The 72089-nt window shown below is 35.2% G+C and overlaps 3 protein-coding genes across 3 annotated transcripts in view; all 3 read right to left on the bottom strand.

Annotated features, from left to right (window-relative positions):
• Positions 1–9100: 9100 nt before the first annotated feature.
• On the bottom strand, positions 9101–16415 carry LOC123556414 (uncharacterized). Its single transcript, XM_045347081.2, has 3 exons — positions 16020–16415; positions 11210–11353; positions 9101–10761 (listed from the first exon to the last, which is right to left on the bottom strand). The coding sequence occupies exons 1-3, from the start codon at positions 16294–16296 to the stop codon at positions 10451–10453; spliced, it is 732 nt and encodes a 243-aa protein (XP_045203016.2). The 5' UTR covers positions 16297–16415; the 3' UTR covers positions 9101–10450.
• Positions 16416–23448: 7033 nt separating this feature from the next.
• LOC123556413 (uncharacterized) lies at positions 23449–45045 on the bottom strand. The gene is made up of 3 exons (XM_053542621.1): positions 44884–45045; positions 43746–43863; positions 23449–23617 (listed from the first exon to the last, which is right to left on the bottom strand). Exons 1-3 carry the CDS (start codon positions 44978–44980, stop codon positions 23464–23466), a joined length of 369 nt encoding a protein of 122 aa, XP_053398596.1. The 5' UTR covers positions 44981–45045; the 3' UTR covers positions 23449–23463.
• A 13645-nt stretch (positions 45046–58690) lies between these two features.
• Positions 58691–72089, bottom strand: part of LOC123556412 (uncharacterized) — a 17385-nt gene continuing 3986 nt past the window's right edge. The window contains exon 3 of the mRNA XM_053542623.1: positions 58691–58888. Coding sequence (XP_053398598.1) covers positions 58741–58888 — 148 coding nt within the window. The 3' untranslated portion in view covers positions 58691–58740. The remainder of the gene's footprint in view (positions 58889–72089) is intronic.

Genomic DNA, 72089 nt, shown 5'->3' with positions numbered 1-72089 from the left:
ACTAGTCAAGTTAAATGGAACCAATGTTTTAATAATATTGAATGGAAGTATGCCTATAAATCTGTATTTCTCATGACAAGAGATTCTTACATTCAGTGGTTACAATTACGAATACTCCATAGAATTATTGGTACTAAGTCTTTATTATATCATATGAATATTGTAACTGATAATCTTTGTACTTTTTGTAAAGAAGAGGAAGAAACAATTATACATCTGTTCTGGTCTTGTACTTGTATTCAAAATTTATTGCAAGAAGTGAAAAATGTTTTATTGAATAATGGAATAACTGTTCAAATAAGAGCAGAAGACTTTATTATAGGAAATTGTGAAAAAAGAATTGAAAAATTTTACGTTTTGTTCTTACAAATTAAGAAATATATTTTCGCTTGTAAAAGAAAAGAGATTGTACCAAGTTTTTATGGTTTAAAAGGTTATTTGAATTGTGCCTGGCAAGTATACAGAAGCACCAATATAAAAGAAATAGAAAGAGATAACTGGGCAGTTGTACAGCTTTTTATTGTCAGTCCACATACTTAATCAACATATAATATTATAATCTGTTGCCATTAGATTAGTAAATTGTTTTTCAATTATTTAGAATAATCAATACAGCTTAATCATTTCTTCTTTCTATGTACTTCTTTTGTATGTTTCAATAACCTGATAGTACTTATTAAAGAGGTTTCTTTTCCTTTTAAAGTAAGGTTGAACTACGTTTTTCTAGAAAAAGACATGTACATGTTAATCTTTGAATGTTATATATGTTAAAAGTAGGAGAAATCTTTGAATGTTATATGTAATATGTGAATATTTTAATGTTGTATATGTTATATATTGAAATGTAAATGTAAATTTTGTGATGAATAAACGGGCCTTAAACGTGGTTCCAAAAAAAAAAAAAAAAGAAAAAAGAACTATAGGAGCTACAGCTTTAAAACTTAGGGAAAATAAAAAAAAAAAATTATTGCCGTGGCGACCTGGGTTATATTTCTCACTCGAGCGTGATTTTCCCTTGATTTCACTTTTTATACGCCCTTCTGTGTAAGAGCGGGGCATACTATGTGAAACGCCGTGGCGGGCGGGCCAGAGGCTTCCAAAAGCATGTCCGCTCTCTAAGTCAAACAGTTTTTATCCCATCTTCACCAAACATGGTGACAATGTTTGTGGGCATAATATCTCGGCCATGTTTGATAACCAGCAAAATCGCACTAGGTACTCTTGAGTTATGGCCTTTGAATTTCTCGAAATCTGCAAATTGAGCCTTTTCTGCCAGTCAAACAGTATCATTCAATCTTAACCAAACTTAGTTTGTTGGCATAATATGGCATAATATCTTGGCCAAGTTCGATAACCAGCGAAATCGCACCAGGCACTCTTGTGTTATGGCCCTTGAATTACTCGGAATCTGCAAATTTAGCCTTGTCCGCCCTCTAAGTCAAACAGTTCATCCGATCTTCACCAAACTTAGTGACAATGTTTTTGGGCATAATATCAGGGTCAAGTTCGATAACCTGCAAAATCGCCTCAGTCACTCTTGGATTATGGCCCTTGAATTACGAGAAAAAAAAAACTGCAATTTTAGCCTTGCAGAGTAGATGACCCCTATCAATTTTGGGGTCACTCTGTTAAAGGTCAAGGTCACAGGGGCCTGAACATGGAAAACCGTTTCTGATCAATAACTTGAGAACCTCTTGACCCAGAATGTTAAAACTTTATAGGATAATTGGACATACAGAGTAAATGACCCCAATAAATTTTGGGGTCACTCCGTTAAAGGTCAAGGTCACAGGGGCCTGAACATTGATAACCATTTCCGATCAATAACTTGACTACCTCTTGATCCAGAATGTTGAAACTGCATAGGATAATTGAACATGCAGAGTAGATGACCCCTATTGATTTTTGGGTCAGTCTATTAAAGGTCAAGGTCACAGGGGCCTGGTCATGTGAAATCATTTCCGGAAAATAACTTGAGAACCACTCGACCTAGAATGTTGAAACTTAATAGGATGATTGGACATACAGAGTATATGACCCCTATTTATTTTGGGGTCACTTGATCAAAGGTCAAGGTCACAGGAGCCTGAACAGTGACTTGAGAACCACTAGGCCAAGAGTGTTGAAACTTAGCAGGATGACTGGACATGCCAAGTAGATGATCCCTATTGCAGCCAACCATCAGTGTCTCTTTGACTTTCGCTCCCGACTCCTATTGACTTCTTGCCTATACCACTTTGCATTGGGGGAGACATGCGCTTTTTTTGCAAAAGCATCTTCTAGTTGGTTAATTTTAAAAATATCTTACAAAAAAACTTTTTTTAAGAGGTCAGCAGAGGTAAAAACAGAAAAACCTTTAAATGAATACTTATGAATCGCTTGGCAGTTCTTCTCCAAACATGGCCTGCAGCATCCGTGTACTAGTATGTTCTTTAGTTCAAATGATTCCTCCCGCTTAGATATGCCGCAAGAGTTGAATATCATAAAAATATCAAATGATCCTTTTATGATATGACAGCAATATAATTTTGTCTCTTTCAACGTTTATTGGAAATATTTGCTATTTTGTAAATTCTTGATGTTTTAATGTATTTTTTGTGACTTCAAAAATTGGCTGAAATCGTATATAGAGTAAATTTATATAATCACACATACAAAGCATTGCATGACCTATCACCGATCTATATTAAAGACTTGCTGGAACTCTATCAGCCAGCAAGAAATTTGAGATCCAAGAACAACACAAAACAACTAGTTGTTCCAAAAAGCAAAGCTGTGAGGCTACCATTAGAGACGCTAAAAGCTTGGATGCTTTCAAACGATCATTGAAAACACACTTTTTCTTCAAGGTCTATTTACGGAATCCTGTTAGTGCCATGTGAAATGTCGTCCGTCGCCCCTCAAAGGCGACGCACGACATTGCGATACGACATCGCGACAATGCGATACGACACGCGACAATGCGATACGACACACGACAATGCGATACGACATTCGTCAAAATGTCGCGATGTCGCTTCGCAATGTCGTGCGTCGAGTTGGCAATTTTGGCACGATATGTCGCGTCGCATTGTCGTCCGTCGTATCGCATTGTCGCACGTCGTATCGCATTGTCGCGATGTCGTATCGCATTGTCGCGTGTCGTGTCCTGCATTTAGCTACGCGCGACAATGCGATACGACACACGACATTCTCAAACGACATTGTCGCATTGTCGTGTGTCGCCTATGCGCCAATAGCACGACGCGCGACATCGCGATATGACACACGACAATGCGATACGACATCGCGGCAATGCGATACGACAAACGACATTCTCAAACAACACTGTCGCGATGTCGTATCGCATTGTCGTGCGTCGACCGGTGTCACTTGAATAAATACCGGTGTTCGTTTAAATAAATACCGGCTAATCTTGGTCGCATTTTTTCGAACAATTCATCAATTTCATTTTATTATTAATAGCGTTAAAAGTAAGGTATCAAACTGAAATTTCTTTTAATAAGTAGTATTGCATAATCGAATATTAAAAACAATGTTCTTCCCCGACGAGCACGCCGTCGGGAACATTTGCTGAACTTTGCCATTTTTGGTTTAAAATATTAGCAGTACAATAAGGAAAAAGTGCTTATAAAATATTTATTTTGGGTAAATAACTGCAAATAAAACTTGTTTTGAAAGAAAATGACAAAATCTGAATGTTTGTGACAAAAAGGACAACATCTGTTCGTCCGTCTGTACGTAATTTAGGATAAAAGCTGTATTTTCGTACGGAAAATGTCCGTGTTTTTCATTAACTTCAAATAATTGTAGAATGTTTCAAACACAAGATATTTTAATGAAATAACTTTTATCAGAAAATGACCAAACTTGTTATATGCGGTAGGGTGCTGGCCAAGACTAAGCTGGCCCGACCCGGGGAGCCGTGAGAATTGCTCCAATGGTGTCATTGGACTCAGTGAAGGTAGTGCTTGTGTTTTCAGGACTGCTCTGACAAGTTCATATTGTGAGAATATTACCTGAATTTGACCTATGACCTTGCCTTCTAGCCGACCGGGTTCGAACCTAACGTGGCCTTTTTTCTCTAGGTACTGGCTTGCCCTTTGCAACAAGGTATCATTTATTAAAATCAGACATCAGGTTATGAAGATATGGCTCCTCAGACAAGGACCACCCCTCTATTTCTCCGACGAAACTGTTGGCGGTAAAAGTAAACAAATTACATATCCGTTTAGACGATATTTAAATATAATTTATAAAAGTTATTTCATTAAAATATCTTGTGTTTGGAACATTCTACAATTATTTGAAGTTAATGAAAAACACGGACATTTTCCGTTAGGAAAAGTTCGGAAATACAGCTATTATCCTAAATTACGTACAGACGGACGAAAAGATGCTGTCTTTTTTGTCACAAACATTCAGATTTTGTCATTTTCTTTCAAAACAAGTTTTTATTCGCAGTTATTTACCCAAAATAAATATTTTATAAGCACTTTTTCCTTATTGTACTGCTAATATTTTAAGCCAAAAATGGCAAAGTTCAGCAAATGTTCCCGACGGCGTGCTCGTCGGGGAAGAACATTGTTTTTAATATTCGATTATGCAATACTACTTATTAAAAGAAATTTCAGTTTGATACCTTACTTTTAACGCTTTTAATAATAAAATGAAATTGATGAATTGTTCGAAAAAATGCGACCAAGATTAGCCGGTATTTATTTAAACGAACACCGGTATTTATTCAAGTGAACACCGGTCGACGCACGACAATGCGATACGACATCGCGACAATGTCGTTTGAGAATGTCGTTTGTCGTATCGCATTGTCGCGCATCGTATCGCATTGTCGCGATGTCGTATCGCATTGTCGTGTGTCGTATCGCGATGTCGCGCGTCGTGCTATTGGCGCATAGGCGACACACGACAATGCGACACGACATCGCGACAATGTCGTTTGAGAATGTCGTGTGTCGTATCGCATTGTCGCGCGTCGTATCGCATTGTCGCGTGTCGTATCGCATTGTCGCGCATAGCTAAATGCAGGACACGACACGCGACAATGCGATGCGACATTGCGATACGACGCGCGACAATGCGATACGATGGACGACAATGCGACGCGACATCGCGACATATCGTGCCAAAATTGCCAACTCGACGCACGACATTGCGAAGCGACATCGCGACATTTTGACGAATGTCATATCGCATTGTCGCGCGTCGTATCGCATTGTCATGTGTCGTATCTCATTGTCGCGCGTCATATCGCATTGTCGAGATGTCGTATCGCAATGTCGTGCGTCGCCTTTGAGGGGCGACGGACGACATTTCACATGGCACTAACAGGATTCCGTATCTATTGAAGCTCACATTGCACTGAAAAACAAGCTTTGCAATGGAAATTATTTACTGTTGTTTATTGTTCTTTAAAATATCTAGTACAGTTAAAATGTAGAGTAAAACCTGATTCAGGCTAAATACCTTTTATTGTTGATATATTTTTTTATGTTGTATTGTATGTCCATATCATTCTGTGATATGTAGTTTGTACAGCGCTTTTGAACGTTTTTGTTTTATAGATGAAAAGAGCGCTATAAAAATCTGGTAAATAATAATAATAATAATGTTATAGATCTATATTGTAATAATTATTTAATGTTGTCAATGACATATTGTAGCATACATGATTTTTGTCAACAGTGTACTTTCAGTAATGCTTAAGATATTAGCAAAATAACAAATGTAGGTTTAGCTGCTTTGTTCAATATACATTGGAAAGGACTTTTACAATATCTTTTAAAACAAGTTTTAAAGAAGTTTAAACTGACCAGTGTACAGGTGTATTGCCTCTCCTGTAACTGTCTCGGGTGTTACATGTTACAATTTATGACTAGGAAGAAATTTTCAAATTCACTGCTAGAACAACACTATATTAGTATTTGAATTTACTTCTTCCATTTCATTGTACTAGACACGCCTGTTGCGAAGAAACATTCCCTTATACGCTACTAAATGAAAAACAAGAGACTCATTCCAATATTTTGTAATGAGAGCTTAAAGGCCTAGATTCACTACTATATAAGTGTCCCCCCCCCCCCCCCACAATCCAATATACAACTCCCATCTTATCTGCTGCTTATCAGCGATTATGTAACAGTAACTGATTAGAGGGCAATTAGCACAGCAGGGACCCCAACTAGACCATGAAGTTGTGTGCGGTGGAGTTGAAAGAAATTAATTTTTCTTCAGTGAATGTGGAATGGTAATAATAATAATTATTATTATGATATTATATAGATAATAATAACTATTACTTTAATGTTATAATAATGATAATAATAATAATAATAAAAATAATCATAATCGTTATTATTATTATTGTTATTATATAACATATAGGATGATAAAATACACAGTAATGATATTGAAAATAATTATGATAATAAAGCAAAAGTATTGTGAAAACATTATGAGCTCTTTGTGCTGACAAACAATATTTTTCGAACTGGAAATTGATTTTCCTGTATTCATGTAATCAACATTATTTGAATATAAAATTATTGTGTTCCATCCATACTCCATTTTCATTTTCAGTATGTTGCCAAAAGTGACTTTTTTCATGCTTTGCTTTGTAACTTTGAAATGCACATTCTGTTTCAATTTTAGACAAATGTTATTTACAGTATTCTGCAAGCTTTAGATGAGTGAAAGTCACATTTTTCTGAAATATCACATTTCTCCAGACATAATTTGAAAAAATAAAAACTTGCATATTTCTTTAAGTAAGTTTCTCATTATTTCATTATTGTGAAAATAAGTTTCTGATTATCTTATTATTGTGTTTGATCAACAAATATTTTTCTTTACACAGGAATGCCAAAAAAACTAGTATAACTTTAAAAGTTATCAATTATTCATTAATTTAAGATAAATTACATTATTTCCCCTTCTCACTAATTGATACACTTGTAAGGTAGACTGACTCTTGTTTATTGGAACCATACTGTGATGGTCATTAGCCCCCAACTGTGCTGGTGAAGACAGAAATCCTTTGGCCCAAATCTAGGCCTTTAACAAAATTATTAACTTTTCCATTAGGCGTAAAAAAAAATTGTTTGTTTCCGGTATCCCGACCTACCCTAAATTTTTGCCCGACCCTAAATGTTTTATGGCCTTGGAGAATTTTTTTTAACTTTTTAATAAAAAGATGCAAAACTGCACTTTTTATGCTTTAAACATGGCCAGTGATGTTAGAAATCTACTTACTGATGCTCTAAAGGCATAACCCCCTTATTTGTATTCATTTTTTGACACAAAAATAATTTCCGAAAAGTCTCCCTTAATAAAAAAAATTCCAAAAAAAAAAAAAAAATTCCGACCTACCTACCCTAATTTTTTTCAGCATGTTACCGGAAACAAAGACATTTTTTTAGGCCTTACATATCTCTTCCATACCAATATGCCAAAGTGGACATACCCGGTGATTCTAAATAGAAGTAAACAATATAGAAATATATAAAGTTATTCACTAAGTAATTGAAGAGTTCATTAACAACTGACATATAAAAACACGTTTTGAAATGAGTACATCAAATCAGCGTTTTAAAATAAAGGATTATTCTGCGTTAATTAAACATGCTCTATAACTTCCACACAAAATAGACATTATAAAAGAATGTACAGTTTTCTATGCACACTTAACTTTGAACTGAACAATAAGTATGACAAATGTTTTGTGATACTTACAATTTTGATAGAACATTCACGTAACGGACATAACATTATTATAAAATAACAAGAAATATCTTTAAAAATGATGGTCGGCGAATTGTAATAAGGAAAGAAGTTTATGAATTTTTCATCTAACATTCATCTTTCATCTAACATTTTTCAAATTGCAAAACTAAACACCGCACTTTAACAATTTAAATGGTTCTCTTTTAATTTTTCGCAAAGGTTTCGTAGGGTTGCAATTTTGTTTCGTTTATCCTTAGACGAATAATTACAGCAGTAGTTTGACGAAGATAAACGTGTTTATATTTTTAGCTAAATTGGTCCCTATCCCCATTTGTAACAAAATAGCAGGAGATCTTACGATATAATGATGCTCCAGACCAAGTATGACAAAGATCCACCAAGCTGTTCATGAGACGCTTTCTAGTTTTAGCTCTAGCAGCCCCTAAAAGGGGTCAAATGTCCCAGCTGAACAAAGTTGGCTGCGGGCCTAATAAAGATGTACAAATTCAAGTTTGATATGAATACATGAGAAAAAATCAATTCAAGCATTTTTTTATTTATTATTTTTATTTATTTACTAGATCCCGCTTTAACAAATGCATATTCGCTATTCATGATTCTTTGGACAATGACGTCACACCTATAAAAAAGTGAAGTCAAGCAAAACATACAATTGTAATTATTTCAATATTTCTGTTTCATAAGCAAAGGTTGACCAGTAGTCATACCGTATCACATAGATATAAACTGTATGCAGAGTACCCTTCATTATCAGTGTAATGAGATTCATTCATTATGTAGCATAAACATAATAAAACAGATTTCAACGAGTTCAATATTTGCATTACCGAACTAAAGTAAAATATCATATATAATAAATCAGTTAAATAATTTATAAAAAAATATCAAAGCAAACAAGTACTCATTTTAATACGCAATCTGAATAAGTCCAAAAGCAAGAAACCTTTTCATATACAGACGACAATTGTAACAAGGAAAATCTTTTAAAAAAAGCACTCTCTATATAAAAGACTCTTATCACACCCTTATTCATGTGATACGCAGACCGTATTCAGCTTCTTTCTTTACTTTGATATAGTTGGTATTTGAAACGGTTTTTATCAATATTTATTAAACTTACTTATCATTTTGAGATATATCAATATTCTTGCTAAATATACTGAGCCAAAGTTAGCTTTAAAATGTGAACAGCGTCGTTTAGGATAAACGCTTATGTCTACATTCATCAGCGTAGCACAAATCAACAGAGTGAAAGAAATTGACACTCTGTCCAATCCAGGCAGAGTGTTGCATAAATCTTCATTTGATAAATTTTCTATAATGCGTTATCAAGAGTTTGATTTGCAAACTGAAGTCACGTGGCATAGGTAACGAATTCGTTCTTAGACGGCGTTCGCCGAATAAAGAATAACTAATCATTTGAGTCATGGTGGCCCAAGATCGCTCACCAAAGTTTCACAGCTGAGATAGGTATCATGGGGAACATAAACTTTCTGAAACCGAACTAGCAATTTCATTGTTGAGAAGATGAGAAAAGTCCATGGCAGTCGTTGCCCTTGTGAATAGCAACAGAGGAGAGGTTACTTCTAGGAATATTCTTGCAAAATGATATTGAAATCTGAAATCTGCATTAGTTTTCATTTTTATGAGAACATAAACATAATACTATTACGATCACGCTTTTTACAAATTGAGACAGATTTAAGATTTTGGTAGTCATCCGTTAAAGGTTTCAATCACTTTTGAGCAACATTTTATCATTTTCAGTATATTTTGTTAGAGATTTTTTATGGAACAAAAGGAACCAGTTGACAGAGATCCATATTAGAATTGTTTGTTTTATTGTTCCCCACCAACTACGAAAATCTCCTATAAAACACCGATTTAGACAGTATCATTTGGAAGGATGACAGGGGAAAGATTGATAGATATACTCCATAAAGATATTGGCTTTGTTTAGTAATAGTTTTACAGAAATGTGGTTATAAACTATATATTTTTCGAAATTGGCGTAAAGTTTAACATTTAACATCGCCGTTGATTCTCTTAAAATTGCATCTTCTCAGGATTTTAAATAGGCTTTGGAAACTTCATTTATTACTTGATAAGGCTAGTGAGGTGATTTTACTGGTTATTTGTTTTTATAGACCGAAATGAGGAGAATACTAACCCCTCTAAAGTAAAGGTATCAAATCAATGTATCGATCCTGCGCCGAACTTAGCATCCTGCGCCGAACATATCCGGTTACCTAGTGTGTTCTTTGTAGTGGAAAAATAACGTGTTTTTTTTTTGTTGTTGTTGTTTTTCGTAGAAATAACGTTAGTCAATAATTCACAAAACATGAACAAAAAATCTTTGAAAATCGGCAGTCAAAATTTCAAAAAGAACATTTTAAAATTGATAGCTAAAACTTCTATTTCTCAATGTAAAGATCTAAACTGAATCGACACGAGTATGTGGTTTTTCCTTAGAGGCAAGCATATCAAAGATTAAAAAGTGCAAGCATATCAAAGATTAAAATCAATTGGGTGGCATATTACACTCATCCAGTATAATATCAATTTTCTCGAAAATCTATCATATCAATTTTCTCGATGTAGCAGTCGAAAGCTTAACCGTTACGGCATCGGTGTTCCAGTACGACGTGTAAAATATATCACTGTGTTTTTGTTTTCCAGTTCAAAATCACTAAGGCAACATATCATCTTCTTGTATGATGTTCGTCGGTGGGAGTTGCGGTTGCTTTTGTCTAGTGATAAATTGCTCTTGACCCTTGTTTTCCACGTGAATTAGCTGCAGCTCGTGCCGTTCTGGGCGACCACGATTAAAGAGGTCTATAACAAGGAGGGGAACACAAAATATACAAAGTCCAGCAGCAATGGTACAGAGTATGAAAGAAGTGGTTAAACTAGAACGTTGTTCGGAAGATGAGGTTTGTAAAGTTACACGATCAAACGTCTCCCGCTCGAAGATAACCACACCCACCATGATACACACGCCTGGATTATTGAGGGAAAAGTAAAGCTTTTACAATAGATGATAAACTGAGCAGTTTAATTTGCATTAATAAAAGCGCCACTTATTTTTTTAAGACATGAGGCACGAATGTGCATGCTGATCTTGGTCTGCACTGGCCGCAAAGGTAGAATCACTTGCCGCCAGCAGGCTAAATGTTAATCATCATGGACATTATTTGCTACTTTTTTTACAATATTACAAAAGACTATTTAGCACATGCCATACTAACACAATAGTTTTCGATACTTACAATATGAATGTATATAAAAGATGTTTAAACAAGTAAGGACTTCAAACATGCCTGAAACAGTTTAACACTTTAAAGCTACATCAACAGAAAGTATACCGTAAATATATGAAACTTAAAGGACTTGAAACAAAGTTTAACATTGTAGTGATGATATCATTTGATAAAAATTTGAAACATACCTGAACATAAAGAAACCATGATGTTAATCACTTTAAGAATTTTGTCACGTTGTCGTAAACAAACAAGAATTATGGAAAGTATTCCGCTGGTGGCAAGTCCAACAATCCCGACAGTTTCAAGTATCTGCGTAGTCCTTAACGAACCTGTCAAATAAAAACCAAAATCAGTGGAGTGCTGTAAATTGAACCATGATACAATATTTAATCAAAGCACTGAAGTACTGAAGGGGCGATTTTCTTGTCGGTCTGAGGGAAATTTTAGGTTCGAGTCCCGCTACCAACAGGACTGTTAATGATTATGGTCTAGTCCTGTTCCTTCCCTAATACGATGGTCTGGAAAATTGACGGACCCGTAATAGTGTAGTATCTTAATATAACCTTAAATACAGTTGAAAACGGGTGTTTAATAAAAAAAAAAGCTTATATTTACTCCCCATTCCCCACCCCCTCTGAAAAGCACTTTTTACAGTATTACTTTCAGCATTCGTCAGAATGTTTCTAAAACGAACTTGTTTAGTATAAAACTGCCAAAAGAAACCAACAAACAAACAAACTACCGTTAAATCAAATAATGTTATAGTTTCTATTGCAAATGTAAACATTATTTCTGTACCAAAATATAGCATGTACGCTGTTTCGGTATACAAATCGTAGATTGTGGCTATTTGTTTCTTCTCACGTTACTGTGGCAATTCCACGCAGCGCTTACTTCCCCTAGAACCTATAGCAACTGATCTGGAAGAATTAATGCTCCCCTTTTACTTTATTCATATTTTGTGCTCATTATTTATTGTACTATATATGGAAAATCATACCTAGTAAAAGTAATATTTTTATTAAACATAAAACTAATAATGCGCAGTATAATTCATATCGACATTTGTTATGAATAAAACTGTGCTCGGAACCAGTGTTACTTTGATGAGCTATTTGTAGATAAAATCGATAAAATTTTAATTCGATGTGTTGTATATTTTTTTAAATACGTCTTTCATTTCGCATGAAATATTAGCTTTATCTTTGCATATTACACAGGGTGTGTATCATGTCATTGAGTTTTACCTTACCAAAGACAAAAGTTCCATTCATACGGATATTTCATTCATAGGCAGCGAATTAATTTACCTTCATTATGTAATATTTTCTAATTTTATCTGAAAGGATAACAGAGAGCTGCATGACATAATTATTTACAGAATCACGTCGAAATTATAGTATTCTATGTATTTTGGACAGCTATAAATATTTATATGCCATGCATGTTATCACTGTTCTGCGGAAATGTTAGGACTATTTCGGGGGCGATTGTTTACTGTTGCTTGTAGGCATAATGTATTAAGAGAATCTGAACCGTATTGTTCACTCTGGGGCTAATCACCCCAAAAAGCGTTTCTAACACATATTAATCAGTGATTTCACATGTAATATATCACCTGCATTTATATTTCACTGTTGAGAAGTCGTAATCTTAGAATCATAAGTTAATGTTTGCTTTTATTTTAGGAAGGAAGTGTGACATCACGCGTAATGTACGTTCTAACGATGAGCACACCCTTTATTTATGTTCTAACGATGAGCGCACTCATAATTTCTGTTCCGAAGATAAGTACACTAATTATTAATGTAACGATGATCACGCGTATAATTTATGTCTAACGATAGACAAAACGTATAATTTATGTTCCAACGGTGAGCATACTACTAATTTATGTTTTAACATGAGCACTCTTATAATTTATGAAATCCAACAATAAGTACACTTTTAACTTATGACTTAACGATCCATTGCACACATATAATTTATGTGCCAACAATCAGAGCACACATAAATTATGTTGCATTCCATGAACACTCTCATAACTTATGTTCTAAGGATGCACACTCATGAATTATGGGGGCGGGGGTGTTGTTGCTGTTGTTTTTTGATTGATTTAACGTCGCACTGACACAATTTTCGGTCATATAGCGACTTTCCAGCTTTGCTAGAGGAGGGAGACCCCAAGATCCCCTCCGTGCATTATTTCATCACGAGCGGGCACCTGGGTAGAACCACCGACCTTCCGTAAACCAGGTGGATGACTTCCTCACATGAAGAATTCAACGCCCCGGGTGAGGCGCGAATAAATTTATGTTCTAACGATGCACACTCATGATTAAACATTTTATGTTCTGACGATGCACATTAATTATCTATAATCAGAAGGTGAACACTCATTATTTATGTTCTAAAGATGCAAATGCATCATTTATGTTCTGACGAAGCTCACTCATGATTTATGTTCTAACGATGCACACTCATTATTTATGTTCTGATATTGCACACTCGATCATATCATTATTCATGTGATGACGATGTTCACACTCATAATCAATGTTCTAACGGTGTACACTCATAATTATCAAAATCTATTTACATATACGTGTATCACAATTAGCATTTATATATGGGTAATTTGTATTAAATTTTATCACCACAGGTCATTGTCAATAGTCAGTGCCATGATCAGAGATGGTTTAATATACTTCTTTGTCCTGGATGTTAATGGCGTAATATGATATGATATAAAATAGTTCATATCTGTCAAATTTCATTTGTAACATTGTGTTATATACCACCATATAATCATTGTCAGCAGTCATTGTCTGCAGCTATTGTCAGCCTTAGTCATTGTCAAAGTTCTATTTTACATATAAATTTATTACAATTAGCATTTATATACAATTACCGCAAGTCATTGTCAATAACCAGTCTGTGAGTGAGTGTCATTATCAGAGATTGTTTATATACTGCTTTGTCATGGATATTAATTAATGGCATAATATGATATATTTACGGGGTAGTTTATATTTGTCAAATTCCATTGTAAAATTGTGTTACATATACCGCCATATCATGTATCACATGTCCTCTTGGGTCTAACCCTTCTGGAATTTATATGAATTAACTTGTAAAACTTGTAAACTCATAATTCGATGTTTCTCATTAAAGATCTGGTGCAGTCGTTCTGAGAATACAACAAAAATTCAGTTCTCCGATGATTTGATGCTCTGCATCAAAATTTTACTTGTTGACGACTGTGACTAAAACAGATCTGGTGCGCCTATGACATGTTAAAGACTCCGGTATAAACCGGAATCAAGCGATTTGAATTTTTTTTATCTTAAATGTATATTTTTTGTAACCATGGTAATCCTAACTCTAACCTTTAGTCAGTATATTATACATATTATACACTAAAATGATATACATATACTCCATATCGACAAAATTTATCACGTGATCCGAAACAGGTTTTACACAAAGAGTTTCCCAGCAAGTTTCAATTGTTTAAATGACAGTACACATGTGTTTTATTCACCCAGCAATACAGCGGCATTGTCCGACAAGAACGTTTGATTCTTTTAGACAATGTATGGGGTAATTCATTTGTCCTCTTACTTCGACAACATTTTGCTTTAAGAAGGAAATCATTGTCTGTTTTACGCGTGTTTATAACTTTCAATAAAAAATTGTATCCTTTTTCAAAGACCCTGTTTTATTTCCTCTTTCTTTTAAGTAATCAGCAATATTTTAGAATTCCACTAAACTTTTATTCAAATTCAAAGAACTACTTTTAACGATGATTGTTACCATTATGTTGGTGTCAGAAACAAATTTATGAACCAACAGTAACTGATGATCAAGAAAATATTAAAGCGAACATGTCAGACTGGTAATCGAGCATAATACTTTGAATCAATTAATAGACTGAAACTGAACATATGGCTTATACGTTTTGAGATCACAATAAACAAAATCGCCGAGTGTTTGATCTTACAGAGAACAGACTTGAATTCATTGCAGCATCGAGTGTCACCCAGATGTTACCGTGCTTTTAACGTATAACTGCAGTAATTGATTACAAACGCAAGCAATTAAAAAAATCGTTATGAAATACAGTACATTCATTCGGACCTTTATATGATCTTATTGTAAAACAACTGAATGTGTATTTGTCAAAACTGTTTGTGTGTTTGTCCGCATGTATGCATTATTATTATAGCAGATTGTTTGTTTGTTTTGGGTTTAACGCCGTTTTTCAACAGTATTTCAGTCATGTAACGGCGGGCAGTTAACCTAACCAGTGTTCCTGGATTCTGTACCAGTACAAACCTGTTCTCCGCAAGTAACTGCCAACTTCCCAACATGAATCAGAGGTGGAGGACATGAATTCAGACACAGTGTCGTTTATTACTTCCCCACATGAATCAGAGGTGGAGGACATGAATTCAGACACAGTGTCGTTTATCAAATAGTCACGGAGAACATACGCCCCGCCCGAGGATCGAACTCACGACCCCGCGATCCGTAGACCAACGCTCTTACCTACTGAGCTAAGCGGGCGGACCGCTGTATAGCAGATTATAATTGTTATTATTTACATGTTATAAATTTCATGAGCTAGATTTATACAAGACGGCAGATTTGTTCAAGCTATGAAGACCAGATGGCTGCAAGCTGAGAACTTGATTGTGGATGCATCCGGGCACTTATCCGGGAGCTAAGTGAGGGACTGGTGATGATCTGTGTGCCCTAGACCAACATGCAAGCTTTAAACTTGCCATAGTATATGAATGATGAAAAGAGGACACAAACGGAGAAAACTATATCATCATTTTTAAAGACTGTGTTGTCATGCTAAAACCATTGTATATAAACTGGGTCTAAAGACAACCCATAAGAGCCGCCCTGACTCAGTGTAAACGTGTAGCTTTCGTATTCACAGATTGGTATATTTGTATGCAACAAAAATTAAAACATTTGTATTACCTGCAAACGCGTCTTTTGTAAAACAGTTACATTCACTCATGCCCGTGATATTACCGCATAAACAATCTTTCCATAATCCCAGGAATTCTGTACTCTCAATATCAATAGAAGAATTTACTATATTAGACCGAATGGAAACAACTTTTAACCAGTATGGTAAAGCAAATCCAACGGTATGTACAATTAGCACTATGAACAGTGTTACAGTTGCGATTTTAATCGCGGTTGTAGCCAGTGTCAATCTGCCTTTACAGCCGTGAATAAAGCCTTCCGCCATATTTATTCACATTTTTTTTTGCGCGGAGTATTACAGCAAAGAAGAAGCATGAACGCTTAGAAATCCTTAGTTTGTGTTATAACAGGTTGTTTAATATGTTATGTTAATAGATGTCCTGGTGTTAAATATGAACTGCAAAATGGTAATCAATAGACTGGTGAACATATGTTTTATTTGTTTACGTATGTAATACTTCGAAATACAAGAGAATGTTTCATGCGATACGTTATAACGTCATGCGAACAATTATATTAGTTACATGGTTTGTGGATGACTGGAAACGAAATATGCGTTGTCGAAACATTCCATATCCGGTGAAAGCGAACTTTGAGCCTGATATGGATTTTCGAGACAGGATATATCCCGTATCTGGTGCTGCGATTTTAATCTTGATGACTGCAGTTGTAATGACGATTTGACAGCTGGCTATTTTGTTGGATGATTAATATATACCCAGTATGGAATAAATCGGATCAGCACGTGACGTCTCTTGACAATCATAAAAGTTCTCCACGAATATTTTCTATAGATTAAAAAATATAATAAATTAATTACGAAAAAAACATTGTAAACACAAGTGACGTTATGAAGTTGACCGCAATGCACAGCTCTTATTAAAACAAGTGACCATGAATGGCACGATACAAATATAATGCATGGTATGATCATGGTAACAATTTAAGACTTGGTGCATAATCTCGCAGTGAATTACACCGAAGACGCTCTTATTTCAAAGCTTACCTGGTTCTTTATCATTGCAGGTGTAAAGCACCCAAACACGGGAGTCTTATTCAAATATTAGTAATTTGAGTTGGAGAGCAGGGATGCGAACTAACGACCCCTGGTTTTGTGGCCAGACTGTGTTACTACGGGACCTTTGCGTGCGCGCTTCTCGCTAACTTCTGACCTTTACCTACGTTATTTTGCCTCTTTCTAGTTTTTGGCATTCCTATTAGAAAATAGTTTAACATTTGAAGAAAAAGAACAAACTATCAATCACGGTTAGTTAATAATATGCCTTATCAAACGTTTAAAATTAATACTAATGGATGATTTAGAAGGTCGTCTGAAACTCTTAATATTTTTACTCAGATTTCTATATATTCGAGAACCGACCTTTTGGTTTCGGACAACGTATGACTGCCCTAGACAACGTTATTTATCTTATTGATATCCAATGGCTATCTTTTACCAAAACATTTTAAATTTAGATATTACAAATGTAGAAACTCCTCTTCAAATTTATTTAACTTACTCAGTTTATGAATTAATTGTGTATTTAGAGCTCTATTTATAATGAAACGTCATGAACAGTCGATTGTTTAAAAAACTTCCAGATTTTTAGTGGAAGTACATATTTATACTGTGTTCAGCTATATATACTTGCATACAACCTGTACGACTTTTAACCTAATGTATAGTACTGTTAATACACACATAAACTTGTTAATCTTATGTTCACATAAAATATTTGTAGTATTTGTTTGTGTTTTCAAACAAGAAATTTGGGTCTAGTATACCTTTAAAGTCGACTGACCAATCGACATAACGTTTTAAGGACACATCACTTTAATATGGTGGCTGATTTCTGCCATTTCGTGTTGGCGTGTTGGCGAGGCGAAAACACAACAGCACGAAAACACGAAAACACAATGTCTTACTAGGCTAAGCATAATAAGAACATTTTTTTCTAATGACCAAATCTAATAGTCTGTGGCGTTTTTTACCGTTTTTTCTTTACTTTTGATAATTCTACTCAGTATTATAGTGAATATATTGCGAGTAAGGAAGTGGCGGGTTAGCTGTCTATTAATATAATTATACACATATGGAGGATATTAACATTATTATAGAATTGCATTATAAATATTCGATATACCTGATATTAATCCCATGACAACAATGCAGAATTACAATCATTTCATTGTATTTGTATCCAGCAAAGAAGTATCCTATGATGTTCTCTGTCACGTTTAGTGTTTAATAATTATAATAACAATATCATAAATAATAAAATCTAAGTTCTTACTTAACGAGGGAACTCATTTGAAGAAGTTAATCTTCCTCCAGGCCATTGCGTATATGTAATTATTTTTCTAATTATATATATATTAAATATTCTTAAAACTATGAATGAACATCTGACATACTTATGTACTGTTTTATAATCTCAAATCTCTTGATGCAGCTTTAGTGAACATTGAAAGTACTGAATTGACGGTTCGTCCGAATAAAAAGAAGAAAAATGCCTCTCAAACCCTCTACCGCTGGTTTCAAAATAACTCCACGATTTATTAGAGATGACTGAAAAGTATTTGTCGTGTTTCCGTGTCGGCGGGGCGAAAACACGAAAACTCGACAAATAATGTATCTGTCTTTTTTTTCAAACGGTGCCGGCAGGGAGAAGTCGCGACAACACGACAGCACGACAAAACAAGGGCGCCAACACGACATATTCATACCCGCCAACACGAAAACTCGACAGATATGTCGTGTTTTCGTGTAAAATGTGTCGAGTTCTCGTGTTGGCGAGGCAGAAATAGCCACCATACGACTTTGCTATAATTATTAAATAACCTCTAGTTTCGGACTATATGATGTAATTCTATTTTAATATTTATAGTTACAATAACGCAAACGAACTTGTAGAGCCAGTCTAATGTATTTATTGATCAGCCTTTGGTCATGATTTTAAGTAATTAGATTATCATTAATAACATAGTTTATTAGTTTATTTAAGTCTCATTCATGTATAAAACAAACATTGACATTTACAATATAAAAAACATTAAGACAACATATACATGACTTACAGGAGACTAGAACATACACATTTTATGACTTTGCATGTGGTTTCGAAACAATATACCAATTAAAACAGGCAACCTAGAACTTTGCTGTCTCATTCTGGTATAAAACCAACATTGACCATTACAATAAACAGCTCGCTCGACTTCTCAGTGCTTGACTATGAATTAGAGCTAAAAACACACACACACACACACACACACACAAAGGGGCCTAACTCTGTCAAAATTCAAATTAGAGCTATGGGGATTATTTCTCCTTGTGTATACATGTACTTGGATAGTTATTAATTATTCTGAGTTTTAAGTCATAAGCTTTGATGGTAACTAAAATAATTTGATTATATCAAAAACATTAACATCAGCAACACCGAAGCTGGGACGAGTGCAATAGCTGTACCATTTCTTTGAAAAATCAAGCTAAAAAACATTAAGACAGTATATATATGACCAACCTATAAAGGTTTTATAGAAGACTAAAAACATGTACATTTAAGACCAGACATGTGATTTTGCAAAGATTCTACATGTATAAACTGCATAAAGGAAATCGATCCTTTAACATTTAATATTGTAGTATTAATATCACAGAATTTCAGAAATAGGGTATTTACCAAAACATTACAATTACACAGCCTGTTGAAAACGTTAAGAGTCAGCTAAAGGTTCTATTAACATGCTTCAGACGTATTCAAAGCAAATAGTCAGTAAATGGAGATGTCTTAGAACACAATGCCATATTATCTTTGCATATCCTAACACATGATATTGCCAGTCATGCGGTAAGTGGTATGACAGAGTCTATCACATAATAATACTATGTCGTCAAATAATGAACATTAATGTCATCTATATCGTTTAAAAAAAAAGTAAAATTTATATGGTACAATTTACAATAAAATTCTAATTACAGGGCCTTAAACATCTTACACTGTAGATAAACCTGGCAGTTGACCTTCCTACCTCAAACATCTGCTGACTGCAGCCAAAACTTACAAATAAGGAACTAGTGAGACAAAAGGAGAAACAGTTTTCTCAACTTTATCCCCCTAGAATCGATTTCAAGAAGCAACACACTTTCTCAGTCAGTGTCTATTTCAGATACCAAGGTCAAGAACCAAACTATTTACAAGCAAATAATTGTCGACGTTGTAATATAAGATGGCAGCTTTTGGCACAGCAACGAATAATATCTGAATTTGTGAACAAAAAGATGAATTTATCTGTATCGTTTTATAGAAGTCTGGGTCTATTGATACAGCTTTTTCAAATAAACTTGCTCTTATTTCAGTATACAAAGGGCAGTGCAAAAGAACATGAAACTCATCTTCAACACAATCCTTACACCATAAGCATGTTCTATTCTGAATAGGCAATCCCTCGTATCGACCCGTTTCTACACGGATAGGTGCAACTCTAGCTATGAACTTAGCAAAAGAAGACCGATGCATTCTGGGTATTACCAGTTTACAATAATTCTCACAAGAGATGTCCTGTTTTAACAGCTTATAATTTCGGAGTTTATTTCCACCAGTACCTCTAATACTATTAGTTTTATTAACAACAGAGAGCCATCATATCTGAAACATTGATCTCATCTTTTCTAATACAGATTTTTTATAGCAGTCTTGGGAATAGGATAGCTTATATCATAAAACTGAGAACAGTCAATTTTACTCAGGTGACTTTTGACTCTGTACATAAAGTTCCTACAATTACCCCTAGCATTGTTCATACCATATATAAACACTGTCTTGTTAAATCTATCATCATCCATCTTACTAAACCTTGACCACAGATTGCATATGGATTGCCATTGTCTGTCAAAAGGAGCTACCCAACCCAAATCTCCATTTACAGCTGCATTCGGTGTATACCTTCCCACTCCTAAGTAGAACCTCATTGTACTATCGCGGGAATAAATAGAAGCCATGAAACCGTTTCATCCGACTATGAAAATGGCGACGGACAGTTGAAATAATGTTAATGGTGGGGACTACCGTCCGTAACCGGGTCAGAAAGAACAATCCTAGCAAACCAGGAGGTCTAAGCATAAAGTCATTTTCTGGAATATGTGAATAATCATAAACTTAAATGATTTCTTAAACGAAACTTGGTTATAACATTCCGAAAAAGTAACTTTGATAGACATGGATTTATCTGTGACCATTCTAATAATAAGGGATCGTGTAATGACTATGGCAAGATATATATGTGCTAGATATTTGGAAAATTGAACTTTTGATAGTATAAAATAAAAATAAACTTGGAATTAACTTTAGCACTTCTTTATAAAAACAAAACTATTACTTAATGGATATAAATAAGCTTGCATTAATTTTTGAATAACATTAATATTCGCAAATCATTCAGTTTCTAAAAAAAAAAACGTTGTCTTTAAAGGTTCTTAATCGGATTATTGTAAATCATAATGTAAATTCGACAAAATTTAATTCAGACTTGTAAAAAAGGTATGTCAAAACTGCCGTATCTGTACTATTTTTAAATCTAATAAAGGCAAACTTTTACACTTTTTACAGTCTAAATCATGTGTCATAGATGTATCGACCAATCGCATTGCGAGAACATTTATAGCAACCAATGTAAGTTCATTAATTATTTTGACACGTGATATTCACGTGTTTGGACACAGAAACCTGATAAACTTTTTCTTGTTCTAAGAAAGACTTATGATTTGACAATTTGGTGGACGCATAGTCATAAATAAGCTGTATGCTTTACAAACGTTTACTTGGGTGTTTATTTTGAAAGAATTTTAAGTAAGTACTTGTGTGTTTTTGAAGAATTTGACTATGATGGTTTAATTGGTGTTGCATGACTTGACATGTGAAAACCTTTAAAAATAGTATATTTACCAAGTGAGATTTTTAGGTATGTTCCCTGATTAGTAGATTTCGTGAGCAATTTTTTTATATTGAAGACAGCCGTACAAATTGCATGATATTACATTAGATTGCTTATTTGACTTCATGATAATGCCTGCAACATTAGGGTCTTTTATAGTCGCATTCATCTAAATCATAACAAGAGTTAGTAATTTCTCCACTTCCCTTTTCACTATTAAACATTATTAGCAAATGTCAAATGCTTACAAAGTTTGACCTCAATGCAAAACGAAGCGGCTAATTTAGCTTTTCAAATTAATTAAAGGCAAAGTACTTCTCCACACTTGGCTTATACAAGCAATGCATATCTTTAAAAGATTAAGCAATTATGATTCATGTAGCACGCTGGAACAAAATTATATCCGTTTTCGTCTTTAGGTTCTAATTTTGAATAATTGCTTTCAAACAAATCATTCTTAACGTGTGAGCACTATTTGAAATGAGAATGATTTTGCCAGAAATATTAAATTGGCGCTAGGATTTCGTTTGGTGTATAGTTTCAGAGACTATTTGGTACCTGGTGGTCGGCGTCCTGACACTACTTGCGGGAATAGATCGGAACGTCACACATTCGAGCACTGTGATTTTCTGACATGCTGTATATATATTTGCTTTTTTAAAGTTATGTCTCTTCTTGATTTGGCAATATTTGGTTGCTATTGTATCTAACAGTGACAGTGACAGTAACTGTATTACGACGACTTATATTTTTAAGAAAACGATAGGCACAAACAAAATCTTAAAGAACTTTGGGTTTTCCTTGATTTTTGTCAGTTAGTCAGTTATGATCGGCACTATCCCGTAATCGTCCCGTATCATTACGGAATGAATGAAAATACATATAGGGGCATAATAGATATGCTTTATCATTTCTTCTGAATGTTATAAGTCATATCTTGTTGCACGAACCATAAGGGGTGGTGGTTGGGGATGAGCTGAATATACATATAAGGGACGAAAAGTCTAGCCGTTAATCGCCAATTTAGGTACGAATATTATATCAAGAAAACTTTCACAATAACCTTATATTTATAAGAATATGATGATGGCAGAAGTAGGCACTAACAGTCGGTTTTGTCCTGTCAACAAACTTATGTAGACAATCTGCCAGATAACAACTGGATATGTGACATTGGAGAAAAACTGCCTACATACTCGTAAATAAATGGATATATGGTGGCAGAACTAGGCCACCATATATATGTTTCTTTTTTTCATAGTTTTGCTATTAGCTCTACCCCCTTTATATTGGTTTAAACAGCTAAAAAAGCTAAGTGTTTCTTTTTATTTCAATATAATTTCTAATATTTAAACTACATGTAGATCGAGCTCCCGAGACCTCAAACAAATAGTTTAGCCCTTTAATATTAGATGTAATATTTAACAATGTTTTGGTACAAAGTTAATTTCAAATGTTGTATTCCATAATACATAAGGTTTCTTTTCAAACTGAATCATTCGTTTTTCAGACTTCGTTTCCTTTCCCATGTTGTACAGAGCTGAGTTTTGTCTGTACTGTCAACAAATTGCCGGCCGCACGTGCTGTCATCATCCACTTGTACACATCCGGGTATAATGAATACTGTGAAATCATCTTTCTTACCATATCTACAAACGGAAAGTATTTCAAACCTCTAAACCAACCAATGGTTGGAGATGCTATTGATATGATGTAATTTGATTCATTTTACTATTTTCATATGAAAATGGTTATAATATTAAATAATTAAAGATACTAAAAAACGACCTTTTATGTGGAACAGGATTATACAAGCGTTTACAACGGCTAAATATTCGATGCCAAATACTTGAAAAATACCTAATAAGAAGATTGCCAAAATTGTCAAAAGGTAACAAATTATAAATTTTGAAAGGTATTGCCAAATTCTGAATTTGTCCTCGGTGTTTTCTTCTAATACCGCTCTAAAACTGAAAAATAAGACGTCTCTAACCAAAGAATCTGTAACTTACCCGCAGCAACTTAAACCATTATCCGTGCATGTACACTCTTCACAGTAGGGAGTGGGGGTTTTAAATGAAGCTCCCAATTTGAATTTCCAGCCCTTGTATTCATAAGTTGAATTCTGGCCATTGTCTGAAATTAGAAGAGAAAGGTATATTCCGTTCATTGAAGATATGTTTCATATTGCACGACCAATATTTATAGGTTATTACCTTTGTATCGGGAAATATGCACGGGTTCTTCAGCGGAAATACTGCGCGACTTTAGGAGCGCAAAATTCTTCCGCTGAAGAACGAGTCCATATTTCCCGATGCAAAGATAATACCCTTTGTATTACATACACATCTACACGTATAAATATAATGTAAATATCATAAATATGTTCAATAGCTTGAATAGTATTGACAATACTGAACTAAGTAGAAAAAATAGTGCAACAACACACACTGAATTACGTCACGCACTTTATATGAAGTTCGGCTGTCAGTGTATGGAAAAATATTGACGTTTCCGGTACCAGTGTAACTTAACGGGAAATAGAAACGAGTATGTAATAAATTTTGATTTACTAATGGTACTATTGTATTACAAAGTTAGTCTGATACAATGGCAGATTGTTTATGTAACTTTTGTGTAATCCGTGTTACTCAACGTCTACTGCAACAATTAGTAAAAATTATTTGAAAAGGATTATCAATTTATTTTTGTTGAGCATGGAAATAAATGCGTCACATTGTTATGTCATTCACACGTATTGCTGTTAACTTTACCTCATGTATATTAATTGATGTTGATATTGGTATTGATAAAACTGCTGTTTCGTTCCTTAACATGAACTACAGTTTGAGTTTATAACGTGAGCCACTGTTTAATTATTCAACTATGTAATGCACTATGTAATGTGTAGGGTGTCTTACTGTTTATATAAAGTATGTTCTGTTTGATTGTTAAAAGTGAATTCCTGTTGGGTTATCAAACCGATTACCTTTCAGTGTAATGAACGATTCTATAACGTTTAAGCCAGCATACCTTTCTTAGTAATATTAGTTTGCCTTGGTTGTGTTATGATTTAATCATATTCAAATGCAAAAACAAATACGTTACTTATACATTAAAAGAGTACTTTAAACTGTGAAACGTGCTTAAAATGCTTGTCAATGACGTCATTACCTCATAATTTCTTTGAAACTTGCATGACAATAACTGATTTATACGTAGTTTAGCCCGTTAGTCCAAAGCTAATTACATCGCGCACGTGATTGGGCCTAAATCAAATTTGTCTCGATCCGTGTTGAAAAAAAGATGAACGTATTATGTTATTTATACATTGACAAATAATATCGACCTAATAGAATTGAACGGACGCAATATTTTGTGAAAATGAGCTTGTAGAATCTGTTTAAATATTGTCAGCTTGATAAGTTACGTAAACTTTTGACTAGCTCCTAAACTATGATATATCTTTTTTTAAATGATTTCTTTTTTATGATTCAGCGTATTGATATCCTATGTCCAATATCATATTTGATAATTTTAACATCGTTCCTCGTAGAAACTCTCTGGAATAGACTTTTGACACTACGAAATTGAATTAAACAAATAAAGCAAAAAAAAAAAACTTTAGACATAATATTTATTATCAGTCTAGTGACTAGTCTATGTAAACATGATTGGAGTTGCTATTCAAGAGAGAAAAAGATTTCCATCAAGATTACATGTAAATCAAAGCGGCAGTAAAATTCTATTTCTATTTCACTCTTATATTTCGACAATGTAAGTTTTCTTGTAACTATAAATATTTCATTAAAACATCAAATATCAATGATAACCGCAGTCACTTTTAAACGCGTTTCATCATTCTAACACAACCAGCAAATAACCTACATACATGTAGAGCAAAATCTATCTCGGGTTATTCTGCAATATACCACTCGCGTGCAATGACATCATCCGATCCAGGTGCGTAGCGCGGTCGTAGAAAGTAGTTACCATTTATTTCTAACACTATTGATACTAGTATATCGTGTTAGAATCGAAATGATAAGTTCCCAAGTGTGATTTATCATAGAATAACCAGAGTTTTTCGTTCTTAATGCGAAACAATATATCACTCAGGCTTACGGCCTTCGTGATATATTCTTACGCATAAGAACTCAAAACTCGGGTTATTCTACGATAAACCACATTTGGGAATTTATCATTTCTTAATTATATTCCCTTGTAAAATAAATAAGGTACACGCTATGAAGCATGGTTATCTCTGACATTTAATGGCAGTACTATCTTAATGCTCCTAAGTTATGATATAAAAGCATTATTTAGAATATATTTGTCTGATACAAATACATTGCAATAATAGCAACAGTAATATGACAGCGATAAGAATTGTTAGCTTCCATATTTTTGCGAACACGTGACATTAGAGAGTTTGAGATTTCAACCTTCGCCTTCCCCTTCAACGTCTCTTGCGAAGTTAACGTATGAAGTTGAAGTTCGATTAAAATTCCTTGAGATTTCAAACATTAGAATGAACCTTACTTCTTTTAATCCGCCCATTCAATTTATCCGTAATTATGATCGTTTTTTTCGTGCATTTTGATACCAATCGTTCGAAAGGGCAGAAATTTTACAAGAGGTTTTAAAAATGAAAAGAATGAAAATTAAATGAAAAAGAAAAAAAAAACATTTCAATTAATATAATCATCGCATGGATATTAGAGCGATTACCTAAAACAACAACAAAACACACAATAAAAAATAAACACGATAAAACAATGTGAACAATGTAAAAAAACTCGTTAGTGTTGCTCAAAACATTTAGGTTTTATACAAAATTATGTCAGTATAGTCAGTATACAATGCACGATTGTAAATCATACACGAGAGGAAATAAAAATGATTATTAAATATCTAAAATTATTTTCCATTGGGTTTCAATGGACCGCGATCGTGCAATATTTTTCCATAATTATCATGACGTTGAACGCTTTCATATCGGACTAGTCCCAATCCGTGACTCTAGTTACCTCCCCTGACGGTCCGTCCATTGCGAATCTCGTTTCTTTAGATTTTTGTTGCTATTGTGTTTTTGTTTAATTTGTAATTTATGCAACATTTTGTTTACTTTTACACTTTGAATAATCTGACCTATTAGATACTGGCACGTAGTAATTTATCAGACTGAAATAAAATGAAAGTTATAATTACGTCATGAGTTGGACTAATATAGGACGTGGAATGTTTTGTTAACGTTGTAATGGAAAGAATCGCGTGACGTCCATGGCTACCACGCGCACGTTGCGACAATAAGTTGACGTCATTTTCGCGGAAAATATTAATGCGCGTCAGTTTGATTTGTTTATTGCATTTTCGGAGATTTTTTTCCGTATTTTTTCCTGTCTTTCGTGACAGAACGATAATTTAGATAAAAATTAATCATTTGATAGTGATTATGTAATAAAAAGGTTATCAACTTTGTATGTGGATATATGCACTCGTTCTTTCGCGGACAATATTGCCGCTGCAGAACTCGTGCATATATCCACATACAAAGTTAATAGCCTGTTATGATCATATCAAAGTGATAATGACACTCTGTATGACTCTGTATAATGCCAAACTCTCAGACAGCACAATATGATTTTTATATACTATTTTATAAGTAAAGCATCTGCGGATCCAGGACTTTTTGTTAGATGGACACTAACATTAAAGAGGGGGTCACCCATTCGGTGGGGGAGGGGAGGGGGGGGGGAGAGAGAGAGGGGGGGGGGGAGGGGGAGGGTAGGGTCACACCGAGTTTCAAGACTGACTTTCTTTGTAAAATGTAAGAATCAAAGGGGGAATTAACCCACAATGTCTCTCTGCCAGGCTCTGGTTCCGTGCATTTAAAAAATGGAGTTATCCCATACGGCTAACAGGAAAAGTCTCTCATCATGATATCATAAATCTGAAATTGTCTGATACTTCAAAAGAGTTTTCCGTCTTACTAGTACCATTTTATGTTTATAATTAAAACGCAATTGTCGTATTAAGTGTCCGACAGAAACAGATTGATTTTATTTGGATGTGAAAATAAAATGTTCCACCAAATGATAATCGCGCGTAATTATTTATTTTTCAAGTAAAATGACTGTCATGCCATGTGCCTCCATTCAGATTTCAGTCTTTGATGCCGAGTATGTGGACAGAGTAGATGTAAAAAGAATGAAGTTTTGACTTTCGTGATATCACATCTTCGGACGTTCAAAACTTCACTTCATACGACAAAAAGGCCCATCTGGTATAATCGATACCGCCTGGGGACACAAATATGCCGTAGAAGTTAAAGTTTGAACAAATTCTCAAAGTTTCTCAAAATCAGTTGATAACTTTATACTTCCAGGTTCAATTCAATGTATTTAGTTAAAATCATTAGCCATACAAAACTTCATTATTCTTATACCTATTGATAGTGTTTCGCATCAAATTTAGTGTAATTATATATGGATAATCAAATAACTTAATAAGCAGAAATCCTGAAACTTAGCTTTTTATTTCGCATAGTAATAAAGCGAAGTCTTAGGCTTACGTGATATTACATGGAAAACTTTAGTAGCAACGTGTGATTTAAATAAAATACACGCATGTCGGTGACGTTTTACCCAAAATATATATGAGAGACGTTGAAGGGGAAGGCGAAGTTTGAAATCTCAAACTCTCTAATATTCTAAATTAGACGTAAATGACTTCGCAGGTATTATTTTCTGCCACACTGTCCAAGTCCTCAGTTAGCCAGGAGATAGAAATCAAAGGAATCAAAGTCTCGGCCGGCTTGCCTAGCCAGAAGATGGTAATCACGATCTCTGTCAACTTGCTTAGCAAGGAGATACAAATAGACGGACAAAGTACAAGGGGCCTCATACTTGCTTAGCTAGGAGATACAAACAGACGGACAAAGTACAAGGGGCCTCATACTTGCTTAGCTAGGAGAGAGAAGTCGCAAACTCTGCAGAACAGTTAGTGTTTCGACATCTGCCAAACCGTCAAGGTATTAATCGCATGGCCCGAAGTGGAAGTAAAGTCCTCTCTACTGATAGCTTCTGAATTAACTGGGATGCAAACAGAAGTGTCCATTTGAATTATAAAATATGTAATTAGTAATAATAAGAACTTATCGTCAGGTATCGGATATGTAACCCAACACAATGACTCTACATCACATTATAACAGCAATACTTGAATGAAGATGACAAACACTGCTTTGCTAGACATTGTTCAGTCTGACAGCGTGTACCAAGTTTGGCTCACTGTTTCTGTAAAATCTTATTTATGTACCATGCCAAAGTACCCGATTAAATTATTGCTTTCCGGTATGTAAATTGTATTCCTTTTTTTCACTTGTCTATAACATTTTTCACAAATATTAATTGGGCTTAAATAATATGTAAAATGCGATAAAATGTGATGATAGTATCTACTCTATGACACTTGGCATTATTCGGAACTAATATATATGCCTAACTCACATCCGGTTCCGGGTTTTCATGTATATCTCCTGACAACAGAAGTAATAACCTTGCAATTCAAAGAAAATCATAGTTTTGTACTAACCATTCCCGCACACCAGCGGCTTAGTCACGGGATTTTGACGAAACTTCTTTAACGGATGATAATGTTCTACCCGAAAACTCACAACTTTATTTTTGACCCCTACTTTTCTCTATATTTTATATCAGTTTTAGCATAACTATTTAAAATGAGGTAAGGATTTGTTCTCTGAAATGGGTCTAGCTACGTTTGATAGCTCTTTGAAAAATGTCAGTTTTATTTAGAATATTGTAGTGCCCCCGCCCCGGTCACTGTACTTTACTTGGGTTAGGGTAAAAAGAATGTTAAATGTAAACAGACCAAGGGCAAGGGGACTACAGTCAGTGGACTGAGTCCACCAATTACAATACTGTAAGGTTATTCATTGTTCAGGGATAAGCAATATGTAGACTAAACTAGGGTCTGGTCGCGACCCTATAGGCTGGTAGCGCCCAAGACAAGGCTGGTAGCGCCCAAGTTAAAAGGCTGGCAACGCCCGAGTTCAAAGGCTGGTAGCGCCCGAGTTCAAATTTATTTCAAAGTTTAAAATAAACTACTGACAACGTTCCTTTCGGCTTCAAACAACTTTTATTTATGGGAAGCCTTAACAATAACTATTAATTATAACTGAATAAAATAATCAGTAATGAAATATAAACCATGAAAATATTAGGCAAAGTCGTGTAGCAGGCGGACCGAGAACCAACTGTAAAATTACAGAGTTTTCTAAGAGAAAAACAAGCCAAATACTGCTAATAATATAACTGTATAATTTAATGATAATAAGTGCCGTGCAGTTTCAAAGTTTGAATAATTCGTATAGGTTTTAGAAGCGTAAATAAAAAAATGTCTAAGAACAAACTGACAAACAGCCTTTCAGTACGAGAGACGGAGGCAAAGTGATGATTCTAGCGTTCTAATAATTAACCTTTGTGGTATGCATGGTATGCAAATGAGGATGAATACCAGAATCTAAATTAGTCTGAATAAGGTCAAAGTCGGAAATACCCGGACAGGTCCGTAACCGAGTTGATGCTACGAACTTACTTCGGCCGACCATGACGTCATTCGGGATACGAACATTTCCTTATATGCAAATAAGGCGGAGCTTAACCTCTAAACTAGTGTAAACAAACAAAGTCGGACAAAAATAAATAATAGAAAATATAGAACGCTACGAATCAACACTACATGCCAAGTATTAAATATCAAATACTTGACAATAAAAGTTAACTATTTCTGCAGAATATGAAGCGATTTCGGTCCGCCTAAACAGAGATTTAGTCACCCGGTGCATACGTACAGAAATCCAAGATGGTTGACAACTGTCAAAATTTCAACTGACATAAACTTTTATGAAGTTTTACAAAGTCAACAATGGACATTACATGAAAACATCGATCTAATTTAATACAGCAGGTGATTGTTGGTTGAACTGTTGAATAACTCAGGCTGACATTGCGTACTTTTATAGAAAATCCCTGTGAAAAAGCTAGAATTACAGTTTCACTAACTGACACAAGCATGACATAAGTAGAGTTCTAACATTTTGAAATATAATTTAGTAAACAACAATTTAACAATGCGACTGGTTATCAGTCAATGTCTGGAAATGTTACAGAACAATGAACTGTGATTAAAAAGTAGCTGACAGATAGCCTGACAATTTTAACATCAAAAATAAAAACTACCCATAGGCCGTAAAAACAATGCAAAACAATTGCATCAAAAAAGGTCGTGAGGCCTCATGCCTCACATTACCCTCCCTACTGACAAAATTTCGACCTCGAAATTGAAAAAAAAATACAGCCTGTTACACAAAATACAACAATAATAATTACTTTACAACAACAATGATGAGATTCATAATAATTAACAACATGCATTAAATACAATTAACATGTGTATGCACCCGGTGGTCAACAGACATAGCGATATAATCATGTTCAGTTAAGAATATGGTTCGAATATTTGTACTGCCATTACAAAGTACTGTTTCAATAACTTTAATATATTTGCACTATAATTACTTTTAGACAGAAGGTAGAACACACATGCACAGATTACATTTACATATTTCCCAATAATTAATTCTCAAATATGTAATCAATTCAATAAAATTTCATAGATGCTACATTTATGTTATGCATTTAAAAAATTTCACATGTACCATGAACAACATTTATAAATACTGAAATAATTTATACAGACACCTGAGTTTGGACCTATAACCAACACTGCATCTGGATTTTAGGCAGTACTATACTTAATAATAAACAATATTTCGGACAAGTACATAAGAGTTTGCCTGAGCAACAATTAAGCAATTATATCCTTTAAGTAATACAATGTATAACAAGAATAACAGAGTTCTTAACAATAAATAACAATTGTAACAGTTGTTTATTCCAGGGCTCAGTAATATTCAATAGTTAAACTTGAAATATACCAATACTTTAAACAGAATGTTGAAAATCTATCAAATGATTACTTATAACCACTGACTGGCAACAGTGCTAAAAGGCGTGACAAAGTTGAAAATCTACTTTCACTTATAAAAGTTAAAATACCAAAGATATACTTATGACTTATTATATCAGAGGTAAACATTACAAAACACTCTACCTTTAATCAACTGTTACTGTACGGATACCAAAATATTACAAAAAAAAAAAATTGTGGTAATAATAGCATTTCACGAAAATGACAAGTTTACTATTTAAAGCTTAAAACCCTACTAAAATGTCACAAAAAGTAGCCCAGACCAAAATATTACACTTAAAATTTTTCTAACAGACAGTATTATTAAATAATTACAAAATGTGAAATTTCCTCACAAAAGGGGGCCTATGATGGGATCTTCCTGCGGGGTTGTCGACTAATCTACCTCTGGTGTATCTTCAAGCGGTCCATACAGTATTCCTCAGGGGGTCAGAGTTCTTATTGGAACCTTAGAAAAAGCATCTCGGTAACAATTATCAACAGATCACCTTCCAGAGCTCTTGGTTGGTCATCTGTAACTTCACTCTTATTCTTTCCTGTATAACCATTCCGTTCTCTCTCATGCAAACTCTGAATACATTTAAGGTAAGGTTGACTGACAATCCCATGCATTGATTTGATTCTTATTCTGTCTCTGTCACTATCATCTTTGACTTGGAATTAAAATGTTTAAGATTGTTGGATTTGCCTCCCTTAGTCCATTTATAAAATTTATAGGGTTTAAGGTCGATGGAATGATCTCCCTTGGTCTATCACTAGGTCCTTAGTTCTGTGGTCTAGGTTTAGGTGCTATGTATGCTGACAATTCCTTTCCAACATCTCTCTTCCTAGGTAAAAAAGCATTGAAGTCTGCATCAACACGAGTATCACGGGGACCAAGGAGCCGTTCTGTACTGGCCCCTACAGCAACTCGACTCCTCACACCCTGATATCCCGTCAAAGGTTCATCCAGCAGGCCAGACTCTGACTACCCGTCAGAGTAAAAAAAAAAAAATCCCTTTTTCCAATCCCCTACCAGTATATCCCCCAGGTACCTGACACCGGTCTATAATACCATCGGCCAAGGTCCTATCCGCGTATAAAGGAACTGATCCACAATAATAATCATAAGTACAAAAATCCCTGTTTTCCCCCCATCCCCCCAATACCATATCAGTTCCACCTTGCAAGGCTTTGTTCCTGACCCCCGGGGCCCTGGCTTCTCCACTGGATATGATGCAGTACTTGCCAGGATGGATAAAACCCTGGTCTTCTGAAACTCGGTCCTCCCCTGAGCGCCTGCGCCAGGTCACCTCACCGGAAGGCGTGCCAAATACCACCGGCTGACTGCCAGCTGGTACCAAGTTGTTTTCATACAAATCACCACCGTCCATTGACTGTAACTTCGACCTTGACGTTGCCTCCGTCTCACGGGCGATTGACAGTGTACTGGTGGTGGTAGAAATCTGGGTAGATAAGGTGTATCTGCTTAGGTTTTAAACGTAGGTACTTGGTTGGTAATCATGGTCTATGTCATGCTGTCCTTCAGTGGATGGTATATCACCTGGGTCAATGGTAACTTCCCTAATGGTCTCCATCATGCACTGTAACTAAATTTGTTTTATTTAAACAACACACACACAAAAGAAATATGTATATTTTCTTTAACTTTTACTAGTACAGTAAATATAAAATATTTACAGAATTTAAATATTCAAGGTTTTGGCACTTAATTATATCAATAATTAATAGGTACAAAATGTTTTGTATGAATTAATCAAGTTTAACACTGTTCTTTAAAGCTAACTTGGTAACAGTCAGCAATTTAACTGGCTCTAAGGAACTGTTTTTCCACAGCCTGGAAACAGCTGTTTCACATCTAGGTCAGGAATGGTACAGTTACTAGTATTCAATGAAATATATTTGTTACCTAAGCCTGGAAACGGCTTTACACTATACACTGACCTGGTATCGGTCACAATACAAGCCTGGAGATGGCTACAATATTCAATAGAATGGTTGTCTAGATATTTAATAAGCGGCAGGGCACGGCTCTATGAAATGTACCAAGAACAAAGTACACCAAGCTCAACGCGCCAACAAAACAACTTTTAGATACACAAAAAAAATTCTTACCAAAGTCTGGTAACGACTTTACCAAAGGCAAGGTCTGGTAATGACCCTTACAAAGTCTGGAGGCGACTTTCACAACAAAACAAGTCACTGGTCAGTGGTGGTTATACTAGATTTGTACTAAAAGTTTTTTTAACAAAGTCTAAACTACTCCTGATCTACTGACTTTCTTACTCACCCAGGCTTGGAAACAGCCTTAAGTTGCTATCTTTTACATTAAACCTGGACTGAAATCTAATTTTTTTTTATATTAGATTAAACATGTATAATATTTTATTTAAAAAGAAATAAGGCTGCAGTCTCCACAAATAAATCAGCACTGCTAAAGAACAGCTCTGACTTCGGTTAAATCAAGTCCTCGACTCCTCGGTATACTGGGGTGGTTTAACAATTTGATACACCATCAATGTAGTAAATATCTAGGTCAAGTTCACAAATGTTTACAAATGTCACACTCGCTTATCGATCGATACTGGCAGTAAATAAGGTCACTGGTTATGATGACGTGTGGTTCTTTATCCTGCTAAGCTGCATCTTTCTGACTGAGAAAATATTATGTGCTCGCTGTCAACAACTTCTAAATAATCATTTGTTCATGGTAGCGTTTTCAACAAATTTATGGAGTGTAGAGTTCGTATCACTGGATCCGAAACGAAGAACGGATCCCACCGCTGCCACCAAATTCTGTAGTGCCCCCGCCCCGGTCACTGTACTTTACTTGGGTTAGGGTAAAAAGAATGTTAAATGTAAACAGACCAAGGGCAAGGGGACTACAGTCAGTGGACTGAGTCCACCAATTACAATACTGTAAGGTTATTCATTGTTCAGGGATAAGCAATATGTAGACTAAACTAGGGTCTGGTCGCGACCCTATAGGCTGGTAGCGCCCAAGACAAGGCTGGTAGCGCCCAAGTTAAAAGGCTGGCAACGCCCGAGTTCAAAGGCTGGTAGCGCCCGAGTTCAAATTTATTTCAAAGTTTAAAATAAACTACTGACAACGTTCCTTTCGGCTTCAAACAACTTTTATTTATGGGAAGCCTTAACAATAACTATTAATTATAACTGAATAAAATAATCAGTAATGAAATATAAACCATGAAAATATTAGGCAAAAGTCGTGTAGCAGGCGGACCGAGAACCAACTGTAAAATTACAGAGTTTTCTAAGAGAAAAACAGCCAAATACTGCTAATAAATATAACTGTATAATTTAATGATAATAAGTGCCGTGCAGTTTCAAAGTTTGAATAATTCGTATAGGTTTTAGAAGCGTAAATAAAAAAATGTCTAAGAACAAACTGACAAACAGCCTTTCAGTACGAGAGACGGAGGCAAAGTGATGATTCTAGCGTTCTAATAATTAACCTTTGTGGTATGCATGGTATGCAAATGAGGATGAATACCAGAATCTAAATTAGTCTGAATAAGGTCAAAGTCGGAAATACCGGACAGGTCCGTAACCGAGTTGATGCTACGAACTTACTTCGGCCGACCATGACGTCATTCGGATACGAACATTTCCTTATATGCAAATAAGGCGGAGCTTAACCTCTAAACTAGTGTAAACAAACAAAGTCGGACAAAAATAAATAATAGAAAATATAGAACGCTACGAATCAACACTACATGCCAAGTATTGAATATCAAATACTTGACAATAAAAGTTAACTATTTCTGCAGAATAATGAAGCGATTTCGGTCCGCCTAAACAGAGATTTAGTCACCCGGTGCATACGTACAGAAATCCAAGATGGTTGACAACTGTCAAAATTTCAACTGACATAAACTTTTATGAAGTTTTACAAAGTCAACAATGGACATTACATGAAAACATCGATCTAATTTAATACAGCAGGTGATTGTTGATTGAACTGTTGAATAACTCAGGCTGACATTGCGTACTTTTATAGAAAATCCCTGTGAAAAAGCTAGAATTACAGTTTCACTAACTGACACAAGCATGACATAAGTAGAGTTCTAACATTTTGAAATATAATTTAGTAAACAACAATTTAACAATGCGACTGGTTATCAGTCAATGTCTGGAAATGTTACAGAACAATGAACTGTGATTAAAAAGTAGCTGACAGATAGCCTGACAATTTTAACATCAAAAATAAAAACTACCCATAGGCCGTAAAAACAATGCAAAACAATTGCATCAAAAAAGGTCGTGAGGCCTCATGCCTCACAATATATAGGGAATAATATTTACTTGTGTGTGACCATAACACTTGACCACCGGCATGATATACCAGATTATCTTAGGGTAATGCAATAGTCATAAATGTCGTTCATCTCTCTGAGAGCATTTTGGATTATTGCACAAGTGATTTTAACATCTTCCCTGTAAGGATATCTTTAAAAAAGACTGAATTTTGTTACTTTAAAATGGAAAAAAGATACAATTGGAGAAATATCTAAATTATCAGTCTAGTGGCAGTGAAAACATTTCAAAAGAATATGAGAATGGGAAAACCTGAAATGGTGAGTTCCATATAAGAACGAGACATATTTACACAATCAAATTGTGTAACCAAAGAAAATATCCATTATAAACTATTTCATTTCTTAAGGCACAAAACTACATAGTAAACGGTACGTTGTTGCAAATGCATCAAAACGAGCTCGGTCATTTAACTGCTTTTTAAAAATAGTGACTTTTTAAAGGCGTCGAACTGTCCAAAAGTGTGGCCCCTTTATGCAGTTCTTTTCCGGATTTCAATACTTTATGAGTAAAATGACAATGGTATTGTAGAATAATATAAATGTTTTACATGCTTTTAAATTTTCATACAAATTAACTTTTTCTTTCTATGATTTGATGATATCCAAAACATGGACCTAACTCATAAACATACCATAGGTGGCAGTACTTTGGTAGTTTAGTAGATGCAATGATTTTATTACGTCAGAAGTAATGTTATACATGTATTTAAATTATGTTTCAATACTGGAACCGATAGAAATTTAAAGCATGGTGTTCATTTTCGTTCACTGAAATCAATTTATGCATGTTTTAAAAGCAAGCACGTACAATTGAGTGTTTCTATAAAGCACAATTTTAAATCAAGGACACGACGTATACTATTTTATATCTTAAAAGAAAATCTTTACGAAAAAAAAAGTGAAAAAATATAGCAAGAGGTGACTTACACAGTTAATTCATTTAAATATCACACAATCAGTCGATTAGCATGCAGATCGAGACATAACACATATATAGAAATGTTTTGTGATGATTTTCTTTGTATATTTGTATGGCATCATACTAGCAATTCTAAATCAGTACAGAATAACCCGCCTTGGCTATAATAAATTTGTTCGAACTTGTTGCATTATCCATTACTGCTCAAGAAGAGACTCCATCAAATCGATTCTGCAATTTTCACTGTCAGCCTTGTTCTCGGTGCTTCCGAGGGATCTGCTTTTCAGATTTTATTTTTGTACTGTTTTGGAAAAGTGGACTTGAGCAGGACTTGAACTATTCATCTCTTTTTCCACGGCACCAGGTACAGACACAGGGTAAATAGACGGAAGGAGATAAATAGCTTAGTCACAGAATGCACGCATGCAATGTTTCCAAAGTAAAGCACAACAAACCCAGCCTCAGAGACAGTCATTGGCAAAGTAGGACCACAACATAATAAATCTGTAACGGAGAAAAATATTATGGACGCGTTGCTTCAAAAATCCAACTAGTACATTTTAATTTTATGCAAAATATAGAAAATGGGGATGGTCAAGTAGGGGATAGAAAGGGTGGGGTTTGAAGGGGAAAGTAGAACAAAGACGAATACTCAAAAGGGAATGTTACGTTCCGTTTATGAACAATATTTATACACGCGTGTTGTACTTCGAATGAAACAATTTCACACTTTGCATATTACCACCCGTCTTGTATGAATAGTGTTAAAAAGCCTTTTTACTGTAAAATAATCTTTTAAAACAAAATAATCAAAGATGTACATATTTAGATAATATTTACATACACACATGACTGCTGAAAAAAGGTTCAGCAGACATATATACAGCCACACTAGGTTACACTTAGGAGTAGAAGTTAAAATACTGCTTGTATTTCACAAGTAAATACCAACAAGCACTAAAACATCCGTATTGTACCTCCTGCATTGTAACTTGGCGGACTACTTTCATGACAGTTCTATTAAGATCGACAAACATTGAAGATTCGATCGATAACATGGGGTATATAATGAAAGGTCATTACAACAATAGCTAAATCTGGGATTTTGTATTCGAAAAGCCAACGCTTGCGCGTCTCTTTTGATCCAGCCTGAGCCGAATACAGCATCCTAGATCAGATTACTGTGACAATAACCATATTCTAATAACAGTATCAACAAAGCAGTAAGCGTGTTTTTACATGATTTTATGTTTTGAAATGCTTTGCCAGGGGCGAAAATTTATTCATACCAAAGTAACTCGAATGTAAAATAAATATTTTTTAAATTGAGTTCCTGAATACCGAATTTGTAAGTAATATGCAAAATTATGAGTAACGTCATGTTTGTAGTAATACCTTCAATACATGCATTTGGTGATGTTGTTGATTTGTTGGCCCCGGTTATGGATGTTTAAAACATGTTGACCTTTTAAATTATGATGTAAAATGTACTGGAATCGTTAAGTCATCACATTTGAGAACACTACAAATAGTCTTCGTGTCATGTATTCTTATATATAAAGGATGTAAGAAAAGTTCGTCCAAAGTGGAAAATTAAATTAGTATATCACAAACATACAATGAAGATTATTTCACATGCGAAGACCCTTTATATTAGAATCATTATAAAACGGCTTTCCCCCTTTTTAGCGGGAGGGAGGGTGGTAACGGAGTTGGGACGGGAGAAGAAGAAGAAGTGGATCATTCTGAAGTTCATAGGTTCTGTTGGCATTTTATATTGACGGTAATATATCTGCTTGCTTTCTTATAAGGCGTACAAAATCGTCTGTTTCCGGTAACCCGACCTACCCTAAATTTTTGGCCCGACCCTAAATGTTTTTATGGCCTTGGAGAATATTTGTTTCAACTTTTTAACAAAAAATTGCAAAACTGCACTTTTTATGCTTTAAACATGGCCAGTGATGTTAGAAATCAACTTACTGATGGTCTAAAGGCATAACCCCCTTATTTGTATTCATTGTTTGACACAAAAATAATTTCCAAAAAGTCTCCCTTCATAAAAAAAATCCATCCTACGTACTCTATATTCACACTGGCCATAGCTTTATCAGATCAAGTGGTTCCAACGTTGTTTGAGCGGTGAATTTTACGCCGATCAAATGGAGAAATATGGCCGATACTACAAATTTCCGGTATTTTAAGTATGATTTAAAGGAATTTCTATCCGTTAAATAACGAATCAAATGAAAACGATGGGTGCACCTGGAGCACAAATGTGTCTATGTTTTAGCACATATGTCCATTTAGCTGAGATTTGTACCGTTTATTCAAACACTTTTGTACAGTCCGGCGGGGGAAGGAGATTTTTGACAGTTTTTGACAATATCGCCTCAAATATAGTGTTTATCGGGAACAAGTAACTGTTCAAACACTTTTTATGTAAAGGGCTACCTCTTAAAACAAAGCGAGTGTATTTTCATAGAATTATTCGGCGTTGTTTCTGAAAAATCGGCCGAAAACCTAATGCAACGCCGTTTCGAGTGGGTCGCTATGCAACGCAATCAAGTGGATACCGTTCTGTGTCTTACTTGCGAAGTCTTATCCGTCTTAAAAACAGTCATTAAAGCCTAACAATGAATAAATTTAGAGAGTTTTATATCATTATAATGATCCCGCCATTTCTAATATATGGTACTTTTACATTTTTATGTTAGCTTAACATTTAACATATTTTTGTGGACATTGTCAAAAAACATCAACACAAAAACATTAAGCAAGGATGAACATCGAACAATATCATTAAGTAAATAATAGTAATAGTTCGTAAAAACAAGAACCAGTTCACGGATTTTTTTCTCCCCCACGAATGGTACTGAACAGCATACCGAAATCGGGTTGACTCTTTAAATCAATATAGTTACAGTTGGTGACTTTTTAGTCCCTTAAAACCAATACATTGCGATTTCATTCCTGATTTGTTGTGCATTTAAGCTGTTCATACAAAATAAATAAAATTTGGTCCATGATAAAAGTATTGATCAATTGTTTGTATAGTTTTTCATTCATATTGCCGGTGTAGCGTTCATTTATTTTCAGAGAGAAAAATCACAGGGAACGTTAAAATTGGCCAGGGAAAAGACAATATTTTATTTGTCCTCCATAAAACAGAAACGACGTAATAAACCTCTATGGTCGCCGTTCAAAAATGAAAATACAAATGAAATACAGACACCAATGAAAGAAAATAAACGGACCAGCAATACTAATAGAGATGTGTCATCAAGCAAACGATTAAGAGCGTTTTCCCCATGTCCTCAAAGAGAATAACCCCCACCCCGCCCCACAAAAAAAACGGAAAACACTGCTAACTCCAACTTCAAGCACCAAAATATCAAGAAAAAAACCTGTTCACAATAAGGTATTAAAAGAGAGAGTTTTATGTGATAAAATGTTTGAAGAATTAACAGAGGAAGAGACAGATTTTTAGACATTGCAAGCGACAAGGCTATCCTGAGACAACTTTCTGAAGCAAAAGATACATTATTTTACAATATTTTAACTCGAATCGAATAAGTACCCGTTGGCAAACATCGCCTATCTTCTTTGGTTATAGACAGTTAAATAGTACAACTGTGGCACATCTCTATTAGTATTGCTGGTCCGTTTATTTTCTTTTATTGGTGTCTGTATTTCATTTGTATTTTCATTTTTGAACGGCGACCATAGAGGTTTATTACGTCGTTTCTGTTTTATGGAGGACAAATAAAATATTTTCTTTTCCCTGGCCAATTTTAACGTTCCCTGTGATTTATCTCTCTGAAAATAAATGAACGCTACCACAGGAATATGAATGAAAATATGACAAACAACTGATCAATACTTTTATCATGGACCAAATTTTATTTATTTTGTATGAACAGCTCAAATGCACAACAAATCAGGAATGAAATCGCAATGTATTGGTTTTAAGGGACTAAAAAGTCACCAACTGTAACTATACTGATTTAAAGAGTCAACCCGATTTTTGGTATGCTGTTCAGTAACATTCGTGGAGGAGATAAATATCCGTGAACTGGTTCTTGATTTACGAACTATTACTATTATTTACTTAATGATATTGTTCGATGTTCATCCTTGCTTAATGTTTTTGTGTTGATGTTTTTTGACAATGTCCACAAAAATATGTTAAATGTTAAGCTAACATAAAAATGTAAAAGTACCATATATTAGAAATGGCGGGATCATTATAATGATATAAAACTCTCTAAATGTATTCATTGTTAGGCTTTAATGACTGTTTTTAGGACGGATAAGACTTCGCAAGCAAGACACAGAACGGTATCCACTTGATTGCGTTGCATAGCGACCCACTCGAAACGGCGTTGCATTAGGTTTTCGACCGATTTTTCACAAATAACCCTGAATAATTCTATGAAAATACACACGCTTTGTTTTAAGAGGTAGCCCTTTACTTAAAAAGTGTTTTAACAGTTTCTTGTTCCCGATTAACACTGTATTTGATGCGACATTGTCAAAAAACTGTCAAAAATCTCCTTCCCCCGCCGGACTGTACAAAAGTGTTTGAATAAACGGTACAAATCTCAGCTAAATGGACATATGTGCTAAAACATAGACACATTTGCGCTCCAGGTGAACCCGTCGTTTTCATTTGATTCGTTATTTAACGGATAGAAATTCCTTTAAATCATACTTACAATACCGGAAATTTGTAGTATCGGCCATATTTCTCCATCTGATCGGCGTAAAATTCACCGCTCAAACAACGTTGGAACCACTTGATCTGATAAAGCTATGGCCAGTGTGATATTTTTAGCATGTTACCGGAAACAAAGAATTTTTTTAGGCCTAATGTGATGCCATGAAGAAGGTTATATAACAGTGGTTTATACTTCAAACAAAGTGAATGTTATACTGGAATGTTTATACTTCAAAGAAAGTGCATGTTATATCGGAATGTTTATTTGACTTTATGAAAAAATATCTGCAACATCAAGGTATTTTATCATCGCATTCAACATAATAATAACAAGATTCAGTGATTTACCCGCGCCTTTTTACCATTAAGTCATTAGCAAATGTCAAATGCCTCTCAAATTTGAACTCATTATATAATGATAATGTCAGATATAAATTGGTAAATGAGATGTCCAAATCATTTTTCCACATTTTGCTTATACAAGTGAAGGTTGGTTTCAAGAAATCAAGCAATGCTGACTCACGCAGCATAAAGCATCTTGAAAGCTTGACCAAATTATAACAGAGATCTTGCATGTAAGGTAGTAGTTCAGACACCACTTGTGAGAATGGTTTAAACTTCACAAACATTTTCACTGTACTTTTCTTACATGCAGTACATAGGTCCATATCCATAAATCCATTTTCTTCTGTTTTACAAAGTAACGTTTCCATTGATATGAAATAAATGTACGCTATATTAAAATACTATTCACTTAAAATGTATCAGCAATACTGTAACAATGCAAATTCTTACATGCCGGATAGGATTTTCCCGTGCTTTTCTATTATTATAACAAAATAGCGCCTTAATGAAAACCCCTCAGTTTTCTTTATTTATTTTCTATAAATTGAAGAATAAGACATGCGAGAAAAAGAATCAATCACTGGCATGGGTAAAGATGGAAGTATCCGGCACTCGGGTAACTGTTTTGGCGGTAACTCGGCAGGAGCATACCGCCTAAACAGTTACCCTCGTGCCGGATATTCCCATCTTTACCTGCAAACAGTGACAGATTCTTACTGCTTTATCTTGCATCAAATGTCTGTTAATTATGATTGCAGCTTGACATATTTAGAAATTTGCATATTTAACAAAGTTGAATATATCTTGAGTAGTCTCTAAATTAAAGTCAATATTGCATATAAAAGATGAACATAGCACATCTTTGGTAATTAGCATTTGGTATTTGACATAAATTATATCTTCTGGCAAACGGCATTTGATATGGCATACTGGCCTTCCTTAGATTTACTTATCGATAAAATGTTCTGTGATAAGAACTCAAATACTTTATTACTAATACTCGATGACCTTTTAATTTGTTTTGTTTTCAGATATCTTGAGTAGTTTTGAGTTCATCATCACAACTTTGCAAAAACAAAATTTTAAGTCTGTAAGCCAATCTTAGCTTTAAAGTAATTAAAAGGGCTTCCCACATGGTCATAAACTACTTAACCGGCTAGATATTTATCCTCATATCCAGCTCACAAAAAAACAAAAACAATAATTGTTTTCAACGGAATATTTCTGTAGCAGCGTTTTCCAAAATGAGTCTTCAGAGTCATATAGAAATAAATGATCCATGGAAACCTGTTAATAGCAAATGATTGCACCTTGGTGTTTACTTCTAAAACTACTCTAGAATTCAGGTCAATTATTCTTGAAAGCTGATAAATATGACTTACCCACAGCAACTTAATTCACCGTCCGTACATGTACACTCTTCACAGACTGGAGCCGGAGCTTTAAACGAGGTTCCTGATTCAAATGTCCAGCCATTGTACTCGCAGGAAGTACGGCCATCTGAAATTAGAAGAGCAAGTTGATTTTACTTCCTTCAAACTAGGTTTTATGTTCTGTTACCCATTTATTTGGAATTCATGATTGCACGATTATATTGTATCCTTTTCTAATACAATTGCGTATGTCTAATTAACTTTTGTGTAAATCGTGTTAATTTTACGTCTATTGCTACATTTAAGGGTTGATCAAAGTTTTTGTTGAACATGTCCTCATAATACCTGTCTTTAGTATTGCAGTTATTTTTTTATATTAATTTATATTGATGATTGTTTTCATAACTTGATCCACTCTTTGATTGCATAACTTTTAATTGTTGTTTGATCAAATAACGTGAACAGCTAACGCAAATTACTATTGGATTACATAACGTGAACTACCTACTATTTATTGCATAATCTGAATTGCTGTTTAAACATTTAACTTACTAATGAAAAATAGCCTTGAAATAAAATATCGCTTTTAAATAGATATCCTAAAATTAATTTAAAAACTATTTTTGGAAAATTTAACCTAAGAAGTATGACTGTGTTAGATGAAACACAAATGAGAGCTACTCAAATCACTGCAAATCTCACCTTCACTTAATCAGACATCGGTTAGTATTTTTAACTTCCATATCCTTCGGTAACAAGAGGCAAAATAACATAAGAGGTATACGCTGGTACTTTCTTCTGCTAAAACGTTAAAATATTCAGCCATGTGATAGAAATCACAACCTCTGCTAACCTGTCAAAATCCTCACTTAGCCGGGAGACAGAAATCGAAACCTAGCGCTAGCCATGAGATAGAAATCACAACCTCTGCTTAACCTACAAAGTCTTTTCTTAGCTGGGAGTTAGAAGTCATAAACTCAAAGCCATTAGAGTGCCGGGAGATAGAAGTTGCCACAACTGCCAAACCGTCATAGTGCAACTCGCATAGACAGCAGATGAAAGTCAAGTCCTCTCAATTGTTTACTTCTGAATTAATAGGAACGTAAACAGAAGATAAAACGTGTAATTTGTTATTAAAAGAACTTACCGTCAGGTTGCGGATATGTACCCCAACAGTATGACTCCACATCACAAAACAACAGCAACAGGTGAACACAGACGACAGACAGTGCTTTGGTAAACATTGTTCAATATTATGGCGCGTAGGAACTTTGCTTCGTTATGTTCGTACAATCTTATATATATCATGCCATAACATTTACAATGTTTTTCGGTATGCAAATTGCTCTTAAATTGACATTGCAATTCAATTATTTGTACTTGTCGATAACATTTTCCAAATGTTAATCGGACTTAAATGATATATGAAATGCGATTAAATGCTGCCATTAAAGTAATAATATTCACAGTCATAACACTTGACATTTTAGTTACGAATTTCTATTACTAGTCTGTGTTCAGACCCTGTGTTTTGTTCAAATGAGATAAAACAAACAATTATTATCTATGTGGTAGCCAGACTAGGCGCGACTTTTTGTAAGTGAAAAACCAATGGGAACAGACTGAAAGCAATCTCCGTTTTACTTCAGTAGAGAAAAAAAAAAGAAAAAACAAAAGTAACTCTGCATAATATATTTTGAAAGAGAGATAGCAACGCAGTATTGAGTATAGAATATTTTATAGCTATAGTACTTGTAATTTGACGTCGAAATTTAAAGCACCTAAACCATCCTGTTCTGCAAAAATTATTGAAAAACCATTGTAGTTTTGAATGCCCAAGTGCACTGTGGGACAACGAAGAAAAGCGACAATAAATGCCTGCAAAAGCCCTTGGGATATGTTTGTGACCACGACCTTCAGGCTTCTGCATAGGTTTACACGTAAAATAACGTGTATAACCCCTTCAATAATACCGGACACGCCATTTTAAGTACCTTAGGTCAGAAATGCCCGAAAATTAACAAGCTTGTCATGTAGGATATACAGTTCAAGTAAATATTACGAAAAATGTTGATAAAGCCACAAACCCGGTATTATACTTGTTCAATTCAACAAGCAGTGTTGTCGTTAAAATAATGAAACTAATTTGAATGATGCTAGTTAATACTCACATTAATAGTTTAAAGAGAAAATTTGGGATTTTATTACTATTTTTTCCTCATTCCATCCGACATTCCAAGTCAATGGATAAATCGAACTTTATGTCAACCTAGTAAAGTTAATTTTGAAAACAGTTTAAGCAGGAAGGAAAAGATCCTGCCAAGTGTTTTATAAAATAAAATCTGTAAAAAGATCCTTTGGAAGCAAAGAATGCAACCAAGAAGAACAATAGCAGACTCGGTTTGATTAAATCTGTTCATGAGAGGTAATGAAATGCGCAACACCTCTCACGCCCCTAGCACCGGCTTAAGCGGAACGTACCAATACCAATATAAAAGTCGCCGGCCACACCTTTAGACAGAGGTTGTTCAACCTAAAACAAGGTTTTACATGAAAATCAAATTATTTTTGCCAATAACTAATGACCAGCTGTATCCAAAATACCTGATGTGGTACTGGTGCTAAAACAACTACTTGATAAAAAGCAAACACAGAAGAGCAGCTGTGTCAGAACAGTTTTAACAAATAAATGATATATTGAACGAAATGTACACCTCACGCATTTAGTCGTATTTAATATATACACTCAAGTCAGACTTTAAAATAAAAGTCTGTTTTCGCTATATCGATTTCAGAGGCTGTAACTGTTTTATAAGGGCAATTGCGTAACCATCTACTTTGATTAGTTTGCAAGTACTTAAAATCAACTAGATCTGAAACTGGATGGACAGTAATTTTTCATTATTTTAAGAGAAATAACTCTTGTGTAAATGTATGGAATGTAATTATATTTGCTGAAAAGCATCCACTAATCAAAACAGAAATAAATAAAACACATCTCCACATAAAAGCTATCGGCAAAAGTGATCATTTTAACCAAATCTGGGAAACAACATTTGCACACATTCAGAGGGGAAAGTCTAAATTGTAAGTAAATACAAATAACCATACCAAATATCAGCTGTATTTGACTAACATTACTAAGATAAATATGGTTGCGGAAGTACAAAGTTATGATTAATTAAAGGGAAATAACTGAATAACTCGTACTAAATTGATTTCAAAAACGTTTAAGTGTAGGTGCTATAAAACAAACATTCACATAAAACTTAAGTCCATCTGACCAATTTTAGCCAAGATAAGGCTGTGGAAGGCAAATATTGCAGTAAAAGCAGTTATTTTGGTCATACGCATTTGATGTTAAAATGCACAATAACAGATCCGAGTAAATACAAACAAAATAACAAAATATATGTTCAAATGTGACTAACGTAACTAGGATATGGTTGTGCGGATGTGCGGACAACACTAAAACTATATGTATCCCGGGGTAGGGTGTAATGAATAAGGATATGATTTATAATGGCTTGAGCGTTATCATTAAAATTACAGAAAATCGTGTATATACATATGCAAATCTTTTTCGTTTGAGAAAATTATCAAAAATGTATGCTAGATACTGAATGGACGGAGATGAAATGTCTGAGCATGAGTCTGTATGCTATGCCGTAAAATAATCAGTTTTCTAAAGGTTTCTTATTTGATAGCATTGCTATTGATTCCACTTGTAATGATTTTCCTATCACTGTTATATATTATATAATGCCCTGCTTCAACAATGTCTGCATTACTAAAGCAGTCCTGGAACTTTTCGACTGTATGTCAAAATTGCAAGATTCATATAAGAAATCATGTTTATGTTATATACAACTTATTTTTACAATATTGTTAATACAAGTATTACAATCCACCCTCCATTTAACTCGAGTAAACTTGCAACAAGCAAACCCAAATCGTTGGCCTACAAGGCAAGTTTATGGAAGTCAAGCAGAGTACCAATAAATATTTTTGATTTCTAAAACACTACTCAGTCTGATATGGATGTTCCTGATTAGTTCTTCAGTGGAAGAGGATCAAAAATACAATTTAAAAAATATCATTATCATGGAATACATTCAATCTTTGAATAATATGCTACAAGCGCAGCAAGTATACAGAAATACTAAGGAGACACCACGAATAATTGTAATAAACATCTGTCAAGACTAAACATCAGTCAATAATACAGAAAAAGAAAATAAGAGATAATGCACGTTTAAGAAGTGGTTTGCAAATATACCATCTGCGGATAAACTGATTAGGAAATGCAGGCTTATTAGAATGATTTAAGTACAAATAGAAACACAAAAATGAAAACACTGTGGGGAATCACATGATCAAAATAATCTCAACACCAAATCAAATTTATGAATAATATGGGATTAATTTGAAGCAAGTTTTGCTGTAAATCCGAAATATAGTCTTTTATATGGCAGCATACATGTAGAGATTTACCCTAAGCCTTCTTTACGCAAGGGAAACAATCTAATCATATTGTGAAATTTTTGAGTGAATACCGTTTCTTAATCCTAATCCTACCCATGTTATATCAGTGCAAAGGAAAAGTAACCTATCTATGATAAATGCCATGTATAATTACACAGTTATGCATCTAACAGTCTTGAAATTGATTTCTTTGATTTTCTCATATTTCTAGATATTTTTCCCATACTTTGACGCATATGTATGGGTAGGTGAGATTGTTTTCTTTCTAGCAGTAGCCTTTTCAACATATTTCACCTTGTGAAAATCTGTGGGTTTTGACTTTTTAAAAAAAAAATCGTCTGTTTGTTGACAAATTTCACCACCAAAAATGTTCTACTTTCCCCAGGGCAATCAATTATTTGATCTTTACATAGTTTTGTATTCAGGTTGCTAATCCATGTGGCAAATATGCATGCTTTCTCATGGTTAGAGGTAAAAAGTGGGTAGTTTGGATGAGGTACTAGGTCAATTGTCACCTAAGCCTGTCATAAAGTCTTTGCGGAGTGGTCTCCATTTTTTCCAAATATTTCATCCGGGATCATTTTTTTCAGCTCAAATAACTCTTTTTCAGGAAATGATATTTTAATAATTTTTTCAGTCCTTGTATTCTGATGCAATTAACTTCACATACATATAATATAGATAGCTCCTACTTGAAGTTTGTGTTTTCAGTTACAATGCCTAATACATGTATCCTAAAACTACATAAATTTCAATTAAAGTTACCCTCTGGTTATCTGGAACACTTCAAGAGACTGAAACTTCTTATTTTATTTTAGTGTTTGTAATTACTAGAAATATACCATCATTGTTAACTACATAATTATTTAACACTTTTCATTTGTCATTTGTCATATGATAGGCCATGTATAAATTCCATATCTTATTATGTTAGGACAAAATTTACAAAAAAAAAAAAAAAAAAATGTTCTCCTATTTAAAATATTAAGACAGATTTCATTTTTTTAACAACGTATGATCAAAGAATGATTAGTAAACGGTAAATTACGTTTAGGTAGATCTGACAGGTCAAACATTTCTGCTAAATAAAAACTTTTTTGCACTAGCATAACAAGTACATCATAATGTTTAATTACAAGCCGTGTTAAAACTTTTCATCTGTAAAAAAATACACAAGTGATGTAATGTTCAAAAGCTTGGAATATTCAATGAAAACTACGATAATTGATCGAATAGCAAGCCTAAATATATATTCTGACAATGTAGAATGCACACTGTGCACTGCGCCTACAACGACAGAGTCAGCGTCATACTTCCGCATTACAACTGAAGTTAATTATTTCTGTAGTCAAGTATTTGAACAATCACAGGCCAGCTGGCAAATGTTCAACCTGTACGACATTCCTGTATTCGAGTTAGCTGATTGGACGTGAGTTGAACCAATCACAGACTATCGGCAAATGTTAAAGACATTCCAGACAAACTTCCGCGTAAATAATGATGTTGTTTTGGCAGTAGCAAGTAACATGTCCTTGACAAGTTAAAAAGCATAGCATATGTCCATTCCTTCTTGGAGAAATCTATATAAATATATAATGATTATCTTGTAAAAGTTTGGTTGCAATGCCTGTTTTGAATATTGGTCATCAGTGTGTCATTGGTCATCAACACAACTGATGCGTCATACATCTTTCTGGTGTGTGGAACCCCAGGATCGGACACAAGGACAAAATCATTCTACCTTAATGACATTCCGTGTCCCCCGTTTAAACATTTACATTTTGCACAAAGGGTGCGTTTATTTCTGTACCAAAATAAAAAAAAAAAACAATAAAAAAAATGAAAAAGAACTATGTCGTTTTCTACTGCCCAAAAATGTCGTTCGTTATTTCCAAAGTATTAACGCTAACAGAAGTAATTAAATATAACAACAAAGTAAATCTGTTACCAATTTCAGCTGAGTAAATACGACAATTAAGAAAAACGTTTGCTATACATTTTCACCCGGTCAGCCCATGTCTACATGTAGTGTACTATTCGATGCGTGAATTTGTTGCGCACAATTAGAAGGTCACAATGGGGTTCACGTTTTTCATGTATTGACCATGCATTCGAAGGTAACGGCGTATGTTAACCTTTGTGACAAATAAGATGTCTGACATGTTTCAACAATGCCATTTTTCATCCCCTGGTTTAGTAATAGACCTTTATAACGGACACGGACAATGTAATCGTACTATGTACTATGGCCAAAGTCTGGGGAATTTCTCAAAACACAAACATTTAAACACGTTACCACAGGGATTTGTTTTATTTTAAAGATATTATAAAGGTTTTCGCCAAATTATCAAGGCACAACTTATCTTTATAATTTTTTGCAATGGACAATATCTGGGGATTTTCTCAAAACACAAAAATTGTAACCACAGGATTTCGTTTTTTTTTAAGATATTAATATAATAAAGGTTTTCGCGTAATTATAATTATCAAGGCAGAACATATTTTTATAATTCTTGGCAGTGCTCCCGTCTGCTGCGAATAAATCTTGTCCTCAAGGAGAACACAGACGAACACTTTATATCTACATATACATCAGATGAAAAAATACCATGTTCAGTTTAATCAAACGTCACATACCTGTAATGTTATTTATTGTCATTTGATAAAATACTATTTTTTACTTTTGAAATTTTTGAGAATTATTTTGACAGTCGTTCGGCAAGCAACGTGATTACAGCATTTTATCGTAGTGGCAGATATAAAATACATTTTGAACTAAATTCATTGGATGGTAGCTGTTTTTTTGTTTTTTTTTTTGTATAGGTAAAACAATTCTGACCTCAACTCAAATAGACCATTGCTAGGTCTTTTCACTCAAATAAGTAAAGTTTATGGCAGAACATTATTTATTAATTTAGATACAACGACTTTGATCCAAACAGCTCTAATGCAATTGCAAGTTGGTGTTTTTTTAACTATGTTATTCTCATGTTTGGTGATAATATGTCATTCTAAACTTTTGACCGAAAACCATTTTTCTATTTTCAGTAACAAATAAGCAGCTACCCCATATATATCCAAGCCTTTCTATATTAGAAAGCTACCTATAAACAAAGTTTTGTCATAACATCTCGTTATCATTTACTGTAATTAAGCTCAATCAATTTAAGCGAATAAGGATTTCTATAATATGTACTCACACCGACGTCTGTGTCGGTTTTGCTCTTTGCTCTCGGGTCAAAGTTGGCCACCTTCTAAATTTTTCTAGTAACTGCCCCTATAATCATTAAACCTCATATTTGTAATAGTGTTGGTTCAATGTTTAAGTCAACCTTCTCAGTGCCTTCTTACTACAATCACTATAATAAACAAGAGCGCCGCCAAGCGGGGCAATATACGCCCGAAGGCTTACATCATAGGATGGGAGCAAAATTTTAAGAACTTGACTGTTGTAGCCCCAAAGGGCTGGAACAACAAAGGAAAACTTCAAAAAACAAATCTAAGTCCACAAAAAAAATATTCAAAGTCTATAAAAAAATCCTTATCAGGTATAGGTATGTAAAAATACACCTTAAAATTGGAGGTACCATCCATGTTGTACCACAGAAAAGTGGTCTCGGTTTTTCCCTACGGCCAATAATAAAAAAGTTTCAAAATAAGCTATTTATAATAACATAAAAGGGAAGTAATTCAAAAAAAAATATTGTAAGTACAAAAAAGAGATCTGCCAAATAAAAACAAGAGCACTGCAATGCAGAGCAATATACACAAAGCAAACTCATATATGACCTTTGACCCTTAAGTGTGACCTTGACCTTGAAGCGAGTCATCCGGAACATGCGCTCTGCACATCGTTACAATGTGGTGAACATTTCTGCCAAGTTTCTTTGAAATCCTTCCAGCAGTTCAAGAGTTACAGAACGGACACGAAACAAACTGATATGACTTTTGACCCCTAAGTGTGACCTTGACCTTGAAGCAAGTCATCCGGAACATGCGCTCTGCACGTCGTCTTGGTGTGGTGAACATTTGTGTCAAGTTTCTTTGAAATCCTTCAAGGGGTTCAAGAGTTACAGAGCGGACACGAAACAAACTGATATGACCTTTGACTCCTAAGTGTGACCTTGACCTTGAAGTGAGACATCTAAAACATACGCTCTGCACATCGTCTCGGTGTGGTGAACATTTGTTTAAAGTTTCCTTGAAATCCTTCAAGGGGTTCAAGAGTTACAGAGCGGACACGAAATTGCTAACGGACAGACGGACACCAGCGTCATAACATAATACGTCCCTTCGGGCGTATAAAAAGCAACATTTCTTAAGGACTGATCTTATTAAAGGATAAATTTCTCACATGCTCCAACTCTTTACGCCTGTACAACTGGCAATGGCTTCATCTCGTATCTCAAAAGTGCAAATAGGCAAGTAAGAACAAACAGTAAACCACATTATATATTTTGTAATAAAGTTAGCTTTTCAAAATAAATATATATAGGTACTATTTCTGTGGAATACTAATGTTTTACCAACCGGAGCGGAATATATTGCAAAACTCACGACTCTCGAAAGTGCTGACGTAAAACAGGTAATCTCTGATAATCGATCTTCATAAATGTCAGTTACAGTCGTTTGTGATTAGAACTATATTGCGCGTTTAACTGAAATAAGGTTCCAAATTGTTACAGAAAGTAGTCTTTTTGTTTTGCTACTTAGAGCCTCCTCGAAAGTATCATTAGCCCTTTCCTCCACTTACTTTACTAGCCAACAAAAATATGTGGATCCAGTGTTTACAGGCTGTATTATAACTGATATTGTTTCTAAATATCTATTTTCCTCAATCCCTCTGACTCTTACACCCTGACTGCCAAAACATGAGACAACAAACAAATAAGTTTTTATGTTGTTCTATTTTTTAAGTATTGTCCCAAACACCCAGATCCTTAAACCATCCAGTTACACTCTTACACCGACCGTCAGTTATCTTTGTAATTTCTATTCATATTCCTTTCTTTTTTAATTCCTTGTGTATCTTTTAGTTGTTTTAGAGCACCCATCCTTTCCCAAACAGGTACAAATACGTCACAGATCACTGTTTTTGTAAGTATGTACAGCATGCAACTTTACAGGATTCAACGTTACCTCTACACAATTTAAAAGACTGTAATTATAATTATACATATTCTCGATACACACTAAGTACAATAAGTACAATAAGTTACCATGATTCCAATAATATGTTTGAGAAAACCCCTCAAATTTGATCGCTGTACAGAGTAAGTTTACATTTACATTTACATGTCCGTGTCCGTGATAAAGGTCTAATATGTAATCCGCCTAGTGCGTTCGGAAAGAATACTTTTAACGTCAGAGGTTATTTCTAAGGTTACGGAGTTTGACTGGCCAGCTTTTAATGACAACAGCTTTCGAGGTCATTTGCTCAGTCAAGTGTGACTTACCAATTCTAAGTGTTCCGAGAGAAGGAACAACAAGAATCATCTTTTAAAAGACGGCCAAAAATATTTAGTCAATGTACATTTCAAGCTACGAAACGTGCATGCACTTTTCCCTTTTACACACGATCGAGAAAAATCTGTAGTTTTTAAGTAAAATGTTCATGTTTTTATGCAGAACATATTTTACAGAATACATATTTTACATTATAATTATATTAATCTAATATTAAGAATACAAAGCTCAGCCTGAGAAATGGAGGAACGAAATAAACAATTTGATATCGTTAAGAGATACGAAATGACCAAAATGAGGACGAGTTGACTAGGAGAAGAATTTACTGTAAACCGTTTATGTGAGGTCACTTCGTATCTGAGTGGCAGAATTGTCTCACTTCCAATGGGATTCAAATTTATGACGCAAGCTTTTCCACTGGAGTCTTGCAACGGATTATGCTGTCTAACAATACAGCTCAGAGCACCTGCAGACTCCTTAAGAAAATATTATCTATTCCATTCGAAAACCTGTGGACTTTTTCATCCACCAATCAAAATTAAAAAGTCTAAGACAATTCCTATCGAATTTTTTTCAAATTCATATATATGAAAGGAAAATGTGTGCTGAAAACAATGAACAAATAAACAAATAAAAGCAATGGGTTCTGAACACACCCACTGTTGCTGATACTGCCAGCGATTTTTCAACATTTTCATATTGTTTAGCATTTTTATAAATACCAACCAAAATATACATAACGACAACACAATAAGGTTTATTCTGTTTACAGGTTTTATTATATACTTATTTGATATCATAGTCATATTGGTAATACTATATCCTTACAATAATGGGTACAAATGAAAAATAAAAATCTTGTTTCATATTCAATTTTGTAAACTTTTTCAATAAAAAATACCTTAGTAAAGATTTTTTTTTTTAATTTTGAAAAAAAAACCTGTTACATAACATTTTTTCCTGGTTTTCTTGTGTATAAATAATTGTATTAAATTTGGCTTAAAATAAAAGACGAAACAAAGACCTGGCAATTAAAAGGAGGATCATGCAGGCGAGACAAAACTCACTCATTTATTTAGATATATACTGACAATATCTACAGACAGACAGACAGACAGACACACACACACACACACACACACACACACACACACACACACACACACACACACACACACACACACACACACACACACACACACATACATGTAAACGCAACCAATCGGGGATGTAAGCTATAAACCTACCAACTGGGAACTTCTTTATTACTGTAGCTACAAACTACAGTTATCATATTTCTATCAACTCTTATTCTTATGATCTTAAAATTATATGAGGCTTTAGATTAAAGCTATCTTCAATTGTTAAGCATTGAGATTTTTCACATTCGGAGCGGGGAATTTTGTATTTAAACCAATTGAGGTGAATGTGTAACAAACCGGGTGTTTGTGTATAGCCGAAATGTGGAATTGTGTGTTTCAACAAAACGGGGAGTTAGTGTAAAGACTAAATGAGGTACAAGTGTATAACTAACCGGGTACGTGTGTAAAGTTGAAACGAGGAACTAGCTATTAAAATGGTGAATGCGTAAGCTCCTGTTAGATATCTTATATACGAGAAAAGACAATCGAGGAACTTGATTTGATGTGCTTTACGCCTTTTTAAACACTATTTCAGTTATGTCAGGTGGGCAGTTTACCCAACAATCGTTCCTGGAAAGATTAAATACTAGTACTGTCATCTTTCTTACATAAAGAGACCTGGTCGGTATCAAGGATTAAACCCATACCCCTTAATCAGTGAGTACTTAAGAGTGATTTTAAGTCAGCGATTCTAACCACCCGAAAACAGAGGCGGTCAGACAATAGAGAAAGTTCTATATTCTGTATGTAGGTACATGTAGCACGTCAATCATTTAACATTCAATCAAAAATTGTCTGTGTCAAATGTTAACATTAAAATAACTGTTTATGACAAGACATAGAACAATCGAAGAACAAACCAGACTCATGACGCAGAGACATAATAAAGCACAAAACTGTATCTGGTTTTATCAGTTGTTTGCTTAAATCACTTTCCATTGCCTACAGCAACTTTTGAACTTCGATATTGTAAGATTCTTTCACTGGTTGTAGGTGCAGATAGAAATATCCGGCCTCGAGGGTAACTGTTTAGGCGGTAACGAGGCTCTCTGCCAAGTAACCGCCTAAACAGTTACCCGAGACCCGGATATTTCCATCTGCACCTATAACCAGTGATAGAATCTTTTTCTTGCATACCGGTTTCAAGAAATAATAATAAAAATAAAATCAATTGAACAGCTTTCTTTTTTAGAACTATTTCTTATTGCAGTGTATTTAAACAAAGCGCGGGAAACAAACGTCAGTAAAACAGGAAAGACGTGATGACGTTTCAAAACAAACAACAATGTTTAGTTCCGGTTTTGTTTAACCAGTTGCAGGCAGCGTAACGTTATGCATTTTTGATAAAACTAGAACTGTCACAGGAGTGACTCATACCCCCACCATACGGTCTTGTCACTAAAGAATGGCAACCATAAGCAATCTTAAAAATACTTAGAATAATATCCAAAGAGCTAAATGCTTAAAAAGAAGTTTACTCGTCTTTGGAGTACTTCATCCTGGGCTTCCACATATAAGTAATACTAGTATAATTATGTGCCCTGGATGAGGGATGAGGTAAATATAAAACAAAACTCTAATATTAGAGATACACTAAAAGTGAATACAGAAAAGTGTCTTATCGACCCATGTTTTCACTTAAAAATGTATTTACTTTTTACATAGGACTGATAATAAAAATGTTAGAAAAATACCCAAAATATTGAAAATCTAAAAATAGGATTTCTAAAAATAGACTAATTCCTGGAATTTAAGGGGAAGAAACTCAGTACAAAAGTTAAAAAAAGGTTACTTAATTCCCTTTGGCTCTAAGCCAATCAGAATGAGATATAGTGAAAATACACCAAAATTAACATTAAATTCTAAGTAAAAGGGGACAAAATTCAAGGAAAATTGGTTTCAGAGTTATGCACCTTGTGTCATATGATGTGGGTGATGAGGTGGAACATCTATTTTAAGTTTAAATCAAATCCATTTAGTAGTAACGGAGATGCATTGAATATACATCAAATTAACCTTAAATTCTAAGTAAAAAGGGGCATAATTCATGAAAAATTGGTGTCAGAGTTATGCACCTTGTGTCACATGATGTGGGTGATGAGGTGGAACATCTATTTTAAGTTTGAATCAAATCCATTTTATAATAAATGAGATATAGTGAAAATACATCAAAATCAACCTTAAATTTAAAGTAAAAAGGGGCCATAATTCATATAAAATTGATGTCAAAGTTAAGCGCCTTTTGTCACATGATGTGGGTGATGAGGTGGAACAATTATTTTAAGTTTGAATTAAATCCATTTAGTAATAACTGAGATATAGTGAAAATACAACAAAATTAACCTTAAATTCTAAGTAAAAGGGGACATAATTCATGAAAACTTGGTGTTAGAGTTGTGTACCTTGTGTCACATGATGTGGGTGATAAGGTGGAACATCTATTTTAAGTTTGAATCAAATCCATTTAGTAATAACTGAGATAATAGATTTCGGGACGGGACGGGACGCGACGCGACGCGACAAAACTGACTCCTATATACTCCCCTCCGAACATGTTTGATGGGGGTATAATAACGTAATTTGAATCGAGAAATATACAGGAAACAATAGGAACGCCAAGGTATTGAAATTTAATTCCGTTTTTTAAATAGAATATAATTACTGGACAAATATTTTACATATATGTAGTTCTTATACGTCATTTACAGCACGAGAGTCATCTTACACCCCGGGGTGTAAGATGGACTTTTCCAGCATCGGTAAATATACCGGAAATCCCCGTCTGTTTGTTATATTAGATAATGCTCTGGAATGTTATATTTTTCATGTATAAGGCCAAAATGAATATATTTCTAGATTATCATACCTTTCAATGCTATCAATATGCGATTGATATATAAACTGAAATACCTGTTCCGTATGGCATTTGTTTCAAATCTGTTGCTATTTGTTAATTATTTTTCGCTGTTGAAAGTGGGATGTGGATTATAAGCTAGGAACGTATTTATTACAGACTAACAGCACGTCATGTTTACTTCCTGGTTGTATTAGAGAGATTGTTTATTTGAACTTACAAATTAAAGTAGATAAAAAAACATTTACCTTTACTAGCTTACTTCTTAATTCATTTCATGAAAATGTACTGAAAGGTATTTCAGTGTCACCTAGCTGGCGGGCATTGAAGCTTTTAAGTTTGAACATTTAGCTCTAATGGTTTAATTAAATTTAATTTAATTTAATTTGTGTCGTTTCCCTTCTTGGTATCTATACGTATTCTGTATTGAAACATTCCAAGTCTTCTTGAAGTCTAAAGTTTGCAGACTGCATTTAGGCGATATACGTTTAGCTTTATCAGTCTCTGTGACACGCTGCATGTAACGTTCCTTCAGCGGCAAGTGGTGGTCCCTTCGCGAATTAAATTTCATACCCTGCATGCCAGATACCGATCTCAATCATATCACGATAAATATGTATATATCTGATTGTTTTTTTCTTTAAACTCATCTACTCATTTATTGAATGAGAGACGGCTCTTGTTTTATATATACAGTCTAACTTTTCGATATGTTTAAAATGGTCATTTCAAACTGGAAAAATATTCCTATGAAGGCGTTTTCATGGCACTGATATTATTTACAGAATAAGGACTTGGTCAGGTTCAATTCAGAATATTGTTTGAGTGAATGCTGTCTTCGAACATTCAAATGCGTAACATTTTGACCTTGTGACACTAATGATTGGTTGTAATCGGTTTGGTTTGTATCGGCAGCACATTTCAAATGCTTAAATCTCAAACAAGTGGCTAAAGCCTTTAGCATTGTATATAAAGACAATGTTTTGTAAAACAAAACAACATGCAAGTGAATTTAGAATATTTTATTCCATAGCGAACAGAGGTTTTTCATACAGAATCATTCGTTTTTCACACCTCGTTTCTGTTCCCATGCGGCACAAGGTTGAGTTTCGTCCATACTGTCAACAAATTGCATTTCGCAAGTGCTGTCATCGTCCACAAGCACACATCCTTGTATACTGGCCACACCAGCTTTCTTACCATATCTACAAATGGAAAGTATTTAAGTATTTTCATAACTCTGAATTTAATAACGATCGTCGGAGATGTAATTTGATTGGCCCGACTTGTATGACTAAACAATGATTGCATTCCACCGGCTAAATATCATACTTAGAACTTATTACCAAAAGCTGAATAGCAAAAGGTAGTACCAAATTTTTGAATTTGTCACAGTCTTAAATTTTAGGGGGATATGTATAGCGATGGGGATATTGGACCAAAGCTTTTTATGTATCGACATCTTAATAATCATTTGAAGGATGCTTACATCAATTTCTGCAGCACCAGACAATTAAAAAGAGACAATAAATGGTAATCATTGTAACAGTAATTGATAACCTTCCCATGATGCTTTGTATGTCGTACGTAATACATGAGTCAATTTAGTGTATGCGAGCGGCTTGAGTAAATCTATTTTCATATAGACGATGTTTGTTGTTAATCATATAATGCGAAGATTAACTCTTTAAACATGGTGTCAAATGTAAATGGACTAAATACATGCTGATGAGACAATGCTAAATTAAACATCCGATTCAGGGGACTAATATTACTTATCTCAGCAATGAATTAAGTAATTAACCATGAGCGCTAATGAGGAAGTACCGGCGGCTGCAGACGCACCGTCTCATAGCTCTATGGCTGTGCCTTCGCTGATACCCTTTCCACAGAAACTGGATATGGACGGTAATGTCGCTACTAATTGGAAAAAGTTCAAACGCTCTTGGACTAACTATGAGAAAGCAGCCGGACTTATACATAAATCGAAGGACTTAAGAACAGCTACATTTCTTACGTGCATAGGACCAGACGCGATGGATGTCTTTGATGAGTTGGATTTTGTAGACGACTCACAAAAGGATGATATCGATATTGTTTTGAATAAGTTTGAAACTTTCTGTGTCGGAAAAACATATATGACATATGAGCGATATGTTTTTCACACATCTTCACAAAGTGAGTCAGAAACTTTTGACAGCTATTTGACGAAAGTGAGGAAGTTGTCTACAACATGTAAGTACGGAGCGTTAGAAAATTAATTGATCAAGGACAGATTAGTATTGGGAATACGAGACAATAGATTACAGGAAGATAAATTACCTTTGGAAAATGTATAGAGATGTGCCGAGCTCCGGAAGCGTCGTCTACGAACATACAGTCATTGAACAAAGATGCATCTATTCAGGAGGATATTCAGGTCGTAAAACCTAAACGGAAACCTACAGCAGATCGTAATAAATCTTCAGCGAGGAAATCGAAGTGTAAATATTGTGGGAAATTTTGTGCTGCAGGAAATTGACCCGCTTATGAGATCAGATGTCAAAAATGTGGAAAATTTAATCACTACGCTTCAGAGTGTCGTTCAATAACAAAATTTCAAAGGTTGCATGTGAAACAGTTTGACATACAGCCGAAGTCTGAAAGTGATGATGAAGTTTTGACAGTCAATTCCAGCGGAAAAGTTAAAGCTAAAATATTTGAAAACATGCTGCTCGTTAATCAACAGAAAACTGTCAAGTTTCAGTTAGACAGTGGCGTAACAGCAAATATTATTTCTAGATCGTATGTACCGGATGAACTATTAGAACACACACAGACAACTTTATTTATGTACAATAAATCAAAAATGAAATCCTGCGGAACGTGCGTATTACTGCTGAAAAAATCCAAAAACTAGGAAACGCTACAAGGTGAAATTTGTCGTAATTGAGAATGACAGCACACCGTTGTTAGGTTCACAAGCAATTCAGAAAATAAATTTAATTAAGATACAATATCACAACATTTGTCCCGTACTTCACCTTAATTAACCATGGATGAAATTGAAACAAAATTTGCGTCAGTATTTGAAGGTAAAGGTCAGTTTGAAATCCACTTACATTTGGAAATAGATGATACAGTCAAACCTGTGAAAATGCCTGTACGCAGAGTACCGGTAGCTATGAAAGAAAAATTGAAACGAGAGCTAAATCAACTTGAAAAAAGGGGAATAATTGCGAAAGTCGATACACCAGCAGACTTGGTTTCGAGTTTAGTAGTTGTCAAGAAAGCCAATGGGAAACTTCGCATCTGCATAGATCCTAAACCATTGAATTAAGCCAGATTTATATAGCGCAAGAATTTGGCAAAATGACGTATCATTTGCGCTTACATCATTAGCGCTGATTGATATTGTGCAAACATAATGCATGCAGCCAGCAGCATGATCGACACGCGGTCGCTTCATGAGCCAGTTACTGGGAAATTAAATATAAATTTGCAGGAATTGTGCAAGATGACGTTTCTCTGAAATAACTATAAAATAAGCAACAAAATAGTATAAAATTCTACCTTATAAAACTTGTAAAATTCAAAGTCTTTTTTCCGAAGATTTTCTGACCGGAGTTGATTACTTTACGTCTCCAAGAATCTGCAGTAAAAGAAAGTGTCCCACATGCGCTCGGTTTATATAACAGACTAGGGAGCATGCGCAAATGACTACGAATGACATAATTGTGCGGAGCCAAACCTGCGGAAAGTACAGTGACGTATTGTGCAAAATAAATAGTTTAATCTCAAGCTCTTAAACTGAATATTGTATCTGTATATCAATCAACACATGCGTGACTTGCCTAGTACCTTATTGAGTAGAAAGATGTCCTGAGAATAAGTTTTTCTTCGTCGGTGCATCAAATATTATATACGTTTCATTTTAGATATTAATTGGTATGTCCTATTTCAACGAAGGGTAGTGACATTTGTAGAATATGTTCAAAAACAGAAGAAATCACGTCAAAAAAATGCAAAATTAATTGTTTGTTCTCGGGCACGAAATCACTTTAAATTTAAATAATAAAATATACAATGTACAGATTGCACGCACTTGTTTGCAGTACCACGACTTATAAGAGTAATTCAAAAAAACTATAATGATTTACTCCTAGATGTGGGATAAACCGTTATACATAGGGAAAGCTAAAGTGGTGATTCAAACTTCTTGCATCTTACTTTAGTCCTTCTTTGAAGGACACCAAGCTAACATAACTTAGCACTTCATATGAAACAAACATTCCATGTAGTTACAACGTGAGGTCGTTCTTCACCACAATCATGTCCTAAATGTTGTTTTTTGGGGTTTTTTTTTGCTCCTGCTGTGCTTTCTTCCACGGTATTGATCACATGTATGTTTGTTTCACGAGGATTTCTTTTATGTACGTATGTACACGAGCATTTTATCATTTCGTTTCTTTTTATTACAATTTCTAGGCGGGTACACTGTCATGTATCTTTGGAACATGGAGGAGATTAAGACGTGGGGCTCAAGAGGGTTTTTTTGTCACTGACCATTACAAGGTGGTTCCGCATTGTGTTCATTGTTTTGCTCTTGTTGACTATTTGTGGGTTTTTTTGTGTAGATATCAATAACTACACATCCATACATACACTGAAGTAGGGTTTCTATTTCGGGAGACGGCGTTTATGTAAAGCGGCTATTCATATCCTATCTTTGTCCTTGTTTTTGAGACATCAAGTAAAATTTATAAATCTGATATTTATTTTGTTGGGGTTAACGTCGCACCGACACAATTATAGGTCATATGGCGACCTTCCAGCTTTGATGGTGGAGGAAGATCCCAGGTGCCCCTCCGTGCATTATTTCATCACGAGCGGGCACCTTGGTAGAACCACCGGCCTTCCATAAGCCGGCTGGATGGCTTCCTCATATGAAGATTTCAATGTCCCGAGAGAGGCGGCTCGAACCCACATCGATGATGGGCAAGTGATTTGAAGTCAATGACCCTAACCACTCGGTCATGGAGGCCCCACTATAAATGTGATAATGACATTTTTATCTTAAAGTGTTACTCAGATATTGTTTCAAGAAAATATATGATTTCTTTATTCTGTTTTACTCAACTATTAGAAGGAAACAGAAAGAGGTTGAATTGACGAATTCAGTATTGCAGTGATCGCTTTATGACTATCTGAAGTTGCGAAGATATATGAAAAATCGTCCAGAGAAGAATATGACCATCAAACTCAAATTGTCTTACCTTGTCCATTGTAAAATTGAGTAACATAAGAAAGGAAAGTGAAATGTTAGAGAGAGAGAGAGAGAGAGAGAGAGAGAGAGATTTACATAAATGGAATAATTGTATTGTTCACGACTAATCAGAACACAAAACAAAAACAGAATGGAGTTTGGATCAAACGTTTTCTAGAGCTTTTCACAATAGTACCTTTTAGATACTCAACATGCTGAAGAGATTCATTACGTTTCAGCTTTATTCGTTTTTGTTGGCTTTATCGTTAAGCCAACACAATTAAACGTCGTTTGGTGACTTCCAAGCTTCCGGTTGTGGACGAAGACCCTGGGTGCCCCTCAGGGCATGATTTGATAACGGGTGGGCACCTTGGTAGAACCACCGACCTTCGGTAAACAAGCATGATGCCTTTCTCACATGAATAATTTCGACGGCCCAACTTAGGCTCGAACCCACGTTTTGCTGTTAAAATCATTCACTTTACGCAGTTAAGAAGCACAAATTATTATGATAAAATCAGTAAAATGATCATTTGGAAGCAAAGAATGCACCCAAAAGGAATATTAGCTCGATTTGATTGAGTCTGTTCATGAGCCAAAATTGGCATCTTTATTCTGCAAAACAGCATACTGATATGGTGCAATTGGACCCATATATTATAACATATTTTCTGATTACGTGTAGTCACATTAAATGATGTATTCACACTGCCCATAACCCATATGCATTGGCTATTATTTCCTTGTATGTGCTACATTACATGCTATGACCATTGCCCTAAACACTCTTTCACATGACTTGAATGCACGAATATTTAAATTTGGACTGAAATCTTGGGAATACCGGCCGTTTAATTTAGAATAAACCTGGACACAACTTTGTAGCACAGTAGTGTAAACGACTCCAATGGGAAAAAGGTCCAGTTACTGGCGGTAGTTTTCGCATTCAGAAAGAAAGTTAATTGAGCAGACAGTATATTCTTGATATTCAGAACCTGGTAAAAGAGGCTATGGTTTTGACACTGGGAAAAGGAATCCGTCCGGTGGTAGCGGTTTAACTATAATCATCCAAGCAAATAACGCCGGCGACACATACTTCATCTAGAATGTGAAACGCGTGAACGTCAGTCGATGGAAAAGCAAACAGAGGTCCTACGTTTTGATACTGGAGGCTGTTTCGGTTCCATTTTTTCTTTATTCTACGCATTCTTTTCATCTACCTTACTGACTGCTCGCCGTAATCATCTGTCGCCCGAACTGAATTTTGCCGCAAGACGTATTACCATTTCCGGCCCTGGCGTGTATAAACAAAGACCTACTATTGGCGCCTTGTTTGCGCAAAGAAACAGTTCCATCATATTTGATATACAATTTAAAATAAAGAACATATTAGAATCGAAATAATTTATAGCAAAGCTGTCCTTTATCACTATTTATACACTGGGGCGGTTATACGTCGTCCGAAATAATTTCATTAACGCGCGAGTCAAATAAATACAGCGTTATAATATCGGACTAGCTTATGATTCATTTAAATTCAATTACTTGACACTATAGTTAATAATTACTTTGGGTCTTAGAATGACTGACACAGCGCGCTTAGACATAATACCGCTTCTTTTTAAGGTAGCGTGCAATAAAAATATTTATGAATTTTTCGTGTATCATTAATGTTCTTGACATTTTGAATTGATCAATTTAAAGTACTTGCGTTATAACGTAGCTGTTGAAGAGAGCTGACCACTTGTTAATGTTCGTTTCATTATTAAATGTACATTTACTGGTATAAGGAAATAACGTTGTCATGTAAGTATACATGTTATCATGTTGACGCGCTAATCTTGGCGTCACGTTTACGTGGCGCGGTTTATCATATTATTATGTATGACGTCCTTGACGTCACTTATATATGATGTACTTCCGCAGTCAAACGAAAGCAACAGATTGAAGTAAACTGTAAGAAACCACACAACGTCTTGTATTTAAATTCCACTAGTGTCTAAACGACATTTTGGTGCCGTGACAATGGCAACACGATTACGGGCAGTGCTTAAAGGACAGAAAGGAGCAGTGACGCGAGTTTTTACCAAATTTGAAACTATTGATTTAGAGGGAACGAATTTTGACGAGCTCCAAACCATTGAGGATACCCTGAAAGGCAAACTCCAAATTATAACGGACATACACGAACAAATTGTGAACTCTATCCCGGAAGAGAATGCTGAGGAGATTGAACATGAAATTTTGGACCAAGAAGATTATGTGTACGAGTTGAGAAATAGAATTCAACGAGTGAGCAAATTCAGGCAAGTCAAATTTTCTAATCTCAATGCAAATTCACAAGTTTTTCCTATTCTGATCCCAGAAGGCACAGAAAACAGAACACAACGCGAAAATAACTATTCTTACAGCATACAAGGGCATGCATCCACGGCCAACCCGAGTTACGGCTCAGTATATCACAGATTACCTAAACTCGAGCTTCCTAAGTTTGACGGTGATATTTTAGAATGGCAGTCCTTTTGGGACTCGTACGAATGTGCAATTCACAATAATGCATCGCTGAGCGGAGTACAGAAGTTTACTTACCTGAAGACTTCTCTTAGAAATGAGGCATTACAGATGATAGCTGGTTTCTCGCTCACTAATTCTAATTACGAGAAAGCTATTTCCCTACTTCATGAACGTTATGGACAGAAAGATATTATCATACAATCATACATGACGGCTTTACTAGAAGTCCCCGCACCTACGCACACAGTTTCGAGTTTACGCAGATTCTACGACACAACAGAAACCTACATCAGAGCGCTAGAATCGTTAAACCAATCAGAATCCACGTATGGTTCCCTGCTTACTCCAGTGATGTTGCAGAAACTACCTTCCGACGTCAGACAGAATATGACACGTGCGCACGGGTCACAGTCGTGGCGCTTACCCGAACTTTTGAGTAGTTTACTATCCGAGATTACTATTCTGGATGCCGGAGCCCCGTACGTAAAACAATATGACGTCCCAGCCACGACCTCCACATTTCTCAAGAAGTCCGATTCCCACAAAACGGAGAAAAGCAATTCCACTACACAGCGAAAACCAAAGAGTTATACAGAGAAGAAATGTGTATATTGTAAAGGACATCATTCAAGCTTAGAATGCAAAAAAAGTTACAGATTATAAAGAGAGAATGGACATAGTGAAAAAGAATAAGTTGTGTTTTAACTGCCTCGGTGCTCATAAACTGTCAGACTGCAGATCCAGATTCAAATGTAAGAAGTCCTCCAAACGACACCATACAAGTATTTGTACCGGAAGTGAGTCTACATCGACTGAAACACCTACCAACCAACAATGCAACGTAAAGGAAACTGATTCAGCAGTTTTGCACTCTACGCAGACGATTTCTACTGGACCAGTTTTGTTGAAAACAGCCGTTTCGGCAGTGAAGTCTACCAGCATATCATTTCCCGCCAATATACTCTTCGACGAAGGTTCCCAGAGTTCTTTTATTACGGAAAGCATGGCTAGAAAGCTTGAAATAAAACCGACTGGACAAGAAACATTATCACTCTCAGGATTTGGCGACAAAGAACGACGACTACGTCATCTTGATATCTATTTAGAGTCGACCCATGAAGATATACCAGTTAAAGTGTTAATCGTGCCCGAGATTTCCGTGCCGTTAGCAACGTACACAAACCAAGTTAGAGAACTGCCATATTTAAAGGGACTAAAACTAGCACATCCGGTGCATACAAGTGATGACTTTAACATAGAGATTTTAGTTGGTGCAGATTTTTATTGGACTATAGTGCAAGACGAGGTTATTCGTGGCAACGGACCTACAGCCATACAGTCAAAACTCGGCTATCTTTTGTCAGGACCTCTCAATGTTCCCACATTTAGAAACATTACGCCGACACCCGTATCCATGATGAATGTGTTCACGCTGCATAACAAAGAAGAGGTTGACTTAGAAAAGTTTTGGAAAATCGAATCCATGGGAGTCGAACCAGTAACCAAGAAACAGGAATATGAACAGTACTTGACACATTACCAAGATACGTGCGTTACCTACAACGACGGTAAATACATAGCAAAGTTACCTTGGAGAGAAGAACACGATACATTACCGACCAATGAATTGATCAGCCGGCGCAGAACTGAAAATGTAATCAACCGATTGAGGAAAGAACCTAAACTACTACACACGTATGGGGAGATAATCAGAGAGCAAGAACAACGAGGATTTATAGAAGAGGTACCAGCCAACCAGATATGCACGACAAGAAAGTTACATTACATTCCTCACCACCATGTAAAAAAGGACTCAGCAACAACTCCAATTCGCATCGTCTATGATTGTAGCTGCAGATCCGGACGTGAATTTTCGAGCCTGAACGACTGTTTGATGAACACCCCTCCTCACCTCACTGATCTTACTACAATTTTAATTAGATTCAGATACGACAAATACGCCATTTGCACAGACATAGAGAAAGCGTTTTTGAATGTTGGACTACACGCAGACGACCGTGACGTCACAAGATTTTACTGGTTGACAGACCCAGACGATCCAGCCAGCACTCTAAAGACATATAGATTCAAGTCCGTTCTTTTCGGAGCAACTTGCTCTCCATTTATACTGAATGCGACGATTCTAAAGCACCTAGAGAGACACCAATGCGAACTTACTGATCTTATCAAGAGTCGCTTATACGTAGATAATATACTTACCAGCGTCCAAGATGAGCAGAAGTTACATGATTTCTTCGAAAGCAGCCGACAAATATTCAAGCAAGCGTCTTTCAACCTACGATCGTGGAGTTCTAATAGTGAAGCATTACGTACCAAATTTAAAGCCGGCGGAATAGATGACAAAGACAAAGAAATCAAAGCACTAGGTATGCGTTGGAATCCTGAAACAGATGTCTTGTATATACCGCAACGTACATTGTCCATGCAGAATGACGACTTACTGACGAAAAGAGATATCTTGAAGGAATCATCATCCATATTCGATCCGCTTGGATTATTGAACCCCGTCACAGTGAGAAGTAAAGTTCTGATGCAATCATTATGGCAACGCAAGTTAGAGTGGGACGAGCTTTTACCAGACGACATAATTAAAGAGTGGTGCAGCATAAGAGCAGACGTTAAAAAAGCCATCGACATGAAGTTCCCACGCTGTTATTTCCCAGATGATTCTCCTACAGAAAAAAATCTTCACATTTTCTGCGACGCAAGTGTGAAAGCATACGGCGCATGCGCGTACCTTGTTTCCGGAAGTCACAGCACACTTGTTATGGCCAAGAACAGAGTAGCACCCATTAAGCAGTTAACCATCCCGAAACTCGAGCTTTGTGCAGCTGTCCTGGGAGCCAGACTGTGCCACCATATTATCACCAGTACAGAGTGTCAGAGAGTTTACCTGTGGAGCGACAGTCAGATTGCTCTACAGTGGATTTCAACATCAAAAAACAACCCATATTTGTATCCAACAGAGTACAAGAAATACATGAACTGACGAAAACATACGAGTGGAGATACTGCTCTACAGATACCAACCCCGCAGATATACTGTCACGTGGTCTATCATATGACAAGTTCCATGACAACAGGTTATGGTTCCATGGTCCGGATTGGCTGACAAACACAGCCAGTTTTCCAGTGAAGAGTACCATATCACAGATACACGTAAATGATAACAGACAAGGTGAAGATACTGTCGTCCTTGTAAAAGAAACCCCATTCGTTCCGGGTATTCTACACATATTAGACTTACAGAGATTCAGCTCCTACCAAAAGGTTCTAAGAGTGTGTGCATACATTTTTCGATTTGTAGACCAGTGTAAGAAGCAGAAGAAATATGGCGGAGATCTACATCCACATGAACTCGACACAGCAGCAAGGACCTTAATAAAACATACAGAGTACGTGAGGTTTCCAGATGTATTAGATTACATGAAGAAGACCAATTCTAGATGCATTAAACCTGCATTAGTGCGACAACTAGACCTGTACCTTGACATAGACAAAATACTACGCTGTGGAGGACGTATTGCCAACGCACCATTACCTGAGGAAACACAGACGCTCACGAAACACAACTTCACGCAGGCTTAGAGAGTACAGTCACATACTTACGTCAACGTTTTTGGATTCCCAGTATACGTCAACGTGTGAGAACCATCATCCGCACGTGCGTCACGTGCCGTAAAGTGACGGCAAAGCCTTACCGAGTACCAGATCCACCCCCTCTACCCAGTGACAGACTCAAACACGCAACTCCGTTTACTGTAACCGGCATTGATTTCACAGGAGCACTTACCGTGAAAGCTACAGACGGAAGATTGCTGAAAGTATACATCTGCCTGTTTACCTGCGCAAACACTCGAGCCGTACACCTGGAAATAGTCACGGATATGAAGACAGAATCCTTTATACTAGCTGTTTGCAGATTTATCAGCAGGCAATCCACACCAAAAGTATTCATGTCCGACAACGCATTGACATTTATAGCTACGGCCAAGATTATGAAAGAAGAAGTTTTGAACCCACATGGCATTACCTGGAAGTTCATCCCTCAACACGCTCCGTGGTATGGCGGTTGGTGGGAAAGACTCATTGTACTCACCAAGACCAGTCTGAAGAAGGTCCTTGGAAAGGCGTTAATCAACTTAGAAACCCTACAGACGCTCATTACCGAAGTCGAGTGTATAATTAACGATCGGCCGCTGACCCATTCATCAACAGATCCAGCAGACGACGAACCCTTGACGCCCTCACACTTACTATACAAACGAAGAATCACAACACCTATCTATCCAGACGACCGAGAAGAACCGGAAGCAGACGATATGTCACGTGATAAAGCAGACAAGCTATACCGTTTTAAGTCTGCTACAATTGAACATTTTTGGTCCCGGTGGAAGCACGAGTACCTTACATCGTTAAGAGAGTTCCACAAACATTTAGGAGGCGAAGGCGATCTGATTCGAATTGTTGACGTAGTCCAGATTCACGACGACACATTACCCAGAAGCAGGTGGTCCTTAGGTGTTATTGATGACGTTGTTACTGGAGCAGACGGACGTACACGTGCAGCACGAGTCAAATCTAGAAAGGGCATCATCACCAGACCTATAGCAAAACTTTATCCGCTTGAGCTGATTGAATAGACTGCGTTCAGATTTCGTTGGTAATAGAGACTAGAGACTGTGTTCAAATTTCAGTGATAAGAGAAACTGTGTTTAGAATTAGGTGATAATTGAGACAATTTCTGTTACTAGAGATATATTCAGACTGTGAAAGACAAATTATAATGACATTCCGTAGAATGGTTTCAAACGCGTGATTCATTTAACAAGACTTAGTAATTTTCATTCAAGAGTGCAATTTGATACATAATGATTGTCTTGTAATTTACTCTGATATTTTACTTTCCGGCCCCGGAGTGTCATGTAAGTATACATGTTATCATGTTGACGCGCTAATCTTGGCGTCACGTTTACGTGGCGCGGTTTATCATATTATTATGTATGACGTCCTTGACGTCACTTATATATGATGTACTTCCGCAGTCAAACGAAAGCAACAGATTGAAGTAAACTGTAAGAAACCACACAACGTCTTGTATTTAAATTCCACTAGTGTCTAAACGACAAACGTTACTTTTAAAATAGGCTGTACGCAGTTTCTTTTGTTGTAACTTTAGACAGAGTCAAGATTAATAAAATGTTCAGTATTCGTTTGGAAATTTTGTTAGCTCCCAAATCAAATACATGTCTAGTCTTTAATCGAATGAATTCTAATGAAAAAATCATATAGATTTAAAAGTGTTGCACCCGAGCGGGGTTATGACCCGAAAAATTATTTCGCTAAATATCAGTTAAATGACTAATTTGCTAAAAATAAACGATTTGTCATTAATAACTAGTGAGATCAAATTGATACAGCAAAATTTGATGAACGTGTGGAAACCTTTTAATGGGCATTGGCACGTGCTTGATGTTTAGTGGCCAGTCGTTTTTACGAGTGAAACGTACTGCTGGATTATTAAATGTTATTTTAATATGAAATATCCGATGTCGTTTTAAAAGAATAGATTACTCATTATGGGACCGTGCGACATTTTTTGAATATAGTTTATGATTCAATAATGAAGAAAATATGGTAATTAATATTGTCACGGGGAATATAGTAATTATTATTGTCCGAAGGTATATGCTACAAATACGTGTCTAAGTAATAAACCTTATGCCTTAAGATCGTTATATGCCAAGGATAAACATTACTATATAGGGTTTATTCGAATATGGTGCGAAACATTACGTGACTATCGGTACGGTACATATTCGAGATTAGAAACGCTGAACGTAGTTTTCATCGTTTATTGATGGAATAACCTAGTTGACCGATTACAATTAATTTTTAAGCCATTACGCTATAAATACATGTATGAGTAATATACCTTATGTCTTAAGGTCATTATATGCTAATGATAAACGAGATGACGTCATATGTTTTGCTTTTACTACTGTCTTCTCTGTTTAATAACGAAATAAATCGGGTCGTGCTTGAATGTGCCATTATGTAGCAGAAATTATTTTGCGTATCCGCATACTAACATATTTGCGAAATTTTTGTCACACTCATGTATATACAATTCGTTTTTATAGAGTCATGTGAAAGAAAACTACGTTGTACAATCGCTTTTCAATAGAAATCTATCACTTGTTTGTTATGGGTACACGTTTTTTTTCATTCGTGACAATCTCATTACAAAATTTCTAGAATTATGTTTTTGTAATTTTTAATAATTGAAATGCATTAAATTAAATACTTACCGCTTTAATTTCGAAAAAAAATTGGTTTAATTGAGACTTGAAGGCTGACTTGCAAATCTGCTGTTAGTTGAATTTTGAACATAGTTGAATGGAATAAGTGTGTACGGTAATCGGTTTTTGACAGTTTCTTGCCAGGAAGTTAATACTGATAGACTGATAACGTACAAATATGATGGGGTATTTTTATTCTTCAATTTAAAGAGTCCTTGAATAATGAAAAAAATCAAAACAAAACATGTTCTGCATTTCATTGATATTTGATTACATTAAAGAAGTCCGTGTGACTATTTTAACTTCGTAAACGTTTTCTTAGAT

Source organism: Mercenaria mercenaria, chromosome 5, assembly GCF_021730395.1.
Source record: "Mercenaria mercenaria strain notata chromosome 5, MADL_Memer_1, whole genome shotgun sequence".
NCBI classification, from domain to species: domain Eukaryota; kingdom Metazoa; phylum Mollusca; class Bivalvia; order Venerida; family Veneridae; genus Mercenaria; species Mercenaria mercenaria.
The sequence above is the reverse complement of the archived record's forward strand: the minus strand, read 5'-3'. Positions and strand labels throughout refer to the sequence as shown.

Excerpts from the sequence above, each read along its gene's own strand:
- LOC123556414 (XM_045347081.2), bottom strand. The coding sequence starts at position 16,296 with ATGGCGGAAGGCTTTATTCACGGCTGTAAAGGCAGATTGACACTGGCT. Across the intron at positions 11,354-16,019 it reads TACAAAAGACGCGTTTGCAG|GTTCGTTAAGGACTACGCAG; the intron begins GTAATACAAATG and ends TTTATTTGACAG. Across the intron at positions 10,762-11,209 it reads CATGGTTTCTTTATGTTCAG|GCGTGTGTATCATGGTGGGT; the intron begins GTATGTTTCAAA and ends TCAATAATCCAG.
- LOC123556413 (XM_053542621.1), bottom strand. The coding sequence starts at position 44,980 with ATGTTTACCAAAGCACTGTCTGTCGTCTGTGTTCACCTGTTGCTGTTG. Across the intron at positions 43,864-44,883 it reads TACATATCCGCAACCTGACG|ATGGCCGTACTTCCTGCGAG; the intron begins GTAAGTTCTTTT and ends TTCTAATTTCAG. Across the intron at positions 23,618-43,745 it reads GGTGAATTAAGTTGCTGTGG|ATATGGTAAGAAAGATGATT; the intron begins GTAAGTCATATT and ends TTCCGTTTGTAG.